The sequence below is a fragment of the Gopherus evgoodei genome, chromosome 1 (genome assembly GCF_007399415.2).
Source record: "Gopherus evgoodei ecotype Sinaloan lineage chromosome 1, rGopEvg1_v1.p, whole genome shotgun sequence".
Taxonomy (NCBI): Eukaryota; Metazoa; Chordata; order Testudines; family Testudinidae; genus Gopherus; species Gopherus evgoodei.
The window spans coordinates 52,227,885-52,297,498 of NC_044322.1; the positions used below are offsets into that span (position 1 = coordinate 52,227,885).

Here is a 69,614-nt window from a genome sequence, read left to right on the forward strand (position 1 = left end):
TAATTTATTGGGGCGGGGGGTCATGCTCATATACTTGTGATGTGAAAGGAGTTGCCACTAAAAAAAAGTTTCAGAGCCCCTGATCTTGTGGCGATGGGAGCAACCCAGGACACAGCAGCTGTTTAGTTTCAAATCTCTGTCAAGTAGCCCCCTCTCCTCCCTGCGCCCGCTGGCCATGGTACTGCTCATGCGCGCCGCGTCCGAGCGGCGCGGCCCCGCCTCTCCCAGGGACCGAGCCCATTGGCCAGTTCAAGTCTCGCGGCCGGGCCAATCCAGGAGGCGGTACGTACAGTACTGGCCGCCTAATTCAAACGGCGGGGCGGGTGGTCGCGGCGCTTCCGTGGCTCCCGCCCTTTATATCGTCTGCGGCCATGAGCGGCCGCCTCCCTCCGCAGCTGCCGGCCACCCGGAGAGCCGAGCCGGCTTACAGAGGTAAGGGCTGCGCCCCCCGGCAGGGCCCTGCAGCCGCCCCTGAGCGGGGCTCGCCCGCAGGTGCGGCAGGCCCACGCCCCCCGCCCGCTCGCCGGAGGGAGCCCCAGCCACCCCCTCGTCCCCTGCTCGGGGCCCCGTCCTGCCCGGACCTGGCTCTGCCCTGCCCCTGAAACCCCCACCCCCAGACCTCCCAGCTTCAGGCAGCCGGTGGGTCGCATAGCGGGCGGGGGAGACGGGCCAGCGGGCGAGGTGAGACAAGGTGGATGAGACGCATCAGGCCCACAGTCCCGCAGGATCCCACAACACAGAGAAGCGAGCCGGGGGTGGGGGCAGGGACAGGGACAGGGTCCGTCTACTGTGGCTGAAAAGGCGGGGCAGCCGCTTTGTCCACATGGAAACATCTGGTTCGTTTACACTGAATCAACTTTTTAACACTCCTTTCTAGCGAGTATGAACATGTGACTAGGGATGGTGCAAGCACTAGGCGGCCACCTGGGGCACCGAAGTTTGTGGGGGGGCTGAAAAGCGGTGCCTAAAATAGGACCAGATAACAATCTAGAGGCAGGCTGCAGATCGCAGGCTGTACAGAGGATAGGAGAACTTGTGGCACCTTAGAGACTAACAAATTTATTTCAGCATGAGCTTTTGTGGGCTACAGCCCACTTCTTCCCATGCATAGACTGGAACACACAGACAGGAGCTATTTATACATACAGAGAACATGAAAAGGTGGAAGTATCCATACCAACTGGAAGAGTCTAATCAATTGAGATGAACTATTATATTAGATTCTTCCAGTTGGTATGGATACTTCCACCTTTTCATGTTCTCTGTATGTATAAATATCTATGTGTTCCATTCTGTGTATCCAATGAAGTGAACTGTAGCCCATGAAAGCTTATGCTGAAATAAATTTGTTAGTCTCTAAGGTGCCACAAGTACTCCTGTTGTTTTTGCGGATACAGACTAACACGGCCACTACTCTGAAACCTGTAAGGAGGATATAGATAAGAACCATGCTCCTAGTGAATTGCTCTCCGACTCCTGCCATTTAGAAAGCCAGTGAAGTCCTTTGATAGTGAATCGATAATTGTACACATTGCTGTGTTGGTAGGCACATTACAGTACTAGCTCCTCTGTCTTGTAGATTACACTGCAGCAGCCAGAAAGAGAGTGGAAGGCCTGAAGTGTAAGCCCTCCCCACCCCACCCACTGGGGCTGAGCTGTGCTGTCAGTGTGGTGCAAGCCAGGTGGCTTGCACACAGCATGCTCCTCAGAGAGCGGGCTGCAGTTTTTCCAGGGCAGAGGCGCTGCTCCCTCTGGAGAGAAGGGAGGGAGGCTGCGGCTGGCAGCTCTGTGGGCTCTGTTGCGTGGATGGGTGGCTAAGCTGCTTTAACCCACCTCCCTGTGCTCTAGCTTTGCCATGAGGGCCCTGCGCACTCTGCCTTTGCAGTCCTGCCTGCCCCCCATACCCGCCTGCTGGAGCGAGAGCAAGGCAAAGCAGGCCACATGCTCCCATTGTCTTGTTGCAAGTGCACTTGGCCCACTGCTGCTGCATGCCAGGGACTGGAGAGGATAGTGCCCATTTCACCTTACGTCTCTTTGAATCCTATCATGCCTGCCGCCCCCCTCCATACCTAAACCTGGTCTGCTTCCCTTCCCCTCCCCAGCCAAACCTGATCCTCCCAGTGACTGGACCCGTCTGCTTCCCTTGCACTCTGCACCCGCACCCAAACCCGAACCCCCACTGGCCAAACCCTGTCTGCTTCCCTTCCCCACCAAACCCAATACTCCACTGACTCGGTCTACTTCCCTTCCCCACCAAACCCGATACCCCACAGACTCAACGTTGTCTGCTTCCTTTCCCTGTGGAAAAATAAATTCTAAATTATAATGTTACTCTGTGACAATGTATTGTGTATAATGTATGTGATTTATTTTAAGATCCATGTCAGATTATGCAAGTTGAGAACAATAACAATGTCAGCACTGTCAAGCTATTCATTTATTTTCATGAAATATGTAGACTAATTAAATTTAATAAATTTTCAAGCCGAACGTGTGTGAATTCTAATGAACAATGCCACATTATGCAGTATTCATTTTTGAAAGTTTTTAATAAGCGATGCACCAGCCCTGCATGTGACAGTTCCAGGGACAGCACAATTCAACTTGTCTTTAATATATACAACTATCACTACTGTTATGCCTTAAAGATACTTTGTTAAAAAAAACTGATTCTGCAACCCTTGCTGAAAAAATAGGTAAATTCATCCCAGTTACTTCCTCCTTAAACAAAAAGAGCCTTGAGAAAGTATGGCTTGAAGATTATCTAATTTGGGATACTGTCAGATTTAAGTGGGGGAAGCAAATTCTACAGTGAGGATGCTCTAAGATCAGTCTGCTGCAAACTGTAGCCTCATTTAGAACAGATTGCAGGAATTCAATCTAGAGATAAGAGGCATGGGTGAGATCAGTATCTGAAAGGAAAGATCAGAACTTGTTAAGCAGGAAGATATAAAATTGCTCTTGACCAATGCTGCTGTCTGGTCATCGCAGACAGTTCAGGTTCAAAGAGAACCCCAAGATTGGAAACTTGAGTAGCAAAAGGAGGGCCTACTTGGTCAAAAAGGGAAATGTTCTCAATAGGGCAGGTAAAAATGTGACTTAAAAACCCACACATTTATAAAACTTAAGTAGAATGTTTTACTTACATGTTGGTAGGGTTTTTTCCTCCTACTTTATAGTCTAATTGCTAGAGTGGATGATTTTTGTACTTGTTTGGTCAATTGTGAAAATTCTCTAGATAAATCAAATTCTATTAACATTTAAAATGCTGAAAAAGACAAGTCTGAGGCCTTACTAATGACTTGACTATGAGAATAAAATAAATTCAGATAAAAGTGATAAGCAAATAGCCCATTCTGTAATTACAGCCAGTGTTGCCTTTTTATAGGTTGAGTTTCCACAAGTCAAGACAGCTGAAATGCTTTGATTGGGCTGTAGTCCATCAGGATTTGCATTAATGGGACTCTTGCTCCTAAGTCACAAGTGCTTTTGAATATATACGACTCCTGTGTACCAAAGGGTTATAAGAAATAGCCAGCATGGATTTGTCAAGAACAAATCATGCTAAACCAACTTAATTTTTCCTTTGACAGGCTTACTGGCCTAGCGGATGTGGAAAAACAGTAGATTTGATATAACTTGATTTTTAATATCAGAGGGTAGCCGTGTTAGTCTGGATCTGTAAAAGCAGCAAAGAATCCTGTGGCACCTTATAGACTAACAGACGTTTTGGAGCATGAGCTTTCGTGGGTGAATACCCACTTCCTCAGATGCATGTGATTTTTAGTAAGGCTTTTGACACTGTCCCACATGACAGTCTCCTAAGCAAACTAAACTAGAAAGTTTTCCTGCTTTAAAATTTGCAACCCCCACCCTGTGGATGCAGTTATCAGTATAAAAGTGGTTATGCCAGTATAGCTTTATTCTGGTTTGTGAAAAATAAGCTATACAGTGCAAACTGATGAGTGGCTGTGTCACCCCTGCCCTGTATCCTGGGGTGCCCTTTACAATGCATTGCTTCTGTAGCCTCCAGCCTGGACTGTTCCCAAAAAGCCTCCAGCATGTAAATCATTTCCAACCACTTCTGTGTGTACTGCAGTGAGCCAGCCAGATATACCTTGGTTCTTACCAGCCTCGGTTATGCTGCAGGGTGACCCAAACATACTCCTAGTCCCAGATTTTCCCCCAGTAGGTCCTGTACTGCCTAGCCCTATCCTGAACAGTACAAATATATTGAGCCCTATATTGCTTTAAGGGAGTAACATATGCACAACTTGTTACCTAGGTACTTCAGATTGAACACACTGAATTAGATAAAGCAATAAAACAAGTGTACAAAGAGATTTTAATTGAGTACAAATGAAGAATAAAAGTCACAAATAGTTACAAGAAAAATAAAGATAAAATGCTTACTGGTGCCCAACTTTAACAAATGATTGGCTTTAAAGCAAAGTTTTTCACCACATGCTTTCTGCAGTCTTATTGACCAAACTCTTTTAGGTCAGGACCCCTCCCCTAGAATCCAATGGCTGCTTCCTTTGTCTTTTCAGGTGCAGCAAATTATAGAATATTAGGGTTGGAAGGGACCTCAGGAGGTCATCTAGTCTAACCCCCTGCTCAAAGCAGGACCAATTCCCAGACAATTTTTTTACCCCAGTTCCCTAAATGGCCCCCTGAAGGATTCAACTCACAACCCTGGGTTTAGCAGGCTAATGCTCAAACTGCTGAGCTATCCCTCCCCCTAAACATATGACCTTCTGGAGAATGTGATGGGCAAGGTAGAAAGAGTGGTCCCTTGATGTTTGTCCTTTTTTATTGTTTGTCTCTGTCTTGAAAAATATTTCTTCTTCGAGTGCTTGCTCATATCCATTCCAGTTAGGTGTGCGCGCCGTGCGTGCACGTCTGCCAGAAACTTTTTACCCTAGCAACTCCAGTGGGCCGGCAGGTCGCCCCCTAGAGTGGCGCCACTATGGCACTAGATATATACCCCTGCCGGCCCGCCCGCTCCTCAGTTCCTTCTTACCGCCATGTCGGTTGCTGGAACTGTGGAGTGCGGTTCGCTGACCTCTGCGTCCCTAGCTCTCCTCGTCGTTTAGCTTATAAAACCTTTTTTCTCAGTTAGTTTTCCTCACCCCCACCCTCCTTCCCCGTCCCTCTTCAGGGACCCCTCTCATGAGCAATTCCTCCGTCAGGAGGTGCACACGCTCCTGACCAAAGGAGCCATAGAGGTGGTTCCGGAGAACGAGAAGGGCAAGGGGTTTTACTCCCGCTATTTCCTGATCCCCAAATCCAAAGGCGGTCTCAGGCCCATCCTCGACCTGCGGGAGCTCAACAAGTACATCGTGAAGTTGAAGTTCCGCATGGTGTCCCTTGGAACTATCATCCCATCCCTGGATCCCAGAGACTGGTACGCCGCCCTCGATATGCAGGACGCCTATTTCCACATTGCTATCACCCCCCATCACAGGCGTTTCCTCCGCTTTGTGGCCGACCGCCAGCACTATCAATTTGCGGTCCTCCCATTTGGCCTCTCTACGGCCCCACGAGTATTTACAAAATGTATGGCAGTAGTCGTCACTCACCTCAGACGATGCCATGTCCACGTCTTCCCCTATCTGGACGACTGGCTGATCAGGGGTACGTCAGAGCAACAGCTCAGGGATCATGTCACCAGGATCAGCTCCCTTTTTGCTGCTTTGGGCCTCATAATCAATGCTGACAAGTCCACTCTACTCCCCACGCAGCGGATAGAGTTTATTGGAGCTGTTCTAGACTCTACCCTCGCCAGGGCCTTGCTGCCCCTGGCCAGGTTCCGGTCATTGTCAGACATTATTCTCCGGTTGCGAGCGGCCCCGCTGACCTCAATCCGAACGTGTCTGGCCCTATTAGGCCACATGGCGGCCTGTACGTTTGTAACAGCGTACGCCCGTCTCCGCATGAGGCCTCTTCAAACATGGCTGATTGCTCAGTATCGACCGACCAAACGGTCCTTGGATTCAGTCATCACCGTCCCTCAGGCGGTGCTGGACTCTCTACACTGGTAGCTGGACCGGTCCGTGGTGTGTGCGGGGCTCCCGTTCCATCCGCCCCAGCCTTCTGCATCCCTAACCACAGACGCTTCCGACCTGGGCTGGGGAGCTCACTGCGGCACCCAGAGGACTCAGGGCTTGTGGACCCCGCAAGAGATCAACCTCCACATCAACGTAAGGGAGTTGAGAGCGGTCCGCCTTGCTTGTCAAGCATTTGTCCATCTCCTCCACGGTCGTTGTGTTGCGGTATTCACCGACAACACGACGACCATGTTCTACATCAACAAGCAAGGCGGCACCAGGTCCTCTCCCCTCTGTCTGGAGGCGATACGTCTCTGGGAGTTCTGCATAGCCCATTCTATTCACCTGTCCGCCTCCTATCTTCCTGGAGTGCGGAATACCCTCGTGGATCGGCTGAGCAGATCCTTCCTCTCACACGAGTGGTCCCTCCGTCCGGACGTCGCCCTCTCACTCTTCCAGAGGTGGGGTCGTCCCCGGATAGACCTCTTCGCATCCCGGATGAACAGGAAGTGTCGAACATTCTGCTCCTTCCAGGGTCGGGAGCCCGGGTCTCTCGCGGATGCATTCCTGATCCCCTGGACAACACACCTCCATTATGCTTTCCCGCCGATTCCCCTGATTCACAGAGTTCTAATCAAGGTGCGCAGGGACAAAGCCCAATTGATTCTAATAGCCCCGGCATGGGCCAGGCAGCACTGGTACCCCGTGTTGTTGGACCTCTTAGTGACCAACCCCGTTACCCTACCTCTTCATCGGGATCTCATCACGCAGGACCACGGCAGGCTCCGTCACCCGGACCTTCCGTTGCTCCACCTCACGGCGTGGCTCCTCCATGGTTGACTGACTCTGAGCTGCGGTGCTCCACCCCGGTCCGTGAGGTTCTCTTAGGCAGCAGAAAGCCTTCCACCAGAGCGACTTACACAGCCAAGTGGAAGCGCTTCTCCTGCTGGTGTGCAGAGAAAGCTCTTCGTCCTATGGAGGTTCCTGTCACCACTCTTCTGGACTACGTCTGGTCCCTTAAGACCCAGGGGTTGTCATTGTCGTCCCTACAAGTTCACCTTGCTGCCATCTCCGCTCTTCATCCTGGTGTGGACGGCTGTTCTCTTTTCTCTCACCCCATGGTGGCGAGATTCCTGAAGGGGCTGGAGAGGCTCTATCCCCAAATTCGCCCTCCGGCCCCCTCATGGGACCTCAACCTGGTCCTGTCCCGGCTCATGATCCCTCCTTTCGAGCCCTTAGCTACCTGCTCCCTGCTTTACCTCTCATGGAAAACCGCCTTCCTTGTGGCCATTACCTCAGCTAGAAGGGTGTCAGAGCTGAGGGCCCTCACGGTGGACCCGCCATATACGGTCTTCCACAAGGATAAGGTACAGCTGAGGCCGCACCCTGCTTTCCTTCCTAAGGTGGTCTCAGCTTTCCATGTCAACCAAGAGATTTTCCTCCCAGTTTTCTTCCCTATGCCCCATTCGTCCCGCAGGGAGCAGCAGCTTCACTCGCTAGATGTCCGGGCGCTAGCCTTTTACATGGACAGGACAAAACCCTTCCGCAGGTCCCCTCAGTTATTCGTGGCAGTAGCGGACAGGGTCAAGGGGCTACCGATCTCCTCTCAGAGGTTATCGTCATGGGTTACGTCCTGCATCAGGACCTGCTACGACTTGTCCCAGCTCCCGTCGGGCCGAGTGACTGCTCACTCTACCAGAGCACAGGCATCCTCGCTGGCCTTCCTTGCCCGAGTGCCCATTCAAGAAATCTGTAGGGCAGCGACCTGGTCATCCGTTCATACATTTGCTTCGCATTATGCCCTGGTCCAGCAGTCCAGAGATGCTGCTGCTTTTGGATCTGCAGTGCTCCAGGCCGCGACCTCTCACTCCGACCCCACCGCCTAGGTAAGGCTTGGGAATCACCTAACTGGAATGGATATGAGCAAGCACTCGAAGAAGAAAAGACGGTTACTCGCCTTTGTAACTGTTGTTCTTCGAGATGTGTTGCTCATATCCATTCCACACCCGCCCTCCTTCCCCACTGTCGGAGTCGCCGGCAAGAAGGAACTGAGGAGCGGGCGGGCCGGCAGGGGTATATATCTAGTGCCATAGTGGCGCCACTAGGGGGCGACCTGCCGGCCCACTGGAGTTGCTAGGGTAAAAAGTTTCCGGCAGACGTGCACGCACGGCGTGCACACCTAACTGGAATGGATATAAGCAACACATCTCGAAGAACAACAGTTACAAAGGTGAGTAACCGTCTTTTCCAGCTGAGACTCAGGAGACAGTCTGTGGGAGGATATTCCCTGCTGTTTTTTCCCCCCACCTGTTTGAACTTCCTTTGTCGTCCCTTCCTGCTTTATGACTTTTCTTTACTGTTTAAATGCAAATGAATGCAAGCACACATTCTTTCCTTTGTTTAGGATAAACCTGTTTGCCACCTTCTGTTTGGGCAGGGCTGTAGGGTTTGGAATGTGTGTTAAACTCAATGTTGCCAAACATATTTTACCAGGACAATACTGACCAGCAAATTGAGTTTTCAAATACATCACTAGGCATACTTGAACTGTACAAACAATATTACAATGATGTGAACACAGGGATAGACTGTCACAACGGGTGTAAGGCACCTTTATTTTGATATAAAAGTCTTAATGTGGACTCGGTTAATAAAACCTCATACTCCTAACTGCTATAATTACACTGGTATAGTGTAGTCTAGACCAATCCTGGGTCTAATGAAACACCTGCATAGTGTTATCAGCATACTGGTGACAGTGCAATCCCAAATCTTCCTTAATGCCTTTCCTTTCCTCTGTCACAGTACTATTTTCAACGGACTTTTTAAACACATTGGACAGGAGGTGAGGAGGAGGCAAATAGAAAAGCAGGTGGAGACAGAATGGAATTTTTCTCTGGAGCTTATACCTTTAGAAAAGTCTTTTCTAGTTCTGTGAAAAGCAGATTTTTAACCTTTCATCTGAAGTTGCCATGGGGAACAAGCTGCACCTTCCCTCACATGGCCTCTAACAGCTGATATCAACCAAAGTCCTCCACTGATAGAGGCAACCAAATAAATGTATATATTATATAGCATAAAATTCTTCTGAAACCCAGCACCAAGAGGTGAAATATTAACAATGAATGTTAGGTTGTTAAAACAGTAATCTTGGATTAAAGATTTAACGTGTCACACTATTGTATAGAATTCAGATTTAAAATCTGAACATTGCATCCTTAACTTCTAACATGGGGACCAAAAAGTGGGCCAGGGAACTAAAGCACAGCAGTGTAGCTGTGTCACCAGTACTGTAAAAAACCCACCTCCACGAGGGGATTAGCTCTACACTGCCACTTTACAGTGCTGAAACTTGCAGCACTTAGGGGTATGTTTTTTTTTTTCACATCCCTGAACCACCAGAAAGTTGCAGTGCTGCAAAGTGGCAGTATAGACAAGGCCTAGGTTTGTTCTCCCTCACACTTTATGGTAGATTTTTGAAATGCCTGAAAGGTTTTTAGCTGCACCGCCACCACCATGCCCCACCCCCCCAAATAATAAAAAATTCTATTTGTTCACCTTTCTCTTACTGAATGACTCTGACAATAACTAGAGAACTACTAGTCTTATGACACTAGAAAACCTGTGGGGGTGAAAACTGATTGAGATAGGAAGTGACTTTCATTGAGACCCTTAATACTGAATTGTGTGTGGAGGAGGGAAGCTTGGCTGAAGATTCAGCACCCTGCCCCTTCAGTTAGGGGGCTGAGAGAATTCTCTGTCTACATCAGTTGTCCAACTCCTGCAGTAAAAACAAGGAAATTAAGGCTTCACGTTCCTGAGTGTCTCACTGAGGTGGAAAGACCAGGTTTGTGGTGTTTTCTTTAAAAAACAAAAACAATCCCCCCCCCACCCCACCTCCCCAAAAAAACCAAAAACACACCACCCAACCCTTTCAGGCCTTTTTACATGGTAAGACTATATCTAAAACATTTCTCCATGCTTGTTCTACTGTTGGTTCTGCATCTCGGTGGTGACAAAAAAGCACAAATATAAAATGAAGATCAGGTTCTGATGGCTTTTACCAGTGTTGTCTGTCTGTAGACTCAGTGCTGGCATAAGCTCCTCTGTGCCCGTTAATGATAGCATTTCATTGTTGCTGCTGCAAGTGGGACTGCACCAATGCTAGACCCACAGTAGAAGAGGTAACAGTCCCTGTAGAGACAGCCACAGAGAACAGAAGAACACCTCTGTGACTTGGGGGTGGTTCTTGTTCAATGGTTAATTTAGCAGAACATCAAGTATGAGAAATGTGTAAATAAGCCACACTTGAATATATATAAAGTGTTAAATGAAAATAAAGATAAAATTGCTCAGTGTGGCTATTAAAATTCTGACTATATATAAAAATCCTTTTCTTCAAATCTTTGCCCAGAGGCTTTATTTATTAATTTGTCTTTTGAGTCTTGATAAAAATGAAATATGTTTAGGCTAATTTGATTCTTATAAATTTGTTAGAAATGGGTTGAGCTGGAAATAAGGATTTTGTGTAACACTAAAAAAATGTTCAACTCTTTTTTTTTTTTTTTTTTAATCCATTAGAACAAAGAAGACAAAAGGTTGAAGAGTACTTGTTAAGAAAAAAGGCCATTTCTGGATTGCTCATACAGGAGAAGCGGACAAATATCAGGTGGAGTCAACACGTTTGTTTGTTTTTAAATCTGTCTACCATGAAGGGGCCAGTTTACCCCTTTACACTCTTGCTGTGGGAAACTGAATTACCAGTCAATAGCACTTAACGTAACTTTTTAAAATTTGGTTATTTAAATCTTATATCATGCTCCTGGCTAAAAGCCTCTGAGTAACAAATACTGCTTAACACAACATATTTCCTAGAAGTATAAGTGATAGCAAACCTGTAGAGCAGATATAGTGTGGTAAGAAGGACCGAGTAAGAGAACCTGAGTTCTTCTTCGAGTGATTGCTCATATCCATTCCAGTTAGGTGTGCGCGCCGAGCGTGCACGTTCGTCAGAAGACTTTTTACCCTAGCAACTCCAGTGGGCCGGCAGGTCGCCCCCTAGAGTGGCGCCGCCATGGCGCTCGATATATACCCCTGCCGGCCCACCTGCTCCTCAGTTCCTTCTTACCGCCGTGTCAGTCGTTGGAACTGTGGAGCGCGGCATAGCTGTCCTCCATGTCCCTAGCTCTCCTTCGTTTCACCGTTCTCATAGTTGTAGATAGTTGTAAACATACATGTATGTTTACAACTATCTCGACGACTGGCTGATTCGAGGCACGTCAGAGTCGCAGGTCCGCAACCACGTCCGCGAGATCAGCAGACTCTTTGGAGCGTTGGGCCTCATTATCAACGTGGACAAGTCCACTCTGCTCCCCACGCAGAGGATAGAGTTCATCGGGGCCATTCTGGACTCCACCTTGGCCAGGGCCATTCTGCCGCTGCCCAGGTTCCAGTTGCTGTCAGCCATCATTCGGCGCCTACAGACGGCACCCTTGACCTCTATAAGGACATGCCTAACCCTCTTAGGCGACATGGCAGCCTGCACCCTTGTTACGGGTTATGCGCGGCTTCGCATGAGGCCCCTCCAGTCTTGGCTTATCACACAATACCGTCCGGCCAGACATCGGCTGGACATAGTTATCACCATCCCCCAGGAGGTACTGGATTCCCTCCGGTGGTGGCTAGACCAGTCCCTAGTGTGTGCGGGGCTCCCGTTTCATCTGCCCCAACCCTCGGTATCCCTAATAATGGATGCCTCCGACCTGGGCTGAGGGGCCCACCTTGGAACCCTGAGGACGCAGGGCCAGTGGTCCCCTCAGGTAGTGGCCCTCTACATCAACATACAGGAGTTGAGCGGTCTGTCTTGCTTGCCAAGTGTTCTCCCATCAGCTTCAAGGTCGCTGTGTCTCGGTATTCACCGACAACACGACGACCATGTACTATATCAACAAGCAGGGCGGCACAAGATCCTCTCCCCTATGTCAGGAGGCGATGCGGCTCTGGGACTTTTGTATAGCCCACTCCATTCACCTCATGGCTTCCTTTCTCCCCGGAGTATGGAACACGCTGGCAGACCGTCTGAGCAGATCCTTCCTTTCACATGAATGGTCCCTTCGCCCGGACGTCGCCTTCTCACTCTTCCAGAGGTGGGGTTGTCCCCGGCTGGACCTCTTTGCGTCCAGAGGGAACAGGAAATGCCAGATGTTCTGCTCTTTTCAAGGGCAGGAACCAGGGTCGGTAGCGGACGCCTTCCTTATCCTGTGGACGACTCACCTGCTCTATGCGTTCCCTCCGTTCCCACTTGTCCACAAGGTCCTTCTGAAGGTGTGCAGGGACAGGGCCCGCTTGATTATGATAGCTCCAGCGTGGCCCAGACAGCATTGGTATCCGATGTTGCTGGACCTGTCTCTGGCCGACCCAGTCCCCCTGCCCCTTTACGTGGACCTGATCACCCAGGACCACGGCAGGCTCCGTCACCCAGACCTCCAGTCTCTACACCTCACGGCGTGGCTCCTGAGTGGCTGACCAGGTCGGAACTACGGTGCTCTACCCCTGTACGTCAGGTACTACTGGGCAGCAGGAAACCTTCCCCTAGAGCGACGTACTCGGCCAAGTGGAAGAATTTCTCTTATTGGTGCACGGAGAGGGGTTCCCTCCCTATGGAGGTTTCTGTCGCCAGTATTCTCGATTACATCTGGTCCCTCAAGCAGCAGGGCCTGGTGATATCGTCCCTTCGAGCTCACCTGGCGGCTATCTCCACCTTTCATCCGGGAGGAGACGGCCGTTCGGTTTTCTCTCACCGTATGGTGTCTAGATTCCTGAAAGGTCTAGAACGTTTCTACCCCCAGGTTTGACCCCCTGCCCCTACCTGGGATCTCAACCTGGTTCTGACTCGGCTCATGGGCCCTCCATTTGAGCCGTTAGCGACTTGTTCCCTGCTCTATCTCTCCTGGAAGACTGCTTTCCTGGTGGCCATCACCTCAGCCAGACAGGTGTCAGAACTCCGGGCCCTCACGGTAGATCCCCCGTATACGGTCTTCCATAAAGACAAGGTGCAGCTGAGGCCACACCCTGCCTTTCTCCCCAAAGTGGTCTCAGCCTTTCATGTCAACCAGGAGATCTTTCTCCCCGTCTCTTTCCCAAAGCCCCATTTGTCCCGCAGGGAGCAACAACTCCACTCGCTTGATGTCGGGCACTTGCGTTTTATGTGAAGAGGACCAAACCGTTCTGCAAATCCCCCCCAGCTCTTCGTGGCAGTAGCGGACCGAATCAAAGGGCTTCCCATTTCCTCACAGAGGATATCCTTGTGGGTAACGTCTTGTATCAGGACCTGTTATGTCTTGGCTCACGCCCCTACGGGCTGTGTGACTGCACACTCCACCAGGGCACAAGCATCATCGATGGCTTTCCTTGTCCGCGTGCCCATCCAGGAGATCTGTAGGGTGGCGATCTGGTCCTCCGTCCACACCTTCGCTTCCCATTACGCCCTGGTCCAGCAGTCCAGAGATGACGCGGCCTTCGGCTCTGCAGTGCTTCATGCTGCGGCTTCTCATTCCGACCCCACCGCCTAGGTAAGGCTTGGGATTCACCTACTGGAATGGATATGAGCAATCACTCGAAGAAGAAAAGACGGTTACTCACCTTTGTAACTGTTGTTCTTCGAGATGTGTTGCTCATATCCATTCCACACCCGCCCTCCTTCCCCACTGTCGGAGCAGCCGGCAAGAAGGAACTGAGGAGCGGGTGGGCCGGCAGGGGCATATATTGAGTGCCATGGCGGCGCCACTCTAGGAGGCGACCTGCCGGCCCACTGGATGCAAAGGTAAAAAGTCTTCTGACAAACGTGCACGCGCAGCGCGCACACCTAACTGGAACGGATATTAGAAACACATCTCGAAGAACAACAGTTACAAAGGCGAGTAACCATCTTTTCTAATCCTGGCTCTGCTATTGATTTGTTGCATGACCTCTGCAGGTCACTTCACCTCTGTGCCTCAAATTTCCCATCTATATAACCAGGAATAAGACTTGCTTTCCTCCTTACGGGTGTTGTGAGAATTAGCATAAGATGTCAAATATTTGCTATATTCCTACAGCTAATTTGAAGCAGGCCAGGATGTTCACTGAAAACATCATGCTAACTTAGTACAATGATTTATAACCTTAATTATCAATGCAGTGGCAATATTGCTCATCCTCATTGAGTACTTAAATCTGTCCTTTCACTTTCTTTCTTTTTTTTTTTTTTGTTTGGGCTGGGGATGAGGTGTTTGGGGTGCAGGAAGGGGCTCTGGATTTGGGGGATTGGGGTGCAGGCTTACCTTGGGCGGCTCCCAGTCAGCGGTGCAGCGAGAGTACTAAGGCAGCCTTCCCGCCTGTCCTGGCACCACGGATTGTGCTGCGCCCTGCAAGTGGCTAGCAGTAGATCTGGCTTCTAGGCAGAGGTGCACAAGTGGCTCCGTGTGGCTCTCACCTGCAGGCACTGCCCCCCCGTTGGGAAACGGCCAATGGGAGTGTGGAGCTGGTGCTCGGGGCAGAGACAGCACGTGGAGCCCTGTGGGGGGGCCCCTCCCCTGCACCTAGGAGCTGGACCTGCTGCTGGCTGCTTTCAGGATGCATCGTGGTTTTAGAACAGGTAGGGACTAGCCTGCCTCAGCCAGGCAGCACTGCTGATGGGACTTTTAATGGCCCGGTTGGTGGTGCTGACCAGAGCCGCCACGGCCCAATACTGGGTCATGATCCGCAGTTTGAAAACCACTGTTCTATAGCTAATAGCTACTAACTTTGTTTCTCTTTTTTGTGTTGGCAAGAGGAACTGGTATGTGTTTTATGCTTGTGGCATGAAATATTGCTATGCAGTGGTTTTGATTTGTAAATTCAAACTGAAATAGATTCCCTTTTGGGACAAAGTTACTATTGTCCTATCTTGTGGACACCATGAATGCTAGATCATAGAGAAATGTTACTATAGTGTATATTATGCAAAATATATTTTTAGCTATTCTTAACTCTTTGCTTTTGACTTTTTTAAAAGCAATAACAGAACTGGGAAAACAGCTAGTGATAAACCGGAAGACAAAATAAAGGTCTTAAAATCTGCTAAGCAGAAAATGGTAAGTTTTGTATGAGTTTTTTCCGTTACATAACTGATAGACACTGGTAAAACTGCTTGTTTTGAATTTGTAGCTACAAATTCAAATCACGTTTTGTTGTTTAGCATTAACATAAGTGACTTCCACAAGATGGAAAAATGTGTATACATGTAGCAGTAAATGGTTAACTGGTTAGTGTGAATGAAATCTTAATCTGTGCTCCTGCAGAGCCTTACAAAGTGCTATTTTTATGAATATACTGGATCCCAATATTTTTTCTCCAATACAGAATAAGCTTTCTGAACTGACTAATAAGAGACTGAAGGGATTGATTAATGGAATTATTTTACTGTGACACCTATAGTTCAAACTGTGGAATAAATTCCGTTCTGATATCCTGTCTTCACATACTCATAATTTCAGGAAATAATTTTTTGGCTGAAATTTTCCATGTTTGGTCTTTGTATTTTAAAGTTTGAGAAAAATCTCTTTAGCTGTTAAGGGAGTAGAAAGTTCTACTGTAAAAGGTCTAATATCACTTTAACAGGACCACAGTAAAAAGCCATTGATAAAAATCTAATGTGGCATGGGAATAATTGTGAAGTGTGTGTTTCTCAAAGTTATAAGGCACTGATAAACCTCATGAGTATGTTCAGAAGTAATCTGCTAAAAATCTTAGCTTAAAAATGCTCTTTCCCCACTTGTAGATCCACTGCATATGGCCTTTCCAGATCTGATGTGCAGGGAGATTGTTGGCAGGACAACTTGTAAGAGGAGATTGAACAATCAAATTGAAATTTCCTCTCCACAAATTGCCTTGTCAGGAAAAGGGGAAAATATCAGAATATACATCCACAATTTCAGGATTTCCAATTTGAAAGATGTAAGCCATCAACCACAGAGTATAACTAATATAACAAGAATAAAATTAGAAGTAATAGAATGAAATTAAGAAGGAATGTTGGAACTGAGTGCTAGGCAGGAAGTTGTCCAATGGGGAGAACTCGAGCTGTAGAAAACCACCCAAACGAAGAGTTGAGGAAACCCTTAGAGTAGATGAATGGGATCAATATTTGATAAGAGGATGAACAAGATGGGTTTCATAGATAGGCACTTCCTGTGCGGAAAGAACACTGTTAACTTGGTTAAGTCCTAAAACTTCCTTTCTAAATCTCATGCAGCATTTATCTAACCTACTCTTAAATATCTCCAGAGATAGAGATTCCACAACTTCCCATGGCAATTTATTCCAGTGTTTAACTACCCTGACAGTTAGGAACTTTTTTTCCTAATGTCCAACCTAAATCTCCCCTTGCTGCAGTTTAAGCCCATTGCTTCTTGTTCTATCATTGGAGGCTAAGGTGAACAAGTTTTCTCCCTCCTCCTGATGACACCCTTTTAGATACCTGAAAACTGCTATCATGTCCCCTCTCAGTCTTCTCTTTTCCAAACTAAACAAACCCAATTCCTTCAGCCTTCCTTCATAGGTCATGTTCTCAAGACCTTTAATCATTCTTGATGCTCTTCTCTGGACCCTCTCCAGTTTCTCCACATATTTCTTGAAATGCGGTTACCAGAACTGGACACAATACTCCAGTTGAGGCCTAACCAGCGCTGACTAAAGCGGAAGAATGACTTCTCATGTCTTGTTTACAACACACCTGTTAATGCATCCCAGAATCACATTTGCTTTTTTTGCAACAGTATCACACTGTTGACTCATATTAAGCTTGTGGTCCACTATGACCCCTAGATCTCTTTCTGCCATACTCCTTCCTAGACAGTCTCCTCCCATTCTGCATGTGTGAAACTGATTGTTCCTTCCTAAATGGAGCACTTTGCATTTATCTTTATTAAACTTCATCCTGTTTACCTCAGACCATTTCTCCAGTTTGTCCAGATCATTTTGAATTTTGACCCTGTCCTCCAAAGCAGTTGCAATCCCTCCCAGTTTGGTATCGTCCGCAAACTTAATAAATGTACTTTCTATGCCAACATCTAAATCGTTGATGAAGATATTGAACAGAGCCGGTCCCAAAACAGACCCCTGCTGAACCCCACTTGTTATACCTTTCCAGCAGGATTGGGAGCCATTAATAACTACTCTCTGAGTACGGTTATGCACCCACCTTATAGTAGCCCCATCTAAATTGTACTTTCCTAGTTTATCTATAAAAATATAATGCGAGACCGTATCAAATGCCTTACTAAAGTCTAGGTATATCACATCCACCGCTTCTCCCTTATCCACAAGGCTCGTTATCCTATCAAAGAATGTTATCAGATTAGTTTGACACGATTTGTTCTTTACAAATCCATGCTAGCTATTTCCTATCACCGTACTACCTTCCAAGTGTTTGCAGATGATTTCTTTAATTATCTGCTCCATTATCTTCCCTGGCACAGAAATTAAACTAACTGGTCTGTAGTTTCCTGGGTTGTTTTTATTTCCCTTTTTATAGATGGGCACTATATTTGCCCCCTTCCAGTCTTCTGGAATCTCCCCCGTCTCACATGATTTCCTAAAGATAATAGCTAGAGGCTCAGATACCTTCTCTATTAGCTCCTTGAGTATTCTAGGATGCATTTCATCAGGCCCTGGTGACTTGCAGGCATCTAACTTTTCTAAGTGATTTTTTACTTGCTCTTTTTTTATTTTATCTTCTAAACCTACCCTCTTCCCGTAAGCATTCACTATACTAGACATTCCTTCAGACTTCTCAGTGAAGACTGAAACAAAGAAGTCATTAGAAGTCATGTCTTTCTCCTGTGGGAATTTTGTGCTGCTGCGTGTGCACATAATTAATGAGCACTGCAGATTTACTTTTTGCGCAGAAAAAAGCTTCTGCCAAAATGTTGCTGCAGTTCTGCCTTTTGCCCATCAGAGAGTGCTGTGGTGATGGAACACAGCTGCAGCTCGCTGCCAGTGAGCAAAAAGAGAGCTGCCTTCCCAGTAGGCCAGGTCAGGACATAAGGGCTAGTGGGGGACGACAAACTGGGGAAGGGGCTGAATGGGAGTGGTTGCACAGGGCCACAGGGGGGGAGGGAGGTGCAGAGACACATGGAGAGGGGGTGCAGAGCTATGTAGGGACAAGGGAGTGACGGGGGGGGCAGATGCATGGGGATGAGGGAGGAATACAGGGACAGGATGGCTGGGTGGGGGCACAGACACATGGGGAGGGGGGTACAGGGAGACATAGGGGCAGGTGAGTGGCTGGGTGGGGGCACAGATATGCTTGACTGAATGCGAGAGGCTGGGGTCAGCCAGGGTCTACATGGGGGATGCTCCCTAACAATCCATCCCCTTCCCGCCCCGCCCCCCCCCCCCCCAAAAAAAAAACCCTTTTCCATACTTTTTCCACTCATATCTGACAACCCTCCAAGTTCACACCCAGGCTCCTTCCCAGCAATTTACTTCCCTTTCCCTCAGCTCCTCTGTTGCCTCTGACTCCCCCAAGCTTTTCCACTGCTTCTAAGGGGTGTGGGAAATACAGCTCTGAATTGTAGTTCAAATGAATTCATAGAATATCAGGGTTGGAAGGGACCTCAGGAGGTCATCTAGTCCAACCCCCTGCTCAAAGCAGGACCAATTCCCAACTAAATCATCCCAGCCAGGGCTTTGTCAAGCTTGACCTTAAAAACCTCTAAGGAAGGAGATTCCACCACCTCCCTAGGTAACCCATTCCAGTGCTTCACCAACCTCCTAGTGAAAAAGTTTTTTTCCTAATATCCAACCTAAACCTCCCCCACTGCAACTTGAGACCATTACTCCTTGTTGTGTCCTCTGGTACCACTGAGAACAGTCTAGATCCATCCTCTTTGGAACCCTCTTTTAGGTAGTTGAAAGCAGCTATTATATCTCCTCTCATTCTTCTCTTCTGCACACTAAACAATCCCAGTTTCCTCACCTCTCCTCATAAGTCATGTGCACCAGCCCCCTAATCATTTTTGTTGCCCTCTGCTGGACTTCTGCCAATTTTTCCACATCCTTCTTGTAGTGTGGGGCCCAAAACTGGACACAGGCCTCATCTGGAGTACTCACCAATGTCGAATAGAGGGGAATCACATCCCTCAATCTGCTGGCAGTGCCCAAAATGCCATTAGCCCTCTTGGCAACAAGGGCACACTGACTCATATCCAGCTTCTTGTCCACTGTAACCCCTAGGTCCTTTTCTGCAGAACTGCTTCCTATCCATTCGATCCCTAGTCTGTAACTGTGAATGGGATTCTTCTGTCCTAAGTGCAGGACTCTGCATATGTCCTTGTTGAACCTCATCAGGTTTCTTTTGGCCCAATCCTCTAATTTGTCTAGGCCTATCTCTACCCTCCAGTGTATCTACCACTCCTCCTCCCAGTTTAGTGTCATCTGCAAACTTGCTGGGAGTTCAGTCCATGCCATCCTCCAGATCATTAATGAAGATATTGAACAAAACCGACCCCTGGGGCACTCCGCTTGAAACCGGCTGCCAACTAGACATGGAGCCGTTGATCATTACCCATTGAGCCGAACGATCTAGACAGCTTTCTATCCACCTTATAGTCCATTTATCCAGCCCATACTTCTTTAACTTGCTGGAAAGAGTACTGTGGGAGACCATATCAAAAGCTTTGCTAAAGTCAAGGAATAACACATCCACTACTTTCCCCTCATTCACAGAGCCAGTTATCTCCTCATAGAAGGCAATAAGGTTAGTCAGGCATGACTTGCCTTTGGTGAATCCATGCTGACTGTTCCTGATCACTTTCCTCTCCTCAAAGTGCTTCAGAATTGATTCCTTGAGGACCTGCTCCATGATTTTTCCAGGGACTGAGGTGAGGCTGACTGGCCTGTAGTTCCCTGGATCCTCCTCCTTCCCTTTTTTTAAAGATGGGCACTACATTAGCCTTTTCCCAGTCATCCAGGACCTCCCCCGATTGCCATGAGTTTTCAAAGAATGGCCAATGGCTCTGCAGTCACATCCACCAACTCATTTAGCACCCTCAGATGCAGCGCATTTGGCCCCATGGACTTGTGCTCATCCAGTTTTTCTAAATAGTCCTGAACCACTACTTTCTCCACAGAGGGCTGGTCACCTCCTCCCCATACTGTGCTGCCCAGTGCAGTAGTCTGGGAGCTGACCTTGTTTGTGAAGAGAGAGGCAAAAAAAGCATTGAGTACATTAGCTCTTTCCACATCCTCTGTCACTAGGTTGCCTTCCTCATTCAGTAAGGGGCCCACAGTTTCCTTGACTTTCTTCTTGTTGCTAACATACCTGAAGAAACCCTTCTTGTTACTCTTAACATCTCTTGCTAGCTGCAACTCCAAGTGTGATTTGGCCTTCCTGATTTCACTCTTGCATGCCTGAGCATTATTTTTATATCCTCCCTGGTCATTTGTCCAATCATTCACTTCTTGTAAGCTTCTTTTTTGCATTTAAGATCAGCAAGGATTTCAGAACCAAGCCAAGCTGGTCAGCTGTCATATTTACTATTCTTTCTACACATCGGGATGTGTTTTTCCTGCAACCTCAATAAGCATTCTTTAAAATACAGCCAGCTCTCCTGGACTCCTTTCCTCCTCATGTTATTCTCCCAGGGGATCCTGCTCATCAGTTCCCTGAGGGAATCAGTCTTCTTTTCTGAAGTCTGGGGTCTGTATTCTGCTGCTTTCCTTTCTTCCTTGTGTCAGGATCCTGAATTTGACCATCTCATGGTCACTGCTCCCATCCACTTTTGCTTCCCCCTACTAATTCTTACCGGTTTGTGAGCAGCAGGTCTAGAAGAACTCTGCCCCTAGTTGGTTCCTCCAGCACTTGCACTAGGAAATTGTCCCCTACACTTTCCAAAAACTTCATGGATTGTCTGTGCACTGCTGTATTGCTCTCCCAGCAGATATCAGGGTAATTAAAGTCTCTCCCATGAGAACCAGGGCCTGCGATCTAGTAACTTCTGCTAGTTGCCGGAAGAAAGCCTCGTCCACTTCATTTCCCCTGATCTGGTAGTCTATAGAAGACTCCCACCATGACATCACCCTTGTTGCTCACACTTCTAAACTTAATCCAGAGACTTTCAGGTTTTTCCGCAGTTTCATACTAGAGCTCTGAGCAGTCATACTCCTCTTTTACATACAATGAAACTTCCCAACCTTTTCCATCCATGACACTACTCCAGTCATGTGAGTTATCTCACCAAGTCTTGACTGTACCAGGACTTCCAGTTCTTCCTGCTTGTTTCCCAGGCTTCTTGCATTTGTGCATAGGCACTTAAGATAACTCGCTGATGCTCCCACTTTCTCAGTCTGAGACAGCAGTCCTCCCCTCTTGCACTGTCCTGCTCGTGCTTCCTCCTGGTATCCCATTTTCCCCACTTACCTCAGGGCTTTGGTCGCCTTCCCCCGGTGAACCTAGTTTAAAGCCCTCCTCACTCGGCTAGCCAGCCTGCTTGGAAAGATGCTCTTCCCTCTTTGTTGGGTGGAGCCTGTCTCTGCCTAGCACTCCTCCTTGGAACACCATCCCATGGTCAAAGAATCCAAAGCCTTCTCTCCGACACCACCTGCGTAGCCGTTTGTTGACTTCTACAGTTAGACAGTCTCCACCCAGGCCTTTTCCCGGCACAGGGAGGATGGGCGAGAACACCACTTGCACCTCAAACTCCTTTATCCTTCTTCCCAGAGCCACATAGACTGCAGTGATCCGCTCAAGGTCATTCTTAGCAGTATCATTGGTGCCCACGTGGAGAAGCAGAAAGGGGTAGCGATCCGAGGGCTTGATGAGTCTTGGCAGTCTCTGTCACATTGTGAATCCTAGCTCCTGGCAAGTAGCAGACCTCTCGGTCGGGGCGGCAGATAGATGACGCAGTCCCCGAGGAGGGAGTTCCCGACCCCCACCACCCACCTCCTTCTCTTGGGAGCGGTGGTTATGGAACCCCCATCCATGGGACAGTGCATCTTATGCCTTCCAATCAGTGGAGTCTCCTTCTGCTCCCTTCCATCAGATGTATCTAGTCCACTCTCTGTGGAGAGAACATGAAAACGGTTGCTCGCCTGTATCTCCATTGCTGGTACATGGATGCTCCTCCTTTTTTTTCTTCTGGAGGTCACATGCTGCCAAATTTCTTCACTGTCCTTCTGTCCCCTCTGCGCAGCCTGTTCCGATTCTTCAGAACATTGTGCCCGTAGAAGCATATCCTGATGTCTGTCTAGGAAATCTTCATTTTTATGCAATGCAGGGTTGATGTTTGTTGCTCCAGACCTCGAACCTTCTCTTCCAATATGGAGACCAGCTCACACTTTGTACAGACAAAGTCGCTTCTGTCCTGTGGAAGAAAGACAAACATAGCACAACCTGTGCAGGTTACAACAGTTGAACGCTCACCTTCCATAATTTCTTCCTTCTAAGAGCTTCCTCAACTGTTGCAGCAACTCATAGAAGCCTGCAAGATGAAAGCCTCAGTGGGATCTCCCTAGGCAAACTTCCTCTGTTAGCCTCTGCTGTTAGCTGCTCAGCTGGTTTGCAGCTGATTGCCTTTTTATAACAGTCAGGCCCACTCAAGGCCCATCAACACAGCCTCCCTACTGCAGCACTTAGGGTACCTCCTCTCAGACAGATCCCAGGTGAACTCTCTCTGTTAGCCTCTGCTCTTTGCCGCTTACTAAGCGGTCTGTAATATGCCTAGTAAGGAATCTATTTGTCAAAAACATTTCCTGAATCTTTTTTGTTTGTGTTGTTACAGACATACTTGCTGACAGGTATTTTGAAATAAATGACCAAAAATAATTGAAACTGGTTTGATTATATTGTGGTGTTTTGACAATATGCAGAATTTTAATATACTGTGCGCAACATTTCTAATTTTTTGTTGCAGAATTTTTATCGTTGCAGAATTCTACCAGAATTAACATTGTCTGGAAGGCAGTCTCTATAGTTCTATGGGCTAGAAATATTTTTTTTTTAAGAATCAAAAGTTTAGATTCTGCAAGTCTGAATCTGACCTGCAGGTGGTATCTTTGACAGAATTACTCCATAGACCACTGGCTCTCAACCTTCCCAGACTACCGTACCCCTTTCAGGAGTCTGATTTGTCTTGTGTATCCCCAAGTTTCACCTCACTTAAAAACTACTTGCTTACAAAATTGGACCTACAAATACAAAAGTGTCACAGAATACTATTACTGAAAAATTGCTTGCTTTCTCATTTTTACCGTATAATTATAAAATAAATCAATTGGAATGTATATATTGTACTTATACTGCTTTCTATATATTATACACTGAAACATAAGGAAATCCATTGTCTGTATGAAATTTAGTTTGTGCTGGATTTGCTAATGCTTTTTATATAGTCTGTAGTAAAACTAGGCAAATGTCTAGATGAGTTGATGTGCCCCCTGGAAGAACTCTTTGTATGCCCGTAGTACATGTGCCCCTCTGTGGTGGGATCCCTGGGATGCAGCCTGGGACTGGGACCTCATAACTCTCCAGCCTGGGCTTTCTCTCAATGCTTTGCTAGTGACAAGCAGCAACCCCCTCCAGGCTCTGTTATCCCTCAGAACAACTGCATGTGGAGCCCCCTCCACCTAGCTAGATTGCATGAATGCTTCCAGAGCCCACTCATGAATCACATGGAGAAAGGCACCAGCCAAGTCCCCCTCCAGCTTCTAGCCTTGTACCTCAGGAATATACCGTCTTGCTTTGCTCAAGACAAGCAGTGCAAGTTTATTAAGTGGTTCACCACTTTATCAATGGAAAGTTGATATACACCAGCCTTTGTGAACCTGAGTAGATTTACCAAACACTTCAGGCAAACTCACTGGTAAAGATAAACAGTAAAACAAGTTTGACTGCAAAAGAGAGATTTTAAGTGATGGGCAAAAAGTCAGCTAGTTACCAAAATAAATATATATATATATATATATATATATATATATATATATATAAGCATGCAGTCTAAACTCTCAACCCTATTAGACTGGGCAACATTCTAGGTTAAGCAGTTTTCCTTACTCCACTGGACACTGTGGTTCAAAGTACACAGGGCCAATCTTCTCTGTTGGAGTCTTCTGGATGTCCTTGTTGTTGGTACCATAGATAAGGCGAGGAGAAAAAGCCAAGCATAAGGCCACTGTATTCTGTTTTATACTCAGTCCATGCGCTTGGAGAACACAAGTCCAGGCATATCTGATGGGCATTGCTGAGTCACTGGGCAAGGTTGAGCAATTCCCCTGGTGTGGCTTGCGCAAGTGAGTCATTGCGTTGTAGCTTCCTTGCTGGACAATGGTTGTTTGACACCCGCCTGGGCATTGGTTAGCTCCCTTGTTCTTCTCTCTAGGGATCTAATGTCTGGGCAATTCCCCAACTCTCGGCATGTTTTAGTGACAACCATTCAATGCAATTTCATAACTTCATATGCACTAATGATATACATATTTAGATAGAACCATGGCTTTCAGCCGATCATAACCTTTCCCCTGATACCTCACATGGCATGCTTTATATAAAATATCACAATTGTATATAAGTGATGAATGTGGGTTACAGGGCACTCCCCCTGAGGCATAGTGTGTCACACCCTGGTTGAGAACCACTACTTTAGATTCTAGAGACAGTTGCCTCCCTTATTCTTATTCAATGCTTGGGTGAAGATTGTGCAGTGGCAAGTAGAAATAACAGTTCATATTCCCCTTATTTGACTCCCTTGTAGGTGTGATGCATCCCCATTTTCTTCAAGGCCAACTTACAGTATTAATTTCCCCCAAAAGTCTTCTAAGCCTGCCACCGATCGGAAGGCTTCTGCATTTCATTTCAGCAGCTTACATTATTGCCATATGTTACGCATTTTTAATATTTTTCATGTTACTTCCAATTTCAGGAAGATAAAGAAAATGCTAATAGACCTCCATGGACTCAATCAAACAACACTCTGAAAAAAAGCACTGCTTCTTCAAAGGATGAAACCTTGAAAACCACTACCATATTGACAAACTCAACTGTAGGAACAAATTGCAGTCCTCAAGATTTTAGTTCAACTATTAACACTTCCAAAGATGAAGCTGTTGAAATAAAAACGTATCGTGTGTCATTTAGCCAGTCCTTCCTGCACAAAAGAAACATCAAAGAAAAGCAACTGATTGTAGACAAGCAGAACTCTGATGCCAGCCTGCCAAAGAAACACGTGCCTGGCTCATATTGTGGCAAGGTTATCCCATCAAAGATAAACTCATTCCGAAAAACACTAGAAAATGAGGGTGCAAAGAGTTCTTTAGCAAACAAGAAACCTGTAGCTCCTGCCACTAAACCAGCAGTGAGACCATCATCCACCAGCAGCAATAATGCAGTCATAAATAATATTAGAGCCACAAATTTGGCTAGTGCTGCTAAACCTGTACATGCCACCCCCTTCCAGAAGAGACCACCTGTGAGAGCTTCTCATAGCACCCACTCAAAGTCCATCCAGAACAAGGAGAAACAAATAGTCACAAGTGTGTCTGTAAATAATATGACAGTCCAAAAAAAGCCTGATAGAAGTGGGCCACTATCATTAAAGACAGCTCTTCACAATGCTAAGCCCCCTTCTGTGCCTGGGTCAAAGAGAACTGAGGTTCCACTCAGAAATGTCAGATTAGGAACTTCAGCAAAGTCTGTTTCTGTAACCTGTGGTACCAAGGCCACTCAGGAATCAAAAGCTGGCAACAGAAAATATGTTCTGCCAAAAGAGTCAACAGAAGAGAGAAGGTAACTGGATTAATCAAATTCTGTGGTCTGTTTTTTTTAAAGGTGACTCTCTCCTACTCTGCCCCACAAATGGATCTCAACAGGCTTATTTCAGCTGTGAGTGGATGTGCTCATATTGCTTTTAGGTCTACTAGTAAGTTTATATATGGAAATTTTTGTGCTCAGAACTGCAAACTGCCTTTTTCTGGTTGAAAGCCATCAGACTCTAAAGAAATCAAGATTTAAACCTCAGGAGTAGAATTCAGATATTGCATTTTAGGCTCTCAACTTGTCCTGCTTTGTTGTAGTTTCTGCAGCATCATAGAAACACATCTCCAGTGTTTCAGGCCGCCTTGAGTTGCATTGGCCCTGGCAAACCTGACGCTGGTGTACATATAATCAAACCACAGACAAATAGCAACTTAGAAAAGATAGCTTAGTGCATGATGTACGTAGAATGTAATATCCATTAGAAACTGTGTAATGGGGAGGAGAACTAGATTGATCTAGAGCTGAAAAACACTATCTTATTAGTGAACGAAGCAGAGATCTGAATCCAGTCTAGATAATTAGAGAAGTTTGTTACCAGCTTATGGCTGGTGGCCCATATGAAATGAATTGGTATTCTTGGTGCAGTTATCCCAGTAGACACCTGTAATTTAGCAATAATTGGCATTTTCAGCATGAAGCCAAAGGATTCAAATGGGGATAGAATCTGACGTATACTCAAGAAATAGCTCTTTTGGAATAGGACCCAGGCCTGCTATGGTAAGGTGCTTGTACTTCCATACCCTATGTTCTGCCTATTCTGTGGATAAAGGGATTCTGTCTTTAGGACTCAGTCTAGTGCTTCTCATAAGTATAAACTCAGTTCAGATTTTTGTTCTCTAAACTTATGGGGCCATCCCAGTAGCTTAGAAGCAGTTTCATAGACTCTAGGACTGGAAGGGACCTCGAGAGGTCATAGAGTCCAGTCCCCTGCCCTCATGGCAGGACCAAATATTGTCTAGACCATCCCTGATAGACATCTATCTAACCTACTCTTAAATATCTCCAGAGATGGAGATTCCACAACCTCCCTAGGCAATTTATTCCAGTGTTTAACTACCCTGACAGTTAGGAACTCTTTCCTAATGTCCAACCTAAATCTGCCTTGCTGCAGTTTAAGCCCATTGTTTCTTGTTCTACCATTAGAGGCTAAGGTGAACAAGTTTTCTCCTTCCTCCTGATGACACCCTTTTAGATACCTGAAAACTGCTATCATGTCCCCTCTGTCTTCTTTTTTCCAAACTAAATAAACCCAATTCTTTCAGCCTTCCTTCATAGGTCATATTCTCAAGACCTTTAATCATTCTTGTTGCTCTTCTCTGGACCCTCTCAGTTTCTCCACATCTTTCTTGAAATGCAGTGCCCAGAACTGGACACAATACTCCAGTTGAGGCCTAACCAGCGCAGAGTAGAGCGGAAGAATGACTTCTCGTGTCTTGTTTACAACGCACCTGTTAATGCATCCCAGAAGCACGTTTGCTTTTTTTGCAACAGTATCATACTGTTGACTCATATTTAGCTTGTGGTCCACTATGACCCCTAGATCTTTCTGCCATACTCCTTCCTAGACAGTCTCTTCCCATTCTGTATGTGTGAAACTGATTGTTCCTTCCTAAGTGGAGCACTTTGCATTTGTCTTTATTGAACTTCATCCGGTTTACCTCAGACCATTTCTCCAATTTGTCCAGATCATTTTGAATTTTGACCCTGTCCTCCAGAGCAGTTGCAATCCCTCCCAGTTTGGTATCGTCTGCAAACTTAATAAGCGTACTTTCTATGCCAACATCTAAGTCGTTGATGAAGATATTGAACAGAGCTGGTCTCTGCACTATGTAGGGAAAGCAGGGTTGGTGGTGGGTTTTTGTTTTTGTGCCCTCAATTTTTTGCTGCTGTTGGACAAGAGAGATAGAAGTGTCTCAACTTGCTGATCATAAACATCTCTAGCAGATGGAAGTAGTAGCATCAAAGTTTCAAAGGCTCCCATCCAGGCATAGGTGATATCTGCATGGCTTGATGATTAGAGAGAGGTGATAATTAAGAATTCTCTAAGGACTTTCCTCATCTACCTTCAAAGTATGTTTTTATGTGACTTATGTTGATGGGTCCTAATCTTAATTCTACAACAGATGCTAATACACCGATTTACTTAAATGCAGAATTCGCTTGGCTGAATGGAAGGCAACCAAAGGAAAAGTGATAAAGAGGCCATCTACTGTGCTACAAGTAGCCCAGCCTGAGAGAGAGACATCACAAGAAATTCCAAAAGAACCAGTTGAGTCTTTCTGGGTTACCATAGTAGAAGAGGACGAGCAAAGATTATTCAGTGAAAATGTCAACAAAACTCTTGTGGAATGTCTACATTTAACAGAACAGGTATTTATTTTGTTGTATACTAAGATCATGATCCTGTATGCCCATAGTGCATGGAACTCCCATTGACTTCAGTAGTAATTTCATGCTCTGAGGGCTTGTGTGATTCAGCCCCAAGTAACCAACCACCTGATTTAGGAAGCAAGATGCACACTAGAATTGACTTTTATGTGGTGCCCACTATCAAAGGAAAGGAAATTCCATAGTCCACTTGTTACTTCATTAATTTTATTGAACCATTTTACAAAAGTTACCTAAAAAGTGACACTTCTAGAACTTGGAGAAGAGAAATTATCTCCTAACACTGTACAGACAATTTCATTTTGAAGACTAGGTTAATATAGATATTTTTCATTACTACCAATTTATTCAGGGTCAGTAGAAAAAACAGAAGCAAATACAAGTTTTCAGTAACAACTGTGTAGTCGCTACCTTGGAATATGTTTGTTAGGATTCAGTCTTCCTGTCATTTTATGTAAATATTAGGGTTTTCCTGGGGATGAAGTACGTGCAATGCTGGAAAAGCTGATTCAGAGTGTTCCAGATGCGAAAAAACTTGCAAAATACTGGGTGTGTCGCATGCGTCTTGAACAGCTGGGCCCAATTGAAAAGATCATTGCTGTTTATGAGGAGGCTGTTCTGGCAGGAGCACAGGTGAGAAGCGGAACCTTGGGGATTTTGCAATGAAAAGGAGTGATGGATGTAAAAACTGGTGCATGCAGAAGAACTTCTATGTCAGAGGTCAATAGGCTGACCATGGGCCAAATCCAGAACATAAGATGCTTTTTAATGGACCCCAAAATCTTTTTATTTTTTATCAATGTTTATAAAAATAATTTTCTCTGGAGTTTGGACCTTGACTATACCTTGACCAAGAAATTTGGATCTTGACAAAAAATAGACTAACCCTGTTCTATATCAGGGATCGGCAACCTTTGGCATGCGGCTCGTCAGGGTAAGCCCCCTGGTGGACCGGGCTGGTTTGTTTATCTGCCGTGTCCACATGTTTGGCTAATTGCAACTCCCACTGGCTGTGGGTCACCATCCCAGGCCAATGGGGCGGTGGGAAGCGGTGGCCAGCACATGCCTCAGCCTGCGCTGCTTCCCGCAGCCCCCATTGGTCTGGAGCAGTGAACTGCGGCCAGTGGGAGCAGCGATCGGCTGAACCTGCGGACGTGGTAGGTAAACAAACCGGTTCAGCCCTCCAGAGTGCTTACCCTGGCAAGCTGTGTGCCATAGGTTGCCGATCCCTGTTCTATATATTAACACTGGCTGCTTCTAGTAAAAAAGGGTGGGTCAGCTCACTTATATTGAGTTAATTAATTAAACATACAAGCTTTATAACCTTTGTTCCAATTATGAATCTCTTTGCATTTATGCTGCAACTTCAGTAAACAGCAACTATTACTTTCAAGGGGAGAGAAATGAGCATCAACATTACTTCTAGGAAAAATGATGAAAAAGTATAACTTCTAATATATGCAATATTGTTGTAGTTATGTTGATCCCAGGATATTAGAGAGACAAGGTGGATGAAGTAATATATTTTTATTGAACCAACTTCTGTGGGTGAGAGACACAAGCTTTCAAGCTACACAGAGGTCTTCTTCAGGGCTGGGAAGATCAAACAGATAGAATAGGTGTTTACTACTTATGGTTCTAACCTATGGTTCTCTACCGCTTAGATCAGTGGTCCCCAAACTTTTGAGGGCTGTGCCCCCCTTCTTCTTCCTACAGTGGAGGGTGGGTGGGAGTGGCATGGATGGGGTAGGGGGGCCAAAGCTGGGGCTGCAGGGATGGGTCTGGTGACTGAGCCGTGGCTAGGGGCCAAGGTTGGGGGTGATGGCAGAAGCGAAGTTGCAACTGGGCCTCAGTGAGGGCTGGCAGTGGAGCCATGCCGAGGCTGCAGGTGGGGCAAGCCCAAGGATAGGAGCTGAGGCTGTGGCTGTGGAGGAGTGGGGTGGTGCTCCCTCCCTGCCCCCCGTGGGGGCTGGCCCAGACTCGCCATGTCCCCCTGAAGGCTCCTGGGGGGGGGCAACCCACACTTTGGGAACCTCTGCCTTCGACATAGGCTGCAAAAGATTTAGACTGAAAACTGACTGAACAGAATTCAACTATATATACAGACAATAGATTTCCAAAGAGATGTGCACCCCCATTCAAAATTTTAGGGGTTTGCAAATGAAAAAAAGGTTGAGAACCACTGTGTCAAGGGACCATTTAATGTGAAATGGCCTGCTAAGGCCCCTGTAGTCATGTGACAATGGGGGCGGGGGCTTAGTGGCTTCCAAACATGAGCCTGGGAGCTTAAATTTATAACTTTGCTAGACACTAAAAATAATGGTCTTAATAAAGACACTGGTTTTATGCCTCATTACAACAATCTGTAACATACTAGCCCTCTCTTTTGTCATATGACTACAGGAGTGTTTACAGACCACTTCACCTTGAAAGATCCCTTAGAACAGTGGTTTTCAAATAGTGGTGGTTTTTTTTTCCTGTCTACCTAGTTGAAGAAAATTGGTGCCTGCTACTTAGCAGAGCTGGGGATGAGGGGTTTGGGGTGCAGGAGGGGGTTCGGGGGGGCCCTCAGGGCTGGGGCAGGGGGTTGGGGTGTGGGCTTGCCTCCGGTGGCTCCTGGTCAGTGACGCAGCCAGGGTGCAGAGGCAGGCTTCCCGCCAGTCCTGGCACTACAGACCACGCTATGCCCCGGAAGCAGCTGGCAGCAGGTACAGCTCCTAGGAGGGGTGGGACCTGCTGCCGGGTGCAACGCAGTGTAGGAACAGGTAGAGACTAACCTGCCGTAGCCAGGCAGCACCACTGACGCTGACCGGAGCCACCGCAACCCAGTCCCTTCCATTCCATGACCCAGTTCTGGGTCGTAACCCACAGTTTGAAAACCACTGCCTTACAAGATCAATCCAATAGATATTCTATTTAGCTGTGACACAGAAGACCTGAAGAGCACTGTGTAGCTCAAAAGCTTCTCTCTCTCTCTCTCTCTCTCTCCAACAGAAGTTGTTCCAATAACAATTTTACCTCACCCACCTTGTCTCTAACTTCTAATGTTACTTAGATGTTCTTGTTACTTTTATTTATAGGATTAGCTAACATTAAGGTTGCAAAAGAAACACAGTACTTTGTATGCAAAAACTCAGGTTCCAGTAGGAACAGTAATGCTACCACATTGTACAGGATGAATCATATGCAGTGTGGCAAAGTGTGTTGCAATCCTTGCTTGCACACTTTGACTCATGTTCAAACTGCATTAACATAAGGATTTATAATTAGTTTTAGCAGAATTTGATGTTTACGTTCGTACAATTTTGATGGCTAATATCAATGTTTAAGCATTTTTTCAGTTTTTATCACTTAAATTTTCAGTTCTTGGTTTTGTTTTGGGTTTAAATTTTCAGGTTGCGGGGAGAATTATTTAATGACCGTGGATGCTGAGATTCAAAAAGTTTAAAGCTTTGTAATTGTTTAAAAATACAAATTGTCAATGTCGCATACCAAAATATATACACTAAATATCCTTAAATCAAACTAAGTTCTCAACCAGCATGTTTCTGACTTTGCCTATCTATAAATTTTGGTTGTGATGGAAAAATGTTTCATCATTTTGTGTCTGTGTGTGCAAGCACACATGTTGAAATCAACATTTACCAATAAAAATCTAATCTTTCTAACTCTGTTTACAATACAGTTAACCAATTGTAATGTTCATAATATAACTTAAAGTGATGCAGTCTGCATCACCTTAAGTTCTACTTCTACATTAAACTCTAGAATAACTAAGTAGGAACTATTAAAATAAGTCTCTCAGAGCTGACTTTATGGGCCATTAATGGAAGCAACTTTTCTTCCAGCCTAAGGATGAGTTACGACACACAGTAGCAGATATTATGAAGAATACTGAAAATCTTCTAAAGTCAGTTGGTAAGATTGAATACACTTTTTCTTTCAGTTAATTTAAGGTTAACATTTTATTCACGGAGTCAGATAAACCAGGGGTTCTCAAACTGGGGGTTGGGACTCCTCGGGGGTGTGTGTGTGTGTGGGGGGGGGGGGGGTGATCACAAAGCAAACCCTGCTTTGCATCCAGTATTTATAATGGTGTTTAAATGTATAAAAGTGTTTGTTTTTTTAATTTATTGGGGGGGGGGGTCACATTCAGAGGCTTGCTATATGAAAGGGGTCACCAGTACAAAAGTTTGAGAACTACTGTGTTACCCTTTTTAAAAAACAGGGTGCACTCTGTCAGTCATAAGGTATGGAAGCTGATCTATTTAGCGTCTAACCTTCAAGTTGTCTGAAACATAATGCAGAGTTTGATTAAAACTTACTGATTCCTCCTCAGCTGCTGGCATGTTGCCAATAGTGATAAGTGATACTGGCAGATAGGGAGTCCCAATCATATATAGATTCCCCCCCCCCCCCCAATTTTTATTCTTCATTGACTGTCAGTGGTGTCTAGCCTCTTCAGCTTGAGGTTCAAATGTTTCAAAAATGTCAGGGGCTAAAATCAGTAACTGGGGAATTCTCTTGATTGGCACAAAAGTATCAGCAACCTGCAAATTCCTGCTGAGGAATCATCCAGTATGGTGAATTAAAGGTGCCTAGTGTGGTGGTTTTTTTCCTCAAAGTACTATATACCTGCCACCTGAAAATCAGGCTGCTTTCAGGTATGTCAAGTTGACCATTCCAAATAATTATTTGCCTTTGAAAATTTAGGCCATTGTGGTTGTGATAATTCAACTTGCTTGTGGGGAAAATGTGGTTTTAGCAATGTAGGCGAAACTAAGGTCTATGAAACACTGTTGTGCAATAGATTGTTGTAAAAATGGTTTGGTGTGCACAAGCTCTAGAATTTCAAAGATACGCCTTACTGGTTACTGAAGAAACCACTGACTTTTTGCATCTTGTTTTACACTCTGCTTGTTACTAGATTCTTAATTGCAACTAATCATGACTGTGTCCCTATTTCTAACTTTGTAACTTTCAGAGGAATGTGTGAAGGAAGAGGTTATCAGCAAAGAAGCTAACTCTTCCACAGAGAATGTAGAGGAAGTCTTCAAAGAGCTCAACTTGAATGATGAAGAGAAGGCAGAGATTAGCAATGAAGTGATTAAGAAAGAGGAAACAGATTCATCCTTGAAGTCAAGACAAGAGACCTTACCTAAAGAAAGTAAAAAGCACAGAACAAAGTACAAAGAACAAACTAAGTCTGAAAACTACAAAACTGAAGATACAATAAAAGATGCAAACTTAGAATTTAAGACTCCTGAAAAAGAAAAGGAGGGGTCTTATTTAATTAAATACAATTTGTCAACCACTCCATACTTAGAAAGGTAAGATCACTTATGGTAATTTTAGACGTTCCTGCACTTTCACAGTGTCTGAGGAAACCGTGATATGTATTTCTATCACAACTGCAATATATCAAACATCCTACATTAGTGAACATCCAGTTTGGAACTGGAATTCCAAGAGTCTAATCTTTTGAGAGCTGCTTCTCCTTTCACCATTGGGGTGAATGGGTGGAGAAGAGCGTTGCATCTAAAGGAAAGACTCTTTATAGGCCTGTCACAACTCAGATCTTGCAAATTGACACAAGCCATCTGTCTTGGCTTTTCTTTTGGCATAAATATCAATTGTCTTCACACCTTTTATTGGCTCTTATTAGTCACAAAATTTAATTCTTTGCCTTGGGGAGTTAATACTGAAGAGCCTAGATCCTTACCCTGAACACTACGAAGCAGAGCTTCCCCTGCTCAGGATACCCAAAATACATATGGGAAGTCCTGCCCAGCTTTGGAACCTGAATTGCTGCATGCCTGGTGTAGAAGGCTGTACACTCTGTGGAGAAGCTAGGAAAAAGTCAGGTGGATACGTGTGTTTTGCTTGGAGCAACTCTTGACTAGCAAACGTAATGGAAAAGAACTCTATCCTTGGGCAAAATGAATTTAGTGCTTAAAATGTACTACTCTGGATTTCGCTTCTGGGGGCATTGCATATGGTCATTATCTTCTTTTTTTGCTGGGGAGGGGGGAAATGGGAGGGTACAGTTGGCTAAGACAGGAAACATGGCTTGCTGTTTGTATGGTCTCTGACAGACTTCTTTCCATAGAAAGACAGTAAGACTAAACGTGGCTCAATATGCATCTTTAATCCACAAATGTGTGTGTTTTGTGTTTTTTTCTTTTTTTCTTTTCTGAAGTGTGAAGAAGAAGATGCAGTGTGAGGCAAATGACTCTGCTGTTAAAGATATAAAATTCTTGACCCCTGTTAGGCGTTCTCGTCGCCTTCAGGAGAAGTTGTGCAAGTTACCAGATATGTTAAAGGATCATGATCCCTGTGTTTCTTCGCTTGAACAGCTGGGAGAATTCGGAGCTGTAAACAATGCCTTTATCTACAGACAGAACAGTGCACTACAAGAACCCATTACTCATCTGGAAGAGCAAGAAAAGTAGTAACTTTAGTGGGGAAGGCTTTACAAATCCTCTTAGATAAGTTTGATTCATTCCTGGTTTTGCAACTGGTGTATTCTGTTTTAGATGTACACAGCTGGTTTAGTAATTTCAAAGTTTTAAGATGGTTCAAGCCAATTCCATATGGCTTATTTTGGAGTACAGCAGTTGCAGAATCAAGTATAGTGCAAACTTCTCTGTTTTATTTGAGGAAGAACTTTAAATATATAAATTGTCACTTATTTCACAAGTTTTTTTTTCATAAGCTTTGTAGCAAATATGTAGTGTTGGTTTGTTTTGCATTGTAAAACTTTGTCTTGTTTAATGTTGCACTGAATACTAATTAGGGAATGGATTTAACATACTAATAACCGTAATGGCTGTCTAGTCATGACCCCCCTCTCCCCATTATAAGCTAAATAGTTTAAAAATTCACACAATTTACATTCTTGCTCTTAAAAGAATACATACAAATGATGATCAATGAGGGTATGTACTGATGTGTAACAGATTTGCTGAACTGGAAAACAAACCAAATACTAATTTTTTTTCTATGAGCAAATGGTGAACTTGAAAGTAGCTACTACATGCAGTTTCCATTTTAGAGTCTGATCCAGTAAAGCACTTGAATAGTCCCCTGGATTAGTGCATTGAAACTTTAATATAAACGTGTGTTAAGCAATCTGTAACAAAGACTTTCTATTAAACTTACAATTCGTATTACATTTGCTTTATTTATATTAACTGTTTACATCTTAAATTCAGGGGACTTAGAATTGCAGAAAATGATTTTATTTTTTTTCCCAGCTGATGCTTGGAAGATATCCTCAATCCAAGAGGTGTCACAGTATCTTTAAATTCAGGGTAGCCAATGAATTTTGCATACTTATCTGCTTACTTCCCTTCCTCTTCCCATAGTTTAAAAAAACATTGGGCAAAGTGAATTCTTTATAGCCAGCATGATTAGTTACAAACTACCATTTTGAATGTTCATTTACAGTCTTTCCACATCATAAGCTCAAATAGTGAACAAGTATGTTCACTTGTTGCTAGCTTCAGCTGAGAAACAGAATTTAGTCAGTATTGGAGCTGAATTACTCTTTTTCACTACAGAAATATCCATGTTCGAGAGAGAGAGAGCAGTACAAGCTTCTCCACACACCTCTGGCAGTGCATAGTATCTGTTCTCTCATGTACTAATTAAATTGAAATAAAAATACCAGCTGCCCACTAATTCCTTAAGACTATAATGGAATTCCACAAAGAAGAAGCAGTAAACTTTAGAAGAACCATGTTAGGTAGTGTGACAAAGTTCCTCCTCTACCTTGGCCGGTCCTGCACTTATTGGCAGATTTGCTCACCTCAGTGATCTTCCCCACTGTCTGGATCAACTCCTGTGTCTGATCAGGAGTTGGGAGGTTTGGGGGGAACCCGGGCCCGCCCTCTACTCGGGGTTCCAGCCCAGGGCCCTGTGGATTGCAGCTGTCTATAATGCCTCTTGTAACAACTGCATGACAGTTACAACTCCCTGGGCTACTTCCCCATGGCCTCCTCCAAACACCTTTATCCTCACCACAAGACCTTCTTCCTGGTGTCTGATAACACTTGTATTCCATAGTCCTCCAGCAGCACAGCCTCTCACTCTCAGCTCCTTGTGCCACTTGCTCCCAGCTCCTCACACACACTTCCTCTCCTCTAGCTCCTGCCCCCTGACTGGAGTGAGCTTCTTTTTAAACCCAGGTGCCCTGATTAGCCTGCCTTGATTGGCTGCAGGTGTTCTAATCAGCCTGTCTGCCTTAACTGGTTCTAGCAGGTTCCTGATTACTGCAGTGCAGCCCCTGCTCTAGTCACTCAGGGAACAGAAAACTAGTCAGCCAGTGACTAGTATATTTGCCCTCTACCAGACTCGTGTACCACAATGGCCTGGGTCTGTCACATATCCCTCCCCCCCTGCTCAACACCAAGGGGTTGGGCAGCTTGGGATGCCAGACAGTGGACATGTGACAAGCCATCGGGATTATCGTGATAGCTCCCCGCTGTGTTGCACACAGAACTGGAAAGGTTGGAGGGATAAGAACCACTTGGTCACCCTTGTGTTGTTTTCCTTGTTCCGCTGTATTCATTGAAGAGGGGCATGTTCGGTCACGAGGACAAATCTGTGCCCGAGCAAGTAGTAGTGAAATGCTTCCATGGCCCATTTTAAGGCGAGGCAGTCTCTTCACCACTGCATATTTTTGTTCCCACGGAAGGAGGTTCCTACTGAGGTAGAGAACTGGGTGTTTCTCTTCCCTGACCATCTGTGATAGGACGGCCCCCAACCCTACTTCCGATGCATCTGTCTGCAGGATAAATTCCTTGGTGAAATCGGGCTATCAGTACAGGGTTACTGCAGAGAGCAGTCCGTAGGTCTGTGAATGCTTCCTCTGCTGCATCAGACCATCTCACCAGATCAGGTCCATGGGCTTTCACTAGGTCTATCAGGGGGCTTTCCCTTGTGGCAAAGTGGGGGATAAATCGTCAGTAATATCCTACTACACCTAGGAATGCCCAGACTTGTTTCTTGCAATGCGGTCGGGGCTAATTTTGGATGGCCTCCAACTTGTTCACTTGGGGTTTTCCCAGACCTTTTCCCACAATGTCACTCACTCATGCCCATCACCCCAATCAGGGTATGGGCCGCCAACCACAGATCTCCAGAGTCCTCTATCCTGGGCCATTCGCTCTAGCTGCTTCCAGGTATAGCCCATTTTTTTGCTATCAGCCTGAAGGTCGTGTCTCCAGGTGTTTCTTGGACGGCCTCTTTTCCGCTTGCCTTGGGGGTTCCACCGCAGTGCCTGTCTGGTGATGTTAGTTGGCTGCTTACGTAGTATGTCCTATCCAACCCCACCTTCTCCTGATTTCTTCCTCTACTGGGAGTTGACAGGTCCTCTCCAAGAGGTGGATGTTACTGATGGTGTCTGGCCAGCAGATCTGGAGAATCCTTCTGAGGCAGCTATTAATGAAGGTCTGGATCTTCCTGATGGTTGTTTTGGTTGTCCTCCAGGTTTCAGCTCCATACAGTAGGACTGATTTCACATTGGAGTTGAACAGTTGAATTTTTATTGCGAAAGACAGCTCTCTGGAGCTCCAGATGTTCTTGAGCTGTAAGAAGGCTGCTCTTGCCTTACCAATCCTTACTTTGATGTCTGCTTCTGTACCACCCTGCTCGTCGATGATGCTACCTAGGTAGGTGAAGGACTGCACTTCTTCCAGGGGGCTTCCATTCAGTGTGACTGGGTCATTGCTGATGGAGTTAATCCTAAGGATCTTGGTTTTGTCCTTGTGAATGTTGAGGCCAACCTGTGATGACGTGGCTGCCACTACGTTGGTCTTCTCTTGCATCTGCTGTTTACTGTGCGAAAGGAGTGCAAAGTCCAGGTCATCAAGCTGGGTCCACAATGTCCACTGGATTCCGTTCCTACGCTCATAAGTGGATGTCGTCTTAATCCAATCGATGACGAGGAGAAAGAAGTGGTGACAACAAGCATCCTTGCCTGACTCCAGTTTGCACCTGGAAGCTGTTAGTAAGCTGCCCTCCATGGATCACTCTACAGTGTATACCGTCATATGAGTTCTTGATCAGGTTGACCATCTTTGCTGGGATGCCGTAGTGCCGAAGGAGCTTCCAGAGGGTCTCTCGATCCACGCTATCGAACGCTTTCTCATAATCAACAAAATTGATGTACAACGAGGAGTTCCACTCCATAGACTGCTCGACTATGATGCGAAGCGTTGCTATCTGGTCCGTGCATGATCTATTCTGCCGGAAACCTGCCTGTTCATCTCATAGCTATGGATCGACGGCATCCTTCATTGTCTCTAAGAGGACTTGGCTGAAGACCTTCCCTGGCACCAACAGGAGTGTGATTCCTCTATAATTGGCACAGTTGCTAAGATCTCCTTTCTTGGGGATTTTGATGAGATATCCCTCGTTCCAGTCTACCGGAATCACTACTTCCCATATCTTCTCAAAGAGGGGGTACAGCATTTCCACTGAAGCATCCAGGTCTGCTTTCAGGGCCTCTGCTGGGATGTCATCAGGTCCAGCCGCCTTCCTATTCTTCATCATGGTGATGGCTTTTCTGATCTCATCTCTGGTTGGTTTATTGCAATTAATTGGGAGGTCCTCGTTTGCTGGGTTGATATCTGGTGGATTTGGTGGTCTTGGTCTGTTCAGGAGTTCCTCAAAGTGCTCCGCCCATCTGTTCATCTGTTGTTCTATTTCTGTTATAGACTTTCCCTGCTTGTCTTTAACGGGACGTTCTGGCTTGCTGAACTTTCCAGACAGTCGCTTGGTAGTATCATACAGCTGTTTCATATTACCGCTGTATGCTGCCTGCTCCGCTTCTGCTGCCAGTTCATCCACATACTCTCTCTTGTCCTTCCTGATATTTCTCTTCACTGCTCTATGGGCTTCAGCATACTCTTTTTGAGCTTTTGGCCTTTGCTGCTCTAGTCCTGCTGTTATTGACTGCTGCCTCCTTCTTCTTTCTGTCTTCTGTCTTGATCAAGGTCTATGCTGTGATCCACTCTTTCTGCTGGTGTTTCTTAATTCCAAGCACTTCCTGGCATACTGACCTAAGTGTGTGTCTCACCTTCTGCCATCTGTTTAGTACACTGTCTTCCTCTTCCTCAGACCGATCCTGTAATACTGAGAACTTATTCTTCAGCCTCAGTCCAAAATCTTCCTTGGTCTTATGGTCCTTCAGAAGGCTGATGTTGTACTTCACTCTTCTGTCTGACGCGTCTATCCAGTTCTTTTTCAGCTTCAGCTTCAATCTAGCCACCACTAAGTGACGGTCGGACACTGCATCTGCTCCTCTTCTAACTCTAACGTCCTGCAAGGATCTTCTGAACTTCTTGCTAATGCAGACATGATCGATCTGATTTTCTGTCATGCCTGCTGGTGATACCCAGGTACTCTTGTGGATCCGCTTGTGAGGAAAGATGCTACCTCCTATGACCAGGTGGTTAAGTGCACACAGATCCACAAATCTCTCTCCATTCTCACTCATCTCTCCTAGAGCATGGGTCCCCATGACTTGTTCGTATCCTGTGTTGTCAGGTCCAATTTTGGCATTAAAGTCTCCCATAAGGATGATGATGTCTTTGTCTGGGAGAATCTCTAATATTTTCTGAAGTCTGTTGTAAAAATCATCTTTGTCCTCCTCTTCGCTGTCATTAGTTGGAGCGTAGCACTGAACAACATTCATCTTAATCCTCTTCATTTTAGTTCTGAAGGATGCTGTGATGATCCTGGGACCATGTGCCTCCCAACCAATCAGTGCTCTCTGTGCCTGCTTGGACAACATGAAGCCTACTCCCTGTGTGGGGGGTGCGTCGCTCTCTTCATGTCCTGAATACAGCAACAGCTCTCCTGTCAACAGTTGTCTCTGTCCCGCTTGCGTCCATCTTGTCTCGCTAATGCCTAATAGGGTCAGGTTGTTGCTCCTCATCTCTGCTGCAACCTGCGCCGTCTTTCCTGACTCGTACATGGTCCTCACGTTCCATGTGCCTATGGTAATCCTCCTGGTTGCAAAAAGGGTAATCGGCTTAGTGGCTTCCTCACGGCTTTTACCACCCAGCGTCATGCATCTTCGAGTTGAAGACCGTTCTTTTTCCAGGGTAAAAGTCTCTGTTGTTCGAGTGCTTGCTCATATCCATTCCAATTAGGTGTGCGTGCGCTGCGTGCACGTTCGTCAGAGACTTTTTACCCTAGCAACACTCAGTGGGCCAGCAGGTCGCCCTCTGGAGTGGCGCCAGTATGGCGCCTGATATATGCCCCTGCTGGCCCGCCCACTCCTCAGTTCCTTCTTACCGCCCGTGTCGGTCGTTGGAACTGTGGAGCATGGCTAGCCGTTCTCTACCTCCCTAGCGTTTCACTCTTCTACAGTGTAGTGTATATAGTTCTGTAATTATAGTAATAGTTGTAGTTATAAAGTTAGTTAAGTGTAGTTTGTAAATAGTTATACAGAGGATCGGGGGTTTCGCCCTCTTTTCCTCCCCGCGGTGCCGGGGCCCATGCCCAGTTCACCCGGGTTTAAGCCTTGTGCGGCCTGTCATCGGCCAATGCCCACAGGAGATCTGCACGACTCCTGCCTGAGGCGCCTAGGCGAGTCCCACCTTGTGGACAAGTGCCGGATCTGCAAGGTGTTCAAGCCCCAAACGAAGAAGGAGCGGAACAGTCGCCTGAAGCAGATCCTGATGGAGGCAGCGCTGACTCCCCCACCGTCGGCACCGACTCCGGCACCGGGACCAAGTGTTGCCTCCGCTCCGGACCTCCCAGCGCTGGCAAAGGCTTCAACTTCCCGCTCGGCACCGGCCCAGCACCCTAGCCGGCACCGCTCCCTCTCCCCGAGGAGCAAGAAGCACAGGGCTCCTGCGGTACCTACATCTGCACCGCAGTCAGAGCGTGCCTCCAAACCTGACCGCCCGGCACTGTCATCCGCCGCGGCACCGAGCGTCGTCGCACCGTCAACTCCGGCTCCTCAGGGGCCGTTGAGTCCGGTGCCTCTCAGCTCCCCAGTGAGAACAGTGGTTGAGCTTGTCGCGCCCTCCACGCCGGAGGCCTTCTCCGTTGCACACGACCTCATCGCCCTGACAGAGCCCGAGCTGCCCCAACCCCTGGCACCGCCAGTGCAGGTTCTCCAATCGATGGGCAAGCCCGCCATGGTGCGGCCGCATTCGCCAGGCACTACTGGGCATCGGTCCCGTTCCAAATCGAGGGACCACTCTCAGCGTCGCCGCTCGAGATCCAGACACTGCTCACAGTCCCAGGACCGCTACCTGCGGCACCGGTCGTACTCGCGGTACCGATCAAGATCCCGGTCGCCGTCGTATTACTCTCGGCACCGGTCTAGATCGCGGCACCGACGTTCCTACCGCAGCCGATCCCGGCACGGCAGCGTACGGCACCGGTTGACCTCCCGGCACCGAGCTGGTAGCAGGTCCCGGTCCAGATCGAGGTACCGCCATGACTCCCGGTACAGCTCGCCGGCACCGCGCAGAGACGACATCGGGATGCGCAGAGGCCTGCCGCAGTCATCGACGGCTCCTTTATGGCCTTCACGGCACTCGTCCGCTTCTTCCCGTATGGACAGCGCCTCTTACGGGGGTTCGGATGTTCAGGCCTGCCTGGACCAGGGACCACCACAATGGTCCTTTTGGATGCCCTGGGCATACCACCAAGCCCAGGGCGAACCTTCGGGCCCAACTCGCTCCAGCCAATCGGAGCATCGTGCACCAGAGGCCACAGTCAGCCGGTCTCCCGCCTCAGGTATGGAGGAAGACCCTGCGGATCCCCTGGTGCAGCAGGATGCCCGGGAAGTGGAGGTCCCTCTGGACGAGGCTTCCGTTCAGGAACCACTCCTCCCTGGGGTATCGTCTTCCTCGTCCCCAGATGAGGCGGTAGCGGACACATCTTCATCAGGGCCCCCGCCGATTGATCTCCGGGCACATCAGGACCTTCTGAGGCGAGTTGCCCAGAACATAAAACTTCCTGTAGAGGAAGTCCCGGCAGCAGAGGACGCAGTGGTAAGCATCCTTTCTGCGGAGGCACCAACCAGGGTAGCCCTCCCCTTCATCAAGTTGATCCAGGAGAAGGCGGACACCATATGGCAGTCTCCGGCCTCCATTCCACCCACTGCCCACGGAGTGGAAAGGAAATATATGGTACCATCCAAAGGGTATGAGTACCTCTATGTACACCCCGCTCCCTGCTCCTTGGTGGTACAATCAGTCAATGAGCGGGAACGCCACGGCCAACAAGCTCCTGCGCCAAAATCCAGGGAAGCCAGGCGCATGGACTTGCTGGGCCGCAAGATTTATTCTGCGGGAGGCCTTCAGCTCCATGTGGCGAACCAGCAAGCCCTCCTGAGCCGTTACAGCCACAACACCTGGGAGGCTGTCGGCAAATTTACAGAGCTGCTTCCCCCAGACTCACACCAGGAATTTTCATCTCTCCTGGAAGAGGGCAGGAGGGTCGCCAGGACCTCCCTACAAGCGTCCTTAGATTCCGCAGATTCGGCAGCAAGAACACTGGCGTCGGGCGTAGCCATGCACCGTATATCGTGGCTGCAGTCTTCCGGACTACCGCCGGAGCTACAGTACACGATCCAGGACCTGCCATTCGACGGGCAGGGCCTCTTCTCTGAAAAGACGGATCCCAGGCTACAGAGCCTGAAGGATAACTGGGTCATCATGCGTTCGCTGGGAATGCACACGCCCCAGACTCAGAGAAGGCCATTCCGCCCCTACCATCAGCGCACTTACCCCCTGCCTCGCCCCAGACAAGATTTTAACCGGAGGCGAGGCCGGCCGAACCGTAGACGTCAGTCAGGTCCTCAAAGGGGTAACACTTCTAGGTCCGACAAGCCACCGCAGGGACCCAAGGCGAACTTTTGAAGGTGCGCCCGAGAGCAGCTTACCAATCCCTTCCCTGGATCCACTTCATTTCCTCAACCGCCTCCGCCCCTTCCTGCTGTCATGGTCCCAGCTAACTTCGGATCGTTGGGTCCTGCACACGGTGGAGTTTGGTTACCATCTTCAGTTTATTTCTCCACCCCCCTCCCATCCTCCCTCCTCGTCCCTCTTCAGGGACCCCTCTCACGAGCAACTTATCATCCAGGAGGTTCGCAAGCTCCTGCTCATTAGAGCTATAGAGGAGGTGCCAAGGGAGCTAAGGGGCAAGGGGTTTTATTCTTCTTAATCCCCAAGTCAAAAGGGGGCCTTCGACCCACCCTGGACCTGCGAGGCCTGAACAAATTCATCAAAAATTTCAAGTTCTGCATGGTAACCTTAGGAACCATCATTTCTTCCCTGGATCCCGGAGATTGGTACGCCGCTCTTGACATGAAGGACGCTTACTTCCACATTGCGATCTTCCCCCCGCACAGGCAGTATCTTCGCTTTGTGGTAAATCAGGACCACTACCAATTCACGGTTCTCCCCTTTTGGGCTCTCCTCGGCCCCCCGGGTATTCACCAAGTGTATGGCGGTCGTTGCCACTGCCCTGCGCCATCGTCTTATCCATGTCTTCCCTTACCTCGACCACTGGCTCATTCGAGGCACATCGGAGGCGCAGGTGACCAGGCACATCACCATCATCATGGAGCTGTTTACGAGTCTAGGCTTGACCATCAACCCGGACAAGTCCACTCTGGTGCCTACGCAGAGCATAGAATTCATCGGGGCAATGCTGGACTCCAACCTCGCGACGGCCAGCCTCCCCCAGCACCGATTCCAAGCCATAGTGTCCATGGTCACAAGCCTACAGGCCTTCCCAACCACGTCTGCTCGAACGTGCCTCGCTCTCCTGGGGCACATGGCCGCATGCACCTTTGTCACCAAGCATGCAAGACTCCGCATGCGCCCGATGCAGACCTGGCTCGCGTCGGTCTATCGACCAGGCAGGGACGCCATAGACACAATCGTAACGATTCCACCGAATGTTCTAGGTTCCCTAGGCTGGTGGACAATGCCCTCCCAAGTGTGTGCGGGCCTACCGTTTCACGCCCCTCAGCCCTCAGTGTCCCTGACAACGGACGCGTCATCGCTGGGCTGGGGTGCGCACCTGGGGACCCTGCATACACAGGGTCTATGGTCACAGAGAGAGTTGACTCTTCACATCAATGTGCGGGAGCTGCGGGCAGTTCGCCTAGCATGCCAGACATTCCAACGCCATTTGCACGGCGGTTGTGTTGCGGTATTCACGGACAACATAACGGCCATGTATTATATCAACAAGCAGGGCGGGACCCGGTCCTCCCCGTTCTGTCAGGAAGCAATACGTCTGTGGGACTTTTGCATAGCCCACTCTATTCATCTAGTGGCCTCCTTTCTCCCAGGAGTGCAGAACACCCTCGCGGATTACCTGAGCAGATCCTCTCTGTCCCACGAATGGTCCATCCGTCCGGACGTCCTCTATTCCATTTTCCGGAGGTGGGGGTTTCCCCAGATAGATCTGTTCGCCTCCAGATCGAACAGGAAATGCCAGGTGTTCTGCTCTCTACAGGGTCTCTCCCCGGGCTCCCTGTTGGACGCGTTCCTCATTCCATGGACGGGACGTCTTTGCTACGCCTTTCCACCCTTCCCTCTCGTCCACCGAGTCCTGATCAAGGTCTGGAGAGACAAGGCCCGCCTCATCCTGATCGCTTGGCTGCGGCAGCCTTGGTACACCATGCTGCTTGATCTGTCCCTGGCGAATCCAATTGCCCTACCTCCTTGGCCGGATCTGATCACACAGGACTTCGGCAGGATGCGCCATCCGGATCTACAGTCCCTCCATCTGTCTGCATGGCTCCTGGCTGGTTAAGCCAGTCTGAGTTGCGCTGTTCTGATGCAGTACAACAAGTGTTGTTGGGCAGTAGGAAGCCTTCCACGCGTTCAACCTACCTAGTGAAATGGAAACGCTTCTGCTGCTGGTGCAACCAGCACGGCCACGACCCACTCTCCATGCTAGTCCCCACCATTTTGGATTACGTGTGGTCTCTCAAGCAGCAGGGCTTGGCGATCTCCTCTCTGCGCGTCCATCTCGCGGCTATATCCACCTTCTATCCAGGTGAGGCTGGCAAGTCCGTGTTTTCCCACCCTATGGTGTCAAGATTCATCAAGGGCCTGGAGTGATTATACCCTCAGGTCAAACGGCCTACCCCTACTTGGGACCTGAACCTTGTCTTGATCAGGCTCATGGCGCCCCCCCTTTGAACTCTTAGTCACATGCTCGCTGCTGTACCTGTCCTGGAAAGTGGCCTTCCTAGTCGCTATCACATCGGCTCGGCGAGTCTCGGAGCTTCGGGCTCTGACCGTGGACCCTCCGTATACGGTGTTCCATAAGGACAAGGTACAGCTGCGACCACACCCGGCGTTCCTCCCTAAGGTCGTCTCCGTCTTCCATATTAACCAAGACGTCTTCCTGCCAGTCTTTTACCCAAAGCCGCATTCATCCCGAAGAGAGCAACAGCTCCATTCCTTGGATGTCCGAAGGGCTCTCGCATTCTACATTGAGAGAACTAAATCCTTCAGACGTTCACCACAATTGTTTGTGGCAGTAGCGGAACGCATGAGAGGCATGGCAATCTCCTCCCAGTGTATTGCATCCTGGGTCACGTCCTGCATCAGGACATGTTACGACTTGGCCCGCCTGCCAACGGGGGCCCTTACCGCCCATTCTACCAGGGCTCAAGCTTCGTCGGCTGCGTTTTTGGCTCATGTCCCCATACAGGAAATCTGCCGTGCGGCCACCTGGTCTTCTGTGCACACCTTCCCATCACACTATGCGCTGGTCCAGCAAGCTAGAGACGATGCCGCTTTCGGCGCAGCGGTTTTACAGTCCGCAACTTCTCTCTCCGACCCCACCGCCTAGATAAGGCTTGGGAATCACCTAATTGGAATGGATATGAGCAAGCACTCGAAGAAGAAAAGACGGTTACTCACCTTTATAACTGTTGTTCTTCGAGATGTGTTGCTCATATCCATTCCACACCCGCTCTCCTTCCCCACTGTCGGAGTAGTCGGCAAGAAGGAACTGAGGAGCGGGCGGGCCAGCAGGGGCGTATATCAGGCGCCATACCGGCGCCACTCCAGGGGGCGACCTGCTCGCCCACCGAGTGTTGCTAGGGTAAAAAGTCTCCGAACGTGCACGCGGCGCGCGCACACCTAATTGGAATGGATATGAGCAACACATCTCGAAGAACAACAGTTACAAAGGTGAGTAACCGTCTTTTGTCTCTATTGTTGGCGTTTCTGTAGCAGGTTGATTTTTTACGAGGTGGAGTTGCTAGCACCACGCCCAACCCTCCTCCTTTATCCTGACTTGGGAAAGGCAGATGGCCCCAAAGGACCTCTCTGGTGGAGTTTTCCCACAATGTAGCCAAGATATTTGGCCTCTGTAAACCCTACAGCGCACGTGGCAGGGTTTGCTGTAAGGCCAGCTTGCCTGAAGGTATCAAGGACTACCTCCATCTTCTCTAGGTGGGTTTCTCAGTCTGGGGTATGAATGACCACATCGTCCAAGTAGGCAGCAGCATAACTGTTATGCGGGCATAATAGCTTGTCCATGAGGTGCTGGAAAGTAGCTGGGGCCCCATGTAGTCCAAAAGGGAGGACAGTATATTGAAAAAGACCCTTTGGTGTAGAGAATGCAGTCTTTTCCTTTGCATCTTCCGCAAGGGGAATTTGCCAGTACCCCTTTGTCAAGTCTAGGATAGTCAAGTACCGGGCATTCCCCAGACGGTCCACTAGCTCATCTATGCGAGGCATGGGGTACACATCGAACTGGGATACTTCATTTAGTCACCGGAAGTCGTTCCAAAACCTTTTTGTGCCATCAGGTTTGGGCACCAGCACGATCGGGTTGGACCACTGACTGTGGGATTCTTCGATGATCCCCAACTCCAGCATTTTTTTTTACTTCTGCTTTTATTTCCTCTCTTTTGGCCGCTGGCACCCGATAGGGCCTCATTGTTATTCTGGCCCCAGGGTTCGTGACGATGTGGTGATATGTCTCAGTTGTTCGACCCGGTTTTGTCGAGAACACATCTTGGTTCCGGAAGATCATCTCAGACACCTCATTCTTCTGGTCTGGTGTTAAATCGGGAGATACTCTCACCTGTTTGGAAGGCTTGTTTTCCTGAGTTAGGTCTTTTTGGATAGTTATGCATGCCTCTTGTGCATGCCAGGGTTTCAGAAGGTTGATGTGATAAATCTCTTCTTGTCTGCGGCGTCTTGGCTGCTGCATCTTGTAGGTTACTTCCCCCATGGGTTCAACCACCTCATAGGGCCCCTGCCATTGGGCCAGAAGCTTGCTTTCTGCCGTGGGTACCAACACCATCACCCGATCCCCTGGTTGGAACTGTCGGACTTTTGCCTGGCGATTTGTAATAGGTTCTCTGGGCCTCCTGTGCCTTTTCCAAATGTTCCCATACAATAGGGGTGACACGGTCTATCCGGTCTCGCATCTGTATTACATGTTCTATTATATTTCTCCCCTCATTGGGTTCCTCTTCCCAAATCTCTTTGGCGATATCTAGTATGCCACGGGGGTGACGTCCGTATAATAACTCGAATGGGGAAAACCCAGTTGAGGCCTGAGGTACCTCCCGGATAGCGAACATAAGGTAGGGCAGTAGGGTGACCCAGTCCTTCCCGTCCCGACTTACCACCTTCCTTATCATAGCCTTGAGGGTTTGATTAAACCTTTCTACCAACCCATCAGTCTGCGGACGGTAAACTCAAGTTCTCAGGGTATGTATATGGAGCAGCGTACAGAGGTCCTTCATTAGCTTTGACATAAATGGTGTTCCTTGGTCTGTTAATATCTCCTTTGGTAGCCCCTTTCGGGCAAAGATCCTCACCAACTCTTTGGCTATCGTTTTAGAGGCTGTGTTCTTCTTAGAGTGATTGCTCATATCCATTCCAGTTAGGTGTACGCGCCGCGCGTGCACATTCGTCGGAAAACTTTTACCCTAGCAACTCAGTGGGCCGGCAGGTCGCCCCCTAGAGTGGCGCCACCATGGCGCTCCATATATACTCCTGCCGGCCCACCCGCTCCTCAGTTCCTTCTTACCGCCCGTGTCGGTCGTTGGAACAGTGGAGCGCGGCTTAGCTGACCTCCACTTCCCTAGCTACTCGTTTCCTCGTATATAATTATGCAGTTATAACACTTTTATATATATATTTGTATGGTTATACGTGTTTTCTTTGCTAACATGGTTAGTTTAGTTAGCGGGGTTCAGGAAGTAGCCCCTTCCATGAGCCCAGTGCCGGAGCCATGCATGGCTCACCGGGTTTTAAAAGGGGCCCGGCTTGCCAGAAGCCGCGGCCGAAGAGAGATCTACATGACTCCTGTTTGAAGTGCCTCAGGGAATCACACTTGACAGATAAGTGCCCTATTTGCAAGGCTTTTAAGCCGAGAACAAAAGGTGCGGGACTTTCACTTACCCCTCCACCTTGGGCGCCGAGCGATGTTCAAGCGGCGGGCAGAAGCGCCTCCTCGGCACCGGACCCCGCCGGTACCACCAAGGCCTTTCGGCACCGACCGTCGCCGGCACCGATGTCGACTCGGCACCGCTCCCTTCTTCCGAGGTCGAGAGAGTCTACGATTCCTGCTGGTGCCTGGCGGCTCCCCGGCACGCGCCGTGGTTGAGCCCCCTGCTCCCGCTGCTTCCGTGCCACCTGCATCGCAGCCAGAGAGCTCGCCTAAGTTGCGTTATCCGGCACCGTCACCTGCAGAGGCACCGATGACTTCGGCTCCGTCGATTCCAGTCCCCCAGGACCATGGAACCCGGTGCCTGGCAGCTCCCCGGCTCGCGCCGTGGTAGAGCTTACTGCTCCTGCTGCTTCTGTGCCAGCTGCACCACAGCTAGACAGCTCATCTAAGATGGCTCGCCCGGCACCGACGACGTCGGCACCGTCGATCCCGGTCCCACGAGGGCCGTAGAATCCGGTGCCTGACGGCTCCCCGGCACGCGCCGTGGTTGAGCGTATTGCTCCTGCTGCTTCCGTGCCAGCGGCACCGCAGCCAGAGAGCTCGTCTAAGTCGGATCGCCCGGCGCCGACACCTGCTACGGCACCGATGACGTCGTCACCGTTGATCCCGGTCCCACAAGGGCCGTAGAATCCGGTGCCTGACGTCTCCCCGGCACGCGCCGTGGTTGAGCGTATTGCTCCTGCTGCTTCCGTGCCAGCGGCACCGCAGCCAGAGGGCTCGTCTACGTCGGATCGCCCGGCACCGACACCTGCTGCGGCACCGATGTCGTCGGCACCGTCGATCCCGGTCCCGCAAGGGCCGTAGAATCCGGTGCCTGACGGCTCCCCGGCACGCGCCGTGGTTGAGCGTATTGCTCCTGCTGCTCCGTGCCAGCGGCACCGCAGCCAGAGGCCTCGTCTACGTCGGATCACCCGGCACCGACACCTGCTGCGGCACCGATGGCGTCGGCACCGTCGATCCCGGCCCCACAAGGGCCGTAGAATCCGGTGCCTGACGGCTCCCCGGCACGCGCCGTGGTTGAGCGTATTGCTCCTGCTGCTTCCGTGCCAACGGCACCGCAGCCAGAGAGCTCGTCTACGTCGGATCGCCCGGCACCGACACCTGCTGCGGCACCGATGACGTCGGCACCGTCGATCCCGGTCCCACAAGGGCCGTAGTATCCGGTGCCTGACGGCTCCCCGGCACGCGCCGTGGTCGAGCTAATGCTCCGGCTGCTTCCGTGCCAACGGCACCGCGGCCAGAGGGCTGGTCTAAGTCGGATCGCCCGGCACCGACACCTGCTGCGGCACCGATGACGTCGGCACCGTCGATCCCGGTCCCGCAAGGGCCGTAGAATCCGGTGCCTGACGGCTCCCCGGCACGCGCCGTGGTTGAGCTCCTGCTCCGGCTGCTTCCATGCCAACCGAAGCCTCTGAGGCACCGACAACATCGGCACCGTCGATTCCAGTCCCACAAGGGCTATCGAATCCGGTGCCCGACGGCTCCCCGGCACGCGCCGTGGTTGAGCGTATTACTCCCGCTGCTTCAGTGCTAACGGCACCGCAGCCAGACAGCTTATCTAGCTCGGTTCGCCCGGCACCGGCACCTACCGAAGTCTGATGACCTCGGTACCGTGGATCCCGGCCCCACGAGGGCCGTCGAATCCGGTGCCTGACAGCTCCCCAGTATGCTCTGTGGTTGAGCCTGCTGTTCCCTGCACGCCGGAGATGTTACCAACGGTGAGGGCTCTCAGTGCCATGACAGAGTCAGTGCTGCCTGACCCGGGCACCGCCGGTACGGGTAATACAGTCTCTTCAAGGGACTGTCCCCTGTCAGTACAGCAGAGCGGCACCGTTCATGATCACGGTCCCGCAGACACTCCAAGTCCTGTCGGCACGCCGGACACCACTGGCAGTCCCGGTGCTGTTTTCCTCGGTACTGGTCACACTCGCTGAACCGGTCGGTATCCCGTTCGCCGACCCGCTATCGGCACCGTTCCGACATCCGGCACCGGGGCAGGTACCTTGACTCCTGTAGCTCTTCTCCGAGCCTCGAGATCTCGGTCGACCTCCCGACACCATTCTGGTTGCGGGTCTGGATCTCGTTCCAGGTACCGATACGCCTCCCGATGCCGGTCCCCGGTGCCGAGTTGGGCAAGGTCCGAGTGAGTCAGAGACTCGGCCCGTGCCTTCTTTCGTACCTCCATGGCCGTCCGGACACGCATCCGTGTCATCTCATATGCGCAGATTTTATGCTCAGGACCACGATCCTGATATGATGGCCAGCGGGCGCCAGCCCCGAAGCAGAAAGAGCCTTGGCGAATGCAAGGTGTACTCTGCAGGGGCCCTGCACCTCTGGGTAGCAAAGCAACAAGCCTTGCTTAGCTGCGATAATTATAGCACCTGGGTGGAGGAGTTTCTCCCTCGAACCTCCCACCTGGAGTTCGCTGCCGTCTTGGAGGACGGGGGAAAGAATTTACCCTTTGTTGGTAAAGGCATCTTCGCGGCAGAGACAGCCCCAGACTGCGAAGCCTGCTGGACAATAGGGTCCTAATGCGTCTCAGCATGTATACGCCAGCGACCAAACGCAGGCCTTTATGGCCCCAGCCGCCATACTCTGTGCATAGCCAGAGGCAGAACTCTGGAGAACGGCAAGGCCAAGGTGGTCGCAGATAAAAGTCAGGCCCCCTAAAAAGCCAAAGTCAAGGTCCCTCGCAATTACCACTGGGACAAAAGACGGACCTTCCAAGGTTCGCCGGAGGGCGGTGTACCAGTCGCAGGACGGGATCCTGATCCCGCTTTCTCCTGGCATGGCCCCAGTTACTTTCAGATCGCTGGGTCCTGCGCACGATGGAGCATAGGTACCACCTTTAAATTGCTCCAGCCCTGTCCCCCTTCAGCGGACGAAAGGGGCTAGGGGTTTTACTCCCGTTATGCCCTAGTCCCCCACTCGACCACAGGTCTCAGACCTCCCTGGTCCTGCATGGACTCAACCGGTTTGGGATAAGGTTGAAGTTCTGCATGGTATCCCTGGGAACCATTATTCCATCCTTGCCTCCTGGGGGCTACTATGCCGCCCTGGATAGGAAGGACGCGTACTTTCGCAATGCCATCTTCCCTCTGCACGGGAGATGCCTCCGCTTTATAGCCAGCGGTGAATACTCCCGGTTTACGGCCATAGTCGCCGCCTACCGTAGCTATGTCGGATATGCGTTTTTCCGTATTGGGACGATTCGCTTATCCGAGGAGACTCTGAGACACAAACCACTCAGCCCGTGGGCATCGTCACGGTCTTATTCACAGCTCAAGGCCTGATGATTACTATAGAGCAATCCACTCTGGTTCCCACGCAGAGGTTGGGCTTCCTAGGGGCGATCTTGGTCTCCTACCTAGCCGGAGCCTGCTTATCACAACTGCGGTTTTAGGCGATGGCAACAATCATCTGAGGTCTGAAGGCTTTCCCAACGACCTCAGCTCGTTCTTGTCTCAGTCTCCTGGGTCCATGGTTGCCTGCAAGTTTGTAACCAAACACGCCAAGCTCCGCCTCCGTCCTCTCCAAGTCCGGCCCACCTCGGCGTACCGCTTGGACAGGGAGCCAGTGGTCAGGGTAGTCACCGTTCCCTCGAACGCCTTAGGCTCCCTAGAGTGGTGGCTAACTCCCTCCTTGGTGTGGACAGGGATGCGGTTTCATCCGCCCCAGCCCTCACTGCCCCTGACGGCGGACGCATCATCTCTCTGCTCGAGTGCTCATGGTCACCTCCGAGCTTAAGGCCTTCGGTCTTCTAGGGAGCTGGCATTCCTCATTAATGCCCCAAAAATGAGAGTAGTCCGCCTGGCATGCCAGGGGTTCCAGCGGCAGCTGCGAGGCCGTTGTATCTCGGTGTTTACAGCCAACACAATGGCCAGGTGCTTCATAAGTATTCAGGGGGGACATAGTTCTTCCCCCTTTTTTGTCAGGAGGCCATCCATTTCCGGGTCTTTTGCATGGCCCACTCGATGGAGCTGGCGACGTCCTTTCTCCCAGGCGTTCGGAACGTCTTAACTCTTTGACTCAGCAGGTTTTTCCTGTCTTACGAGTGATCACTCTGCCCCATGTGAGGCGTCCCGCTTTCCGGAAGTGGAGATGGTTCCTCACACAGACCTGTTCGCTCACCGCGAGAGCAGGAAATGCCAGGTGTTCTGCTCCTTCCAAGGTCTTTCCTCGGAATCGATCTTGGACGCATTCCTGATGCCGTGGAACGGCCAACTGCCTTATGCCTTCCCACTGTTCCCACTGGTTCGTTACGTCCTGCTCAAACTCCGCAGGGGCAGAGCGTGCATCATCATGATCACTCCAGAGTGGTCCAGGCAGCACTGACATACCACGTTGCTCGGCCTGTCAGCCCAGACCTCATCACTCAGGGCAATGACAGGCTTCGTCACTCGGACCTGCAGCCTCTTCGCCTCACGGTGGCTCCTGCGTACCTGAGTCGGGGTGACAGGCAGCCTTCCACCTGGTCAACGTACCGAGCCAGGTGGAAGCGTTTCCTTTACAGCTGCAGTACGCTCGATCTTGCTCCTGCTGAGGTCTCGATCCCCTCTATTTGGCCTGCCTCTGGCCTTCAGCGGCAGGATCTGGCGGTATCATCGCTGAGGATACTCTCAGCAGCCATCCCTACCTTCCAGCAGGCTAAGATGGACGTTCAGTGTCCCACGCTCTATGGGTTCGAGGTCCCTCAAGGGCTTGGAGCGCTTGCACCCTCGGGTGCGCCGCCAGCCCCGCCCTGGGACCTCAACCTAGTCTTGGCCAGACGGGTCTCTGAGATCAGAGCTCTTACGAAGGTTCCACAAAGACAAGGTGCAGTTATGACCGCACCCGGCTTTCCTCCCTAAAGTGTTTTGGCCTTTCATGTTACCCACAGCTCAACGCAATGGGCATAACCGTTGCACTCCTTGGACATCTGTGGAGTGCTCGCATTATATTGTGCTGACAGAATCATTGCCTAAGGCGCCCCAGCTCTGCCCCGGTAGCGGGCCACAGGGAGGGCTTGCTTGTTTTCCTCTCAGAGGATCTCATCTTGGGTGATGGCGGACATCCCCACTTGTTATGATTTGGCTCATAGTTCCCCAAGCCACATCACCGTGCATTCTACCAGGGCTCAGGCTTCATCTGCCGCCTTGCTGGCTCGTGTTTCTACCCACGAGACCTGTCGCGAAGCTCCATTGGTCCTCGGTCCTTACCTTTGCTTCGCAGTATGCCCTGGTTCAGCAGTCAAGAGAGGCTGTAGCCTCTGGCTCGGCAGTTTTATTCTGCCACATTTCACTCCGACCCCACCGCCTTTGTAAGGCTTGGGATTCACCTAACTGGAATGGATATGAGCAATCACTCGAAGAAGGAAAGACGGTTACTCACCTTTGTAACTGTTGTTCTTCGAGATGTGTTGCTCATATCCATTCCGCACCCGCCCTCCTTCCCCACTGTCGGAGTAGCCGGCAAGAAGGAACTGAGGAGCGGGTGGGCCGGCAGGAGTATATATGGAGCGCCATGGTGGCGCCACTCTAGGGGGCGACCTGCCGGCCCACTGAGTTGCTAGGGTAAAAGTTTTCCGACGAATGTGCACGCGCGGCGCGTACACCTAACTGGAATGGATATGAGCAACACATCTCGAAGAACAACAGTTACAAAGGTGAGTAACCGTCTTTTCTGCAGGGGGACGGCTTCTGGGTAGCGAGTAGCATAGTCCAAAACAACTAGTATATATTGGTAGCCCCAAACCGTCTTCTCCAGGGGTCCCACTAGGTCCATGGCTATTCGCTCAAAGAGGACCTCTATGATGGTGTAAGCCGGTCGTGTCGGGGCTCATCCCTCTCTGGCGTGGCGGGGAGCCAGGGCGCCTCCTAGCACGCTGCAGTCCGGGTAGGCTTAGCCCCTCCGCAGGTGTTGAGGGGGTTACAGGGTCTGAAAACAAGGTAGAGCCCCGGCCCTCTAGCCGGGGTCGGGGCTCTCAAAGTAAATAAGCCCCAGCCCTTGGGCAGGGCGGGGCAGTAGCAGTTCAAGCTCAGACCTCTAGCAGGGGCTGAGCAAACACAGTATCAGCCCAGGCCCTTGGCAGGGCGGGGCAGTAGCAGTTCAAGCTCCGGCCTCTAGCGGGGCTGAGCAAACACAGTATCAGCCCAGGCCCTTGGCAGGGCGGGGCAGTAAAAACAAGTCTAGTTAGCTCTGGCCCTCTGGATCAGGACAGAGCAGTGGCAATAGGAGGGAAGAGGGGGAGTCTGCCACCCGGTTACGGGTGGCAGGGGGAACGCAGGCCCTCCCACTCCACTGCGTTCCAGCCCGGGGCCCTAGCAGCGGTCAAGACCCGCTGCGGTCAGTGGGGATCCTGGCCGCAACACACTGACATGGGTTCGGGCTCTTCAGGAGCCCAACCAGGGTCGGCTACCCCCGGGCCACTTCCAACCTCCCCCTCTCTGGGTACCTGGTCCTTGCCAGCGTCGTCTGGGGGGTCCCAGACCATGGGCTCCTCCGGGTACCGGTCGTGGGGAAGCTCAGGCCACTCCTCGGGGTATCGGGTACACGGCAGGTCAGGCTGACGTTCCTCCGGGTACCGGATCTGAGGCAAGTCCAGCCAGCGCTCCTCTGGGTAGTGGGCGCGGGGCAGGTCCGGCCAGTGCTCCTCTGGGTAGTGGGCGCGAGGCAGGTCCGGCCAGCGTTCCTCCGGGTAATGGGTGCGGGGCAGGCCAGGCCCGGCGGGAGCCCGGGCACCCGCGTCTGTCCTCTCCGACAGCCTGTGTCCAACTGAGCGCTGGGGCCGGGCTTTTATACTTCCTGTCCCGCCCCTTAACTTCCAGGGGGCGGGGACAGGCATTGCTGGCTCCGCCCACTGAGGCACCTGCTCTGGCTCGTCCCTCTCAGGCGCGGCGGGGAGCCAGGGCGCCTCCTTACAGATGGGAAGGGGTTCTAAAGGTGCCCTCAGGTGGAGACGGTGCAGCTGACACTCCCGGCAGAATGCACAGTACCTTCGCACTTCTTCATGTACTCCGGGCCAGAAGAACCGTCGTAGGACTCGTGCCAGGGTCTTCTCTACCCCCAAGTGCCCCCCAAAAAGATGACTATGCGCAAGCGTTCTGGTGGTTTTGAGGTACTAAGATCTACTGTACCTTCTGCCCCTGTACTGATGCAACTCGGTATAAGAAGTAGGGTCCTGGTCCCTGTGTTCTCCCTTCCATGGGGACCCCATCTATTTCAGTCACCTCCTTTCTAATGTTGTTGTACCTTGGGTCTTCAGCCTGGTCCCGTCCAAAATTTCCTCTTCCGGGGCTAATCTGCCCAAAATCTAGGGGCCCAGTCTCTGTTGCCTCTACTGGTTCAGAACATTAGGGTGGGGGTCAGACTCAGGAGCTTCTCGCTGCTGGGTGGCGTCCTTTTCAGCTGCTCGGGTCCACTTACCTACGAAAGCGACCTTCTGGCTTTGAGTCAGTATTCGGGTTCCCAAGGCCTTAGCTGCCCTCCTTTCCCTTTTCAACTTTCTACCCTGTCTGGGAATGGAAAATAAATCTGGGGATATCTCAGAGAAGACTAGGGGTTGACAGTCTACTGTGGAAGCCTCACTAACTTTAGGATTCCCCTCTTTCTCCAATCCTCCTACTGGGAGTAAGTCTCCAAACCGTGGGAAGTCCCTCCCTATGAGCACCAGGTATGGGAGTTTAGGGACTACACCTGCTGCTACCTCAGTAGTGTTCCCCTGAATCTCAATTTTTACTGGGATGGTGGGGTAATAACCAACTGTCCTATGGACGCATGTTATCCCTGTACGCTTAGCCCGCAGCAGCTGACTACACTTCACAAGCTTCCCCGAGACAAGCATGATAGCACTCCCTGAATCAACCAGTGCTGTGGTTTCTACCTCATTTAGCTTCACTGGTCTGGTGTACATATGTGGGGTTAGTGAGACCCTCACAAGGTGGATTAGGGAGCATGAGTCTGCCCAGTTCCCCAGGTTACACTGCATCGGCTCCTCAGCATTGGGACACTGTGCAGCTATATGTCCCTATTCCCCACAGGCATAACATCTGTATGGGGCCTTAGGCATTCCCCGGTCTCTTGGTTTGGGCAGTCTAACATCTCGATCCTCTTCTCCCTCAGTGCTCCGACTCTTTGTGGCTTCTGGTGGGCCTTCAGCCCCTCTCTTTTTCCACCTGGGCTCCCCTGGTGGCCCAGTCACTCGAGCTCTAGAGCTTAGTGCTGCTAGTTTAACCCGGGGTGCCTCTTCCTTAACTGGTCGGGTCAGCTCCCTCGCTGTCCTTCGCCTCTCTACCAGTGCAACAACCTCATGGTAGGTGGAGGGTTCGTTCTGGCTTACCCAGGCACGAAGGTCTGGCTGTAGCCCCCTAATGTATCGGTCGATGACCAGAACCTCTAGTATCTCTTCCGGACTCCGTTCGTAACCACTTTCGTGCAAGATGGATGAGGTCATACAATTGGGACCGCAGGGTTTTATTTTCCTGGTACCTCCACTCGTGATACCGCTGATCCCGCACTGCAGTCGTTACCCCAGATCTGGCCAGGATCTCTGCCTTCAGCTGGGGGCAGTCTGCTGCAGCCTCTTCAGGCAGATCATAGTAAGCCTTCTGGGCCTCCCCACACAGGAATGGAGCAAGGATGCCAGACCACTGATCCCGAGGCCAGGACTCCCGTAGGGTTGTTTTCTCAAAGGCCAGAAGGTATGCCTCTACATCATCCTCCCGTGTCATTTTCTGCAGCCAATGGCTGGCCCGTAGGATCTGCGTCCTCTCATGGCCGCGGTTCAGCTCTGTAAGGGTCTTTACCTGGTTCACCAGTTCTCGCAACATAGCTCGGTCTTGAGAAGCCTGGTCCATCAGCAGGTGATTAGTCTCTTGCTGCAGCCGCACTGCCTCCTGTTGGGCAGCTGCCAGGACACAGGTAGCCTCCTGCTGGGCTGCTGTAGCTTGTATCAATGCCCGTATTAAGTCATCCATTGTGGTTTAAAAAAAAAAATTAACCGTCTACTTTTTTTTTTTAAATCACCCTCCTTCTTCTGCCATGCTGTGCACACCAGATCCCACCCCTGACACCAGTTGTGACAAAGTTCCTCCTCTACCTTGGTGGGTCCTGTGCTTATTGGCAGATTTGCTCACCTCAGTGATCTTCCCCACAGTCTGGATCAACTCCTCCTGTGTCTGATCAGGAGTTGGGAGGTTTGGGGGGAACCCCGGCCCACCCTCTACTCTGGGTTCCAGCCCAGGGCCCTGTGGATTGCAGCTGTCTATAGTACTTCCTGTAACAGCTGCATGACAGCTACACCTCCCAGGGCTACTTCCCCATGGCCTCCTCCAAACACCTCCTTTATCCTCTCCACAGGATCTTCCTCCTGGTGTCTGATAACGCTTGTACTCCTTAGTCCTCCAGCAGCACACCCTCTCACTCTCAGCTCCTTGTGCCTCTTGCTCCCAGCTCCTCACACGCACTTCCTCTCCTCTAGCTCCTCCCCCCCGATTGGAGTGAGCTCCTTTTTAAACCCAGGTGCCCTGATTAGCCTGCCTTGATTGGCTGCAGGTGTTCTAATCAGCCTGTCTGCCTTAATTGGTTCTAGCAGGTTCCTGATTACTCCCGTGCAGCCCCTGCTCTAGTCACTCAGGGAACAGAAAACTACTTAGCCAGTGACTAGTATATTTGCCCTCTACCAGACTCCTGTACCACACTGGCCTGGGTCTGTCACAGTAGGTATCTATCCACCCTCACTTCACTCTAAGGCCTGCTTTACAGATTGACATTTTTCTCCACACTCCTAACCACTTCCATAATCAACGTAGCTATGCTGCCAAAAGCCTCAGTGCAGGTGCAGTCATGCAAGTAAAGTCCTCTTGCTGCTGTACCTCTATTTTGTTTGGGAAACTTGTATAAACTACTGCTTTTAAAAATAAAGTTTTCCGGTTAATAAGCTGTATCTCCATTAAGAAGATTTGCAGGTGTAGCTAAATATGACTAGCAATAAAAGCACAGTAACCCCTACTGTTCTTCCACTGTAGAAAATATATGGTATTCTCACCCTGGTGTGAATTTCTTGGGTCTTTGTGATTATCAACTATAAAATTAGGAGTAGTCCAAACATGAAATCTTGTAATCTCTTCAACTCTGGGAGTTAAGACTGACTTAACTGAAACTAGTAAATCTAGGATCAGCAACCTTTTGGCATACTGCCTGTCAGGGAAATGCACTGGTGGGCTGGGACGGTTTGTTTACCTGCAGCATCTGCAGGTTTGGCCGATCGCAGCTCCCACTGGCCGTGGTTCACCGTTTCAGGCTAATTGGGGCTGCAGGAAGTGGCGTGGGCCAAGGGATGTGCTGGCCACTGCTTCCTGCAACCCCCATTGGCCTGGAATGGTGACCTGTGGCCAGTGGGAGTTGCAATCGGTCGAACCTGGACACTGCCGGTAAACAACCCGGCCCAGCCTGCCAGTGAATTTCCCTGATGGGCCTGTGCCAAAGATTGCTGATCCCTATAGTAAATAGTATTTGGCCTAGTACACTTCTCACATGCTTAATATTTCCTACATTAAGAAGCAATACAAAAACTTATGTCTGAGGCTTCATGTATTTCTAGTAGAAACTACACTTATGCCTTCTGTGATTAATACACAAACTAATGTGGTTGGTGCATCTCCATTTACATGTTGCTTGCCTAGATTATTTTTAAATGAACTACTTTTCAGTCTGATAGCGTGAGGGGGGCTGAGTTTTGATTATCTGCAATATTATGTTTTTTCTTTGGAATTGACGTGATTAAGCACTTGATCAGGTGTGCGCGCACCATGTGCACTGTTGTTGGAAACCTTTTCCCTTAGCAGCTCCCGTCAGGTCGGCTAGGGAGCCCCTTGAAGTGGCGCCAATATATGACCGCTCCCCTTCAGTTCCTTCTTACTGTCAGTGGTGGCATAGGAACTGTCTCGCTTGTTTCGCAAGTGCTCCCTTAGCCTAGTTACTTGTTCTTCTGGATTTATTATTTTATAGTATTATGTAGTTATAGTTAGTTACTATAGAGTAGTGGTTTTCAAACTTTTTTTTCTGGGGACACACTTGAAGAAAATTGATGCCCGTGACCCAACAGAGTGGGGAATGAGGGGCTCAAGGGCTGGGGCAGAGAGTTGGGGTGAGGGCTGTGAGGTGGGGCTGGGAATGAGGGGGTTAGGGTGTGGGAGGGGTCAGGTCTCTGGGCTGGGGGTACAAGTTGTGGGGTGGGGCCACAGATGAGGGGTTTGGGGTGCAGGAAAGGGTTCTGGTTTGGGGGGGCTCTGGGATGGGGATTGGGGCACGGACATACCTCTGGCAGCTCCTGGTCAGTGGTGCAGCTGGGGTACAGAGGCAGGCTTCCTGCCAGTCCTGGCACTGCAGACTGCACTGTTCCCCAGAAGTGGCCAGCAACAAGTCCTGCTTCTAGGCTGCATAGCCTTAAAGACTCGATGGCAACTATGAAGTCCCTGGGGATGCACATGCCTGCCACCCACTACAAACACTTTAAGCCCCAGCAACAGTGCTAGTATCAGCTGAGGCAGGACTCCTACTGCTGTAGGGGTAGGAATAACAGGCACAAGCCTTCATATCTGCCTACAGGGCTGGGACAGGGCCTGACCAAGCCATTGTCGGGTTACAAATAAGGATTTTTAAGGTGGCCCGAGGATGGCATACCAGCTATCTTACTGGATCTTCCCCATGCGTCCTGAATTGTCCCACTTCTACCGTGCTTGGTCACAAATAACATTGGACTGCTAGGTGCTCCACGTGGTAGCATTGGCATATTCTCTCCAATTCTTTTTTGAGTGCTTGCTCATATCCATTCCAATTAGGTGTGTGCATGCCACGTGCACAATTGTTGGAAGATTTTTACCCTAGCAACACTCAGTGGGTCAGTTGAGGCGCCCCCTGGAGTGGTGCCCTTACGGCACCAGATATATACCCCAGTTGACCCAGCACCCCCTCAGTTTCTTCTTACCGCCTGTGATGGTTGTTGGAACTGTGGAGCGCAGCTTAGCTGAACTGCACTTCCCTAGCTTCTAGTGTAGCACTCATTTATAGTTTTAAATAGTTTTAAAGGTAGTTATTAGTTCTTTAGTAGTAGTTAATAGTTATTGTTCTTAGTGTAAATAGTAGTTGGGGGTAAGGGGCTCCTCCCCTTCCCTCTCTCCCAGTACCCAGGCTCATGCCTAGGTCTCCGGGTTTCAAACCATGCTCAGCCTGCCTTAAACCAATGCCTATGCGAGACCCCACAACTCCTGTTTGAAGTGCCTGGGGGAATCCCATCAATCCAATAAGTGCTGCATTTGTAAGGCATTCAAGCCTTGGACTAAAAAGGAGCGGGACTTTCGCTTGAAGCAGCTCCTTATGGAAGCGGCACTTAGCCTGATGTCCTCAGCTCTGTGCCGAGACCCGGTGCCAACCTCATTGGTTCGAAGCACGCCTGCAGCACCAGAAGGGTCATCACTATGTCCGGACACCAGCAAAGACTCCTGGCACCAGACATCTCCGGCACCTCTACCAGTTCGGCGCCGCTCGCTGTCTCCGGGACCAAAGAAGCAGCATAAACAACCTGTTGCTCCCTTGCAGTTGCCGGCACCACCTGTGCCTCCCTTGGAGTCATGTCCCGTGTCGGACCGTCCCGCAAAGGCACCAACACCAGTACCGTTGACTCTGGTGCCACGAGGGCCGTCAAGTTCAGTACACGTAAGCTCCCCGGTGCATACCATGGTTGAGCTCGGGCTGCCATCCACTCCAGAGGCTTTCTCCATGGCACGTGACCTGATTGAGCTCACCAAGCCAAGACCGTCACAACCTTCGGTGCCGCCGGTATGGACTGTTCCCTCAAAAGGAAAGCCCTCCATGATGTATCCTCCGTTGCAGAGTGAGACAGGATGGCACCGATCCCAGTCCCAATCCAAGTCAGGTCCCGATCCAGACGCTGGTCTTGTTCATGGCACCACTCGCAGTCCCAGCACCGGTCACCATCTTGGCACCGGTGGCACTCACTGCGCTGCTCCACCTCACAAAGATCATCATCTTCCCCGTACGGTCGGTATCGGTCCAGCTCCCGGCACCGATCCCGACGCCGGTCCAGGTGCTGATTTATCCAGAATCAATCCCGGTATTGTTCTGCCCATAGATCTTTGTCAAGGTCCAGATCTGCCTCCTGGCACCGATATGACCGCCAGTCCTGATCAGGATTGCAGTACTGCTAGAGACCACTGCGCCAATCTCCATCTCCACGGCACGGGGTGGTACCACATGACAAGGCAACCCCCTATACAAACTCGGCTTCACCTTGGCCGTCCCATCCCACCTTGAGGTCATTCCAGGCAGAAAGTGGCTACCATGTCCAGGACCAAGATGCAGACAGTGCTAGCCAATGGCACGATGAGGGGCTGGATCTTGGTCAGGGACCTCCACAATGGTCCTTTTTGGACCCCTTGGGCATACCATCAGTATGGTATGCTTCTTGGGGGCTTCTCGCTCTGCCCACTCGGAGCCCCTGGTACCGGAGGCCACTGAGTTGCCCTCCCCTGGATGGTTCTGAGGCAAAGGCTCTGCCCTCAGTTCAGGCCCATGCCCCCAGCGTGGTGGACTTAGGGCAGCCAGACCCTCCCCAGCAAGACCTTCCCCAGGATCTATTAGTCCCAGGTGTTTCCTCTTTGTCTTCACCCAACGAGGCAGGGGTGGGTATTTCCTCCTCTGGCCCCTCACCTATAGACCTCTGTGCACATCAGGAGTTGCTTTGCAGGGTAGCACAAAACATGAGCCTCCAGGTGGAGGAGCTGGTGGAGGTCGAGGATCCTGTAGTGGACATTCTATCGGCTGACACCCAGACCAGAATAGCCTTGCCCTTCATCCGGACTATCCAGGCTAATGCCTCTACGATCTAGCAATCTTCGGCCTCTATTCCTCCTACTGCCAAAGGGGTGGGGAGGAAGTATTTGTTCTTCTTCGAGTGATTGCTCATATCCATTCCAGTTAGGTGTACGCGCCGCGCGTGCACATTCGTCGGAAAACTTTTACCCTAGCAACTCAGTGGGCCGGCAGGTCGCCCCCTAGAGTGGCGCCACCATGGCGCTCCATATATACTCCTGCCGGCCCACCCGCTCCTCAGTTCCTTCTTACCGCCCGTGTCGGTCGTTGGAACAGTGGAGCGCGGCTTAGCTGACCTCCACTTCCCTAGCTACTCGTTTTCTCGTATATAATTATGCAGTTATAACACTTTTATATATATATTTGTATGGTTATACGTGTTTTCTTTGCTAACATGGTTAGTTTAGTTAGCGGGGTTCAGGAAGTAGCCCCTTCCATGAGCCCAGTGCCGGAGCCATGCATGGCTCACCGGGTTTTAAAAGGGGCCCGGCTTGCCAGAAGCCGCGGCCGAAGAGAGATCTACATGACTCCTGTTTGAAGTGCCTCAGGGAATCACACTTGACAGATAAGTGCCCCATTTGCAAGGCTTTTAAGCCGAGAACAAAAAGGTGCGGGACTTTCACTTATCCCTCCACCTTGGGCGCCGAGCGATGTTCAAGCGGCGGGCAGAAGCGCCTCCTCGGCACCGGACCCCGCCGGTACCACCAAGGCCTTTCGGCACCGACCGTCGCCGGCACCGATGTCGACCGGCACCGCTCCCTTCTTCCGAGGTCGAGAGAGTCTACGATTCCTGCTGGTGCCTGGCGGCTCCCCGGCACGCGCCGTGGTTGAGCCCCCTGCTCCCGCTACTTCCGTGCCACCTGCATCGCAGCCAGAGAGCTCGCCTAAGTGGCGTTATCCGGCACCGTCACCTGCAGAGGCACCGATGACTTCGGCTCCGTCGATTCCAGTCTCCCAGGACCATGGAATCCGGTGCCTGGCAGCTCCCCGGCTCGCGCCGTGGTAGAGCTTACTGCTCCTGCTGCTTCTGTGCCAGCTGCACCACAGCTAGACAGCTCGTCTAAGATGGCTCGCCCGGCACCGACGACGTCGGCACCGTCGATCCCGGTCCCACAAGGGCCGTAGAATCCGGTGCCTGACGGCTCCCCGGCACGCGCCGTGGTTGAGCGTATTGCTCCCGCTGCTTCCGTGCCAGCGGCACCGCAGCCAGAGGGCTCGTCTACGTCGGATCGCCCGGCACCGACACCTGCTGCGGCACCGATGGCGTCGGCACCGTCGATCCCGTTCTGGTTGCGGGTCTGGATCTCGTTCCAGGTACCGATACGCCTCCCGATGCCGGTCCCCGGTGCCGAGTTGGGCAAGGTCCGAGTGAGTCAGAGACTCGGCCCGTGCCTTCTTTTAGTACCTCCATGGCCGTCCGGACACGCATCCGTGTCAGCCCATATGCGCAGATTTTATGCTCAGGACCACGATCCTGATATGATGGCCAGCGGGCGCCAGCCCCGAAGCAGAAAGAGCCTTGGCGAATGCAAGGTGTACTCTGCAGGGGCCCTGCACCTCTGGGTAGCAAAGCAACAAGCCTTGCTTAGCTGCGATAATTATAGCACCTGGGTGGAGGAGTTTCTCCCTCGAACCTCCCACCTGGAGTTCGCTGCCGTCTTGGAGGACGGGGGAAAGAATTTACCCTTTGTTGGTAAAGGCATCTTCGCGGCAGAGACAGCCCCAGACTGCGAAGCCTGCTGGACAATAGGGTCCTAATGCGTCTCAGCATGTATACGCCAGCGACCAAACGCAGGCCTTTATGACCCCAGCCGCCATACTCTGTGCCTAGCCAGAGGCAGAACTCTGGAAAATGGCAAGGCTAAGGTGGTCGCAGACAAACGTCAGGCCCCCTAAAAAGCCAAAGTCAAGGTCCCTCGCAATTACCACTGGGACCAAAGACGGACCTTCCAAGGTTCGCCGGAGGGCGGTGTACCAGTCGCAGGACGGGATCCTGATCCCGCTTTCTCCTGGCATGGCCCCAGTTACTTTTAGATCGCTGGGTCCTGCGCACGATGGAGCATAGGTACCACCTTTAAATTGCTCCAGCACTGTCCCCCTTCAGCGGACGAAAGGGGCTAGGGGTTTTACTCCCGTTATGCCCTAGTCCCCCACTCGAACACAGGTCTCAGACCTCCCTGGTCCTGCATGGACTCAACCGGTTTGGGATAAGGTTGAAGTTCTGCATGGTATCCCTGGGAACCATTATTCCATCCTTGCCTCCTGGGGGCTACTATGCCGCCCTGGATAGGAAGGACGCGTACTTTCGCAATGCCATCTTCCCTCCGCACGGGAGATGCCTCCGCTTTATAGCCAGCGGTGAATACTCCCGGTTTACGGCCATAGTCGCCGCCTACCGTAGCTATGTCGGATATGCGTTTTTCCGTATTGGGACGATTCGCTTATCCGAGGAGACTCTGAGACACAAACCACTCAGCCCGTGGGCATCGTCACGGTCTTATTCACAGGTCAAGGCCTGATGATTACTATAGAGCAATCCACTCTGGTTCCCACGCAGAGGTTGGGCTTCCTAGGGGCTCTCTTGGTCTCCTACCTAGCCGGAGCCTGCTTATCACAACTGCGGTTTTAGGCGATGGCAACAATCATCTGAGGTCTGAAGGCTTCCCAACGACCTCAGCTCGTTCTTGTCTCAGTCTCCTGGGTCCATGGTTGCCCGCAAGTTTGTAACCAAACACGCCAAGCTCCGCCTCCGTCCTCTCCAAGTCCGGCCCACCTCGGTGTACCGCTTGGACAGGGAGCCAGTGGTCATGGTAGTCACCGTTCCCTCGGACGCCTTAGGCTCCCTAGAGTGGTGGCTAACTCACTCCTTGGTGTGGACAGGGATGCGGTTTCATCCGCCCCAGCCCTCACTGCCCCTGACGGCGGACGCATCATCTCTCTGCTCGAGTGCTCATGGTCACCTCCGAGCTTAAGGCCTTCGGTCTTCTAGGGAGCTGGCATTCCTCATTAATGCCCCAAAAATGAGAGTAGTCCGCCTGGCATGCCAGGGGTCCCAGCGGCAGCTGCGAGGCCGTTGTATCTCGGTGTTTACAGCCAACACAATGGCCAGGTGCTTCATAAGTATTCAGGGGGGACATAGTCCTTCCCCCTTTTTTGTCAGGAGGCCATCCATTTCCGGGTCTTTTGCATGGCCCACTCGATGGAGCTGGCGACGTCCTTTCTCCCAGGCGTTCGGAACGTCTTAACTCTTTGACTCAGCAGGTTTTTCCTGTCTTACGAGTGATCACTCTGCCCCATGTGAGGCGTCCCGCTTTCCGGAAGTGGAGATGGTTCCTCACACAGACCTGTTCGCTCACCGCGAGAGCAGGAAATGCCAGGTGTTCTGCTCCTTCCAAGGTCTCTCCTCGGAATCGATCTTGGACGCATTCCTGATGCCGTGGAACGGCCAACTGCATTATGCCTCCCCACTGTTCCCACTGGTTCGTTACGTCCTGCTCAAACTCCGCAGGGGCAGAGCGTGCATCATCATGATCACTCCAGAGTGGTCCAGGCAGCACTGACATACCACGTTGCTCGGCCTGTCAGCCCAGACCTCATCACTCAGGGCAATGACAGGCTTCATCACTCGGACCTGCAGCCTCTTCGCCTCACGGTGGCTCCTGCGTACCTGAGTCGGGGTGACAGGCAGCCTTCCACCTGGTCAACATACCGAGCCAGGTGGAGGCGTTTCCTTTACAGCTGCAGTACGCTCGATCTTGCTCCTGCTGAGGTCTCGATCCCCTCTATTTGGCCTGCCTCTGGCCTTCAGCGGCAGGATCTGGCGGTATCATCGCTGAGGATACTCTCAGTGGCCATCCCTACCTTCCAGCAGGCTAAGATGGACGTTCAGTGTCCCACGCTCTATGGGTTCGAGGTCCCTCAAGGGCTTGGAGCGCTTGCACCCTCGGGTGCGCCGCCCAGCCCCGCCCTGGGACCTCAACCTAGTCTTGACCAGACGGGTCTCTGAGATCAGAGCTCTTACGAAGGTTCCACAAAGACAAGGTGCAGTTATGACCGCACCCGGCTTTCCTCCCTAAGGTGTTTTGGCCTTTCATGTTACCCACAGCTCAACGCAATGGGCATAACCGTTGCACTCCTTGGACATCTGTGGAGTGCTCGCATTATATTGTGCTGACAGAATCATTTCCTAAGGTGCCCCAGCTCTGCCCCGGTAGCGGGCCAAAGGGAGGGCTTGCTTGTTTTCCTCTCAGAGGATCTCATCTTGGGTGATGGCGGACATCCCCACTTGTTATGATCTGGCTCATATTTCCCCAAGCCACATCACCGTGCATTCTACCAGGGCTCAGGCTTCATCTGCCGCCTTGCTGGCTCGTGTTTCTACCCACGAGACCTGTCGCGAAGCTCCATTGGTCCTCGGTCCTTACCTTTGCTTCGCAGTATGCCCTGGTTCAGCAGTCAAGAGAGGCTGTAGCCTCTGGCTCGGCAGTTTTATTCTGCCACATTTCACTCCGACCCCACCGCCTTTGTAAGGCTTGGGATTCACCTAACTGGAATGGATATGAGCAATCACTCGAAGAAGAAAAGACGGTTACTCACCTTTGTAACTGTTGTTCTTCGAGATGTGTTGCTCATATCCATTCCGCACCCGCCCTCCTTCCCCACTGTCGGAGTAGCCGGCAAGAAGGAACTGAGGAGCGGGTGGGCCGGCAGGAGTATATATGGAGCGCCATGGTGGCGCCACTCTAGGGGGCGACCTGCCGGCCCACTGAGTTGCTAGGGTAAAAGTTTTCCGACGAATGTGCACGCGCGGCGCGTACACCTAACTGGAATGGATATGAGCAACACATCTCGAAGAACAACAGTTACAAAGGTGAGTAACCGTCTTGTCCCTGCCAAAGACTACGAATACTTGTATATTCACCTCCAGCTCCCTCATTGTACAGTCTGTTAACGAGGGGGAAAGACACGGCTTGGATTTATTTGGGTGCAAAATTTACTCTACTGGCGGCTTGCAGGTCAGAGTGGCAAACCAGCAAGCCCTCTTGAGCTGCTACAATTATAATACCTGGAACTCAGTGCAAAAGTTCAAAGAGTTTATTCCTCAGGAGTCCAGGGAGGAGTTCAGAGCCCTACTAGAGGAGGGCTAGAATGTAGCCAGAACATCTCTGCAAGCCTCGATAGATGCGGCAGACTTGGTGGCTAGGACTCTAGCCTCAGGTGTAACTATGCACCACATCTCGTGGCTACAGTCTCTGGTCTCCCACTGGAACTCCAGCAAACTATTCAGGATCTATCCTTTTGATGGCCCTGGTCTGTTTTTGGACAAGATGGACTCTAGACTTCAGAGTCTGAAGGACAATTGGGCATGCATACCCCGGTGACACAACATAGGCCCTTCCAATCCCAACCTCAGTGCACCTACCCTAATCCCCGGCTGAAACAGGACTTCTCTGGAAGACGCGGCCAGGGTGGTAAGCGGAGACCATCTGGTCCTCAGATGGTCCAGAACCAGGGCACTCCCAAACCACTGGCAGGGTTCAAACTAAATTTTTGAAGGTATGCCCGAGGGTGGAGCATCAGTCTCCTTCCAGGATCCTTCCCTGCCTTTCAACAACCACCTCTCCTATTTCCTTCCTGTATGGTCCCATATAACGTCAGACCATTGGGTCCTACGTATGGTGGAAAGTGGATACCACCTTCAATTTGTCCCCCCCCATCCCTCTTCAGGGACCCCTCTCACAAGCAGCTCCTTATGCAGATAATGCAATTGCTCCTTGTCATAGGGGCTGTGGAGGAGGTTCCTCAGGAGCTACAGGGCAAGGGATTCTACTCATGATACTTCCTTATCCCCAAGGCAAAGGTGGGTCTCAGATCCATTTGGTGAAGTTGAAGTTCCACATGGTCTCCTTGAGCATGATCATACCTTCCCTGGATCCAGGAGACTTGTATGCCGCTCTCAATATGAAAAATGTGTACGGTCACATTGCCATTCGTCTGGCCCACAGGCGTTTCCTGAGGTTTATCAATTCACGGTGCTCCCATTCGGTCTGTTGATGGCCTCCTAAGTGTTCACCAAACGCATGTTGATTGTCGTAGCCTTTCTCTGCAGGAGACAGGTACAGGGATATCCCTAACTTGATGACTGGCTGCTGTGGGGGCACTCCAGGAAGCAGGGGGAGTCCTAAATCCAGTTGGTCAAAGACACTTTAGAGAGACTAGGACTCCTCCTCAGCATGGACAAATCAACACTGTCTCCAACCCAAAGAATAGAATTAAATTGGGGGTGGTGCTGGATTCTGTGCAGGGGAGAGCAATCCTGCTGGAGTCCAGATTTCAAACAATGGCAGGCAACACCCCACCACAACCACAAGAGGATGCCTGAATCTCCTTGAGCACATGGCAGCCTGAACCTGTGTAGTCAGGCATGCTAGGCTCAGGTAACTTCAGGCCTGGCTCACCTCAACTTATCTTCCAGGTCAGGACAGTTTGGCTTTGGTAGAGATGGTATCAGAGCAAGTTCTAGAATCCCTTTGGTGGTGGCCAGATCCTCGTGTGGTTCACAGAGTCCCTTTCAGCACCCCTCATCCCTGCATGACCGTGGGAGCATAAGCTCTTGGCTGGGGGGCCCACCTAGGAGACCTACAGATGCAGGGCAGTGGTCACAGACCAAGCTCTCACTTCATATCAACATCAAGAAGTTCAGAGCAGTGCAACTAGCCAGCCAGACTTTCCTGACCAGAATGCAGGGGCAGTACGTGGTGGTGATGACTTACAACACCATCGCCATGTTTTACATACATAGGCAGGGCGGAGCCTGTTTCTCCCCTCTGTATCGCAAAGCTCTCCAGCTTTGGGAATTCTGTATAGGACGTCTCCAGGTAAATGGAGTGGGCTATCTCCCAAGAGTGCGGAACAAGCTTGCAGACTACCTCAGCAGGTCGTTTCGCAACCAGAAGTGGTCCATCCATCCGGATGTCATACATTCCATCTTCCAAAGGTGG

The 69,614-nt window shown here is 50.1% G+C and overlaps 1 protein-coding gene across 1 annotated transcript; it reads left to right on the forward strand.

The window, feature by feature from the left end:
• Window positions 1-308: 308 nt before the first annotated feature.
• On the forward strand, window positions 309-35,441 carry CKAP2 (cytoskeleton associated protein 2). The gene is made up of 9 exons (XM_030564127.1): window positions 309-432; window positions 10,632-10,719; window positions 15,085-15,163; window positions 24,989-25,851; window positions 28,035-28,251; window positions 28,735-28,902; window positions 32,118-32,187; window positions 33,254-33,599; window positions 34,469-35,441. Exons 1-9 carry the CDS (start codon window positions 372-374, stop codon window positions 34,719-34,721), a joined length of 2,145 nt encoding a protein of 714 aa, XP_030419987.1. The 5' UTR covers window positions 309-371; the 3' UTR covers window positions 34,722-35,441.
• Window positions 35,442-69,614: the final 34,173 nt, after the last annotated feature.

Bases quoted from the DNA above. Each gene is read 5' to 3' on its own strand.
- CKAP2 (XM_030564127.1), top strand. From the start codon at position 372: ATGAGCGGCCGCCTCCCTCCGCAGCTGCCGGCCACCCGGAGAGCCGAG. The intron at 25,852-28,034 runs GTAACTGGATTA...ACTTAAATGCAG, and splicing joins GAGTCAACAGAAGAGAGAAG to AATTCGCTTGGCTGAATGGA. The intron at 28,252-28,734 runs GTATTTATTTTG...TGTAAATATTAG, and splicing joins GTCTACATTTAACAGAACAG to GGTTTTCCTGGGGATGAAGT.